This window comes from Pristiophorus japonicus, unplaced genomic scaffold (assembly GCF_044704955.1).
Source record: "Pristiophorus japonicus isolate sPriJap1 unplaced genomic scaffold, sPriJap1.hap1 HAP1_SCAFFOLD_29, whole genome shotgun sequence".
NCBI classification, from domain to species: domain Eukaryota; kingdom Metazoa; phylum Chordata; class Chondrichthyes; family Pristiophoridae; genus Pristiophorus; species Pristiophorus japonicus.
The window spans coordinates 5,309,855-5,381,943 of record NW_027252668.1 but is presented as its reverse complement, the minus strand read 5'-3'; the positions used below and the strand labels follow the sequence as shown (position 1 = coordinate 5,381,943).

The 72,089-nt window shown below is 46.8% G+C and overlaps 2 protein-coding genes, 1 long non-coding RNA gene and 1 pseudogene across 3 annotated transcripts; 3 read left to right on the top strand and 1 right to left on the bottom strand.

The window, feature by feature from the left end:
* Positions 1 to 29,102: 29,102 nt before the first annotated feature.
* LOC139248151 (histone H2B-like) lies at positions 29,103 to 30,925 on the top strand. The gene is made up of 2 exons (XM_070871898.1): positions 29,103 to 29,172; positions 29,649 to 30,925. Exons 1-2 carry the CDS (start codon positions 29,103 to 29,105, stop codon positions 30,017 to 30,019), a joined length of 441 nt encoding a protein of 146 aa, XP_070727999.1. The 3' UTR covers positions 30,020 to 30,925.
* Positions 30,926 to 31,254: 329 nt separating this feature from the next.
* Positions 31,255 to 31,621, top strand: LOC139248149 (histone H2A type 2-A-like; annotated as a pseudogene).
* Positions 31,622 to 34,895: 3,274 nt separating this feature from the next.
* Positions 34,896 to 35,426, bottom strand: LOC139248148 (histone H1-like). Its single transcript, XM_070871895.1, has one exon. It carries the CDS (start codon positions 35,424 to 35,426, stop codon positions 34,896 to 34,898), a length of 531 nt encoding a protein of 176 aa, XP_070727996.1.
* A 6,923-nt stretch (positions 35,427 to 42,349) lies between these two features.
* LOC139248253 (uncharacterized) lies at positions 42,350 to 47,443 on the top strand. Its single transcript, XR_011591021.1, has 3 exons — positions 42,350 to 42,420; positions 43,182 to 43,266; positions 47,164 to 47,443. It is a non-coding gene; the product is annotated as an uncharacterized lncRNA (long non-coding RNA).
* The last annotated feature ends 24,646 nt before the right edge of the window (positions 47,444 to 72,089 follow it).

Here is a 72,089-nt window from a genome sequence, read left to right as displayed (position 1 = left end):
GAGACAGATCTCTACAGAAAAAATCCGACCCTCACAGACGAGACAGATAATACAGAGAAAATCCCACCCTCACACCAGAGACCGATATATACAGAGAAAAGCCCACCCTCACACACTAGAGACAGATATATACAGAGACAATCCCACCCTCACATACCAGAGACAGATATATACATGGCAAATTCCACCCTCACACACCAGAGACAGATATATATTGGGAAAATCCCACCATCACACTCGAGACAGATATATACAGGGAAAATCCCACCCTCACACACCAGAGACTTATATATGCAAGGAAAATCCCAACCTTACATACCAGAGACAGATCTCTACAGAAAAAATCCGACCCTCACAGACGAGACAGATAATACAGAGAAAATCCCACCCTCACACCAGAGACCGATATATACAGAGAAAAGCCCACCCTCACACACTAGAGACAGATATATACAGAGACAATCCCACCCTCACATACCAGAGACAGATATATACATGGCAAATTCCACCCTCACACACCAGAGACAGATATATATTGGGAAAATCCCACCATCACAAACCAGAGACCAATTATATACAGAGAAAATCCCACCCTCACATACCAGAGATTGATATATACAGGGAAAATCCCAGCCTCACATACCAGAGACAGGTGTATACAGTGAAAATCCCATCATCACACACCAGAGACAGATCCATACAGGACAAATCCCACCCTCACATACCAGAGACAGATATAAGCATGGAAAATCCCACCCTCACACACCAGAGACAGGTATATACAGTGAAAATCCCACCCTCACACCAGAGACCGATATGTACAGGGAAAATCCCTCCCTCACACACCAGAGACAGATATATACAGGGAAAATCCCACCCTCACACACCAGAGACAGATATATTCAAGGAAAATCCCACCCTCACACACCAGAGACAGATATATACAGGGAAAATCCCACCCTCACACACCAGAGACAGATATATACAGGGAAAATCCCACCCTCACACACCAGAGACAGGTATATACAGGGAAAAGCCTACCCTCACATACCAGAGACAGGTATATATAGGGAAAATTCCACCCTCACACACCAGAGACAGATATATACAGGGAAAATCCCACCCTCACATACCAGAGACCGATATATTCAGGACAAATCTAACCCTCACATACCAGAGACAGATATAAGCATGCAAAATTCCACCCTCACACACCAGAGACAGATATATACAGGGAAAATTCCACCCTCACATACCGGAGACTGTGTGTGTGTGTATATATATATATATATATATATATATATATGTATCTACAGGGAAAATCCCACCCTCACACCAGAGACAGATATATACAGGGAAAGTCCCACCATCACATACCAGAGACAGATATATACAGAGAAAATCCCACCTTCACACACCAGCGACAGATATATACAGTGAAAAGCCCACCCTCACTCACCAGAAACAGATATATACAGGTAAAATCCCACCCTCACATACCAGAGACAGATATATGGAGAAAAAATCCCACCCTCACACACCAGACAGATATATACAGAGAAAATCCTACCCTCACACACCAGAGACCGATTATATACAGAGAAAATCCTACCTTTACACACCAGAGAAAATCCCACCCTCACACACCAGCGACAGATATAGACAGGGAAAATCCCACCCTCACAGACCAGAGACAGAAAAAATACAAGGAAAATCCCACCCTCACACACCAGAGACAGATTTATACAGGGAAAATCACACCCACACAGACCAGAGACAGATATATACAGGGAAAATTCCACTCTCACATACCAGGGACCGAAATATACAGGGAAAATCCCACTCTCACATTCCAGAGATTGTATATATACAGGGAAAATCCCACCTTCACACACCAGAGACAGAAATATACAAGGAAAATCCCACCCTCACACACCAGAGACAGATATATATCGAGAAAATCCCACTCCCACACACCAGAGACAGATATGCACAGAGAAAATCCCACCCTCACATACCAGAGACAGATATATATAGAGAAATTCCTGCCCTCACACACCAGAGACAGATATATACAGAGACAATCCCACTCCCACACACCAGAGACAGATATATACATAGAAAATCTCACCCTCACACACCAGAGACAGATATATACCGGGAAAATCCAACCCGCACACACCAGTGACAGATATAAACAGGGAAAATCACACGCTCACACATCAGACAGATATATGCAGGGAAAATCTCCCCTTCACATACCAGAGACAGATATATACAGGGAAAATCCCACCCTCACACACCAGAGACAGATATATACAGTGAAAAGCCCACCCTCACTCACCAGAAACAGATATATACAGGGAAAATCCCACCCTCACATACCAGAGACAGATATATATGGAGAAAATCCCACTCTCACATACCAGAGACAGATACATACATAGAAAATCCCACTCTCACACACCAGAGACAGATACATACATAGAAAATCCCACCCTCACACACCAGAGATAGATATTTACAGGTAACATCCCACCATCACTTACCAGAGACAGATATGCACAGAGAAAATCCCACCCTCACATACCAGAGACAGATATATAGAGAAAAAATCCCACCCTCACACACCAGAGACCGATTATATACAGAGAAAATCCCACCTTTACACACCAGAGACCGATTATAGACAGAGAAAATCCCACCCTCACACACCAGCGACAGATATATACAGGGAAAATCCCACCCTCACATACCAGAGACAGATATATACAAGGAAAATCCCACCCTCACACACCAGAGACTGATTATATACAGAGGAAATCCCACCCTCACACACCAGAGACAGATATATACAGTGAAAAGCCCACTCTCACTCACCAGAGACAGATACATGCATAGAAAATCCCACCCTCACATACCAGAGACAGATATATATAGAGAAATTCCTGCCCTCACACACCAGAGACAGATATATACAGAGACAATCCCAATCCCACACACCAGAGACAGATATATACATAGGAAATCTCACCCTCACACACCAGAGACAGATATATACCGGGAAAATCCAACCCGCACACACCAGTGACAGATATAAACAGGGAAAATCACACCCTCACACAGCAGACAGATATATGCATGGAAAATCTCCCCTTCACATACCAGAGACAGATATATACAGGGAAAATCCCACCCTCACACACCAGAGACAGATATATACAGTGAAAAGCCCACCCTCACTCACCAGAAACAGATATATACAGGGAAAATCCCACCCTCACATACCAGAGACAGATATATATAGAGAAAATCCCACTCTCACACACCAGAGACAGATACATACATAGAAAATCCCACCCTCACACACTAGAGACCGATTATATACAGAGAAAATCCCACCTTCACACAGCAGAGACAGAATTATACAGGGAAAATGCCACCCTCACAGACCAGAGACAGAAAAAATACAAGGAAAATCCCACCCTCACTCACCAGAAACAGATATATACAGGGAAAATCCCAACCTCACATACCAGTGACAGATATATACAAGGAAAATCCCACCCTCACATACCAGAGACAGATACATACATAGAAAATCCCACCCTCACACACCAGAGATAGATATTTACAGGTAACATCCCACCATCACATACCAGAGACAGATATGCACAGAGAAAATCCCACCCTCACATACCAGAGACAGATATATAGAGAAAAAATCCCACCCTCACACACCAGACAGATATATACAGAGAAAATCCTACCCTCTCACACCAGAGACCGATTATATACAGAGAAAATCCCACCTTTACACACCAGAGACCGATTATAGACAGAGAAAATCCCACCCTCACACACCAGCGACAGATATATACAGGGGAAATCCCACCCTCACATACCAGAGACAGATATATACAAGGAAAATCCCACCCTCACACACCAGAGACCGATTATATACAGAGGAAATCCCACCCTCACACACCAGAGACAGATATATACAGTGAAAAGCCCACTCTCACTCACCAGAAACAGATATATACAGGGAAAATCCCACCCTCACATACCAGAGACAGATATATATAGAGAAAATCCCACTCTCACACACCAGAGACAGATACATACATAGAAAATCCCACCCTCACACACTAGAGACCGATTATATACAGAGAAAATCCCACCTTCACACAGCAGAGACAGAATTATACAGGGAAAATGCCACCCTCACAGACCAGAGACAGAAAAAATACAAGGAAAATCCCACCCTCACACACCAGAGACAGATATATACAGTGAAAAGCCCACCCTCACTCACCAGAAACAGATATATACAAGGAAAATCCCGCCCTCACATACCAGAGACAGATATATATAGAGAAAATCCCACTCTCACACACCAGAGACAGATACATACATAGAAAATCCCACTCTCACACACCAGAGACAGATATATACAGAGCAAATCCCACCCTCACACACCAGAGATAGATATTTACAGGTAACATCCCACCATCACATACCAGAGACAGATATGCACAGGGAAAATCCCAACCTCACACACGAGAGACAGATATATACAGAGAAAATCCCACCCTCACACACCAGAGACAGATATATACAAGGAAAATTCCACTCTCACACACCAGAGACAGATACATACAGGGAAAGTCCCACCCTCACACACCAGACAGATATATACAGAGGAAAATCCTGCCCTCATAAACCAGACAGATATATACATAGAAAATCCCACCCTCACATACCAGATACCGATTATATACAGAGAAAATCCCACCTTCACACACCAGAGACAGAATTATACAGGGAAAATCCCACCCTCGTAGACCAGAGACAGAAAAAATACAAGGAAAATCCCACCCTCACACACCAGAGACAGATTTATACAGGGAAAATCACACCCACACATACCAGAGACCGATATATACAGGGAAAATGCCACACTCACATTCCGGAAACTGTATATATACAGGAAATATCTCACCTTCACACACCAGAGACAGAAATATACAGGGAAAATCCCACCCTCACACACCAGAGACAGATATATATCGAGAAAATCCCACTCACCAGAGACAGATATGCACAGAGAAAATCCCACCCTCACATACCAGAGACAGATCCATACAGGACAAATCCCACCCTCACATACAAGAGACAGATATAAGCATGGAAAATCCCACCCTCACGCACCAGGGACAGATATATACTGGGAAAATTTCACACTCATACCAGAGATTGATATGTACAGGGAAAATCTCACCCTCACATACCGGAGACTGTACATATACACAGGGAAAATCCCTCTCTTACACACCAGAGACACAACTATACAGGGAAAATCCCACCCTCACACACCAGCGACAGATATATACCGGGATAATCCCACTCTCACACACCAGAGACAGATATCCACAGAGAAAATCCCACCCTCACATACCAGAGACAGATACATACAGAGGAAATCCCACCCTCACACACGAGAGACAGATATATACAGAGAAAATCACACCCTCACACTCGAGACAGATATATACAGGGAAAATCCCACCCTCACACACCAGAGACTTATATATGCAAGGAAAATCCCAACCTTACATACCAGAGACAGATCTCTACAGAAAAAATCCGACCCTCACAGACGAGACAGATAATACAGAGAAAATCCCACCCTCACACCAGAGACCGATATATACAGAGAAAAGCCCACCCTCACACACTAGAGACAGATATATACAGAGACAATCCCACCCTCACATACCAGAGACAGATATATACATGGCAAATTCCACCCTCACACACCAGAGACAGATATATATTGGGAAAATCCCACCATCACACTCGAGACAGATATATACAGGGAAAATCCCACCCTCACACACCAGAGACTTATATATGCAAGGAAAATCCCAACCTTACATACCAGAGACAGATCTCTACAGAAAAAATCCGACCCTCACAGACGAGACAGATAATACAGAGAAAATCCCACCCTCACACCAGAGACCGATATATACAGAGAAAAGCCCACCCTCACACACTAGAGACAGATATATACAGGGAAAATCACACCCACACATACCAGAGACCGATATATACAGGGAAAATGCCACACTCACATTCCGGAAACTGTATATATACAGGAAATATCTCACCTTCACACACCAGAGACAGAAATATACAGGGAAAATCCCACCCTCACACACCAGAGACAGATATATATCGAGAAAATCCCACTCACCAGAGACAGATATGCACAGAGAAAATCCCACCCTCACATACCAGAGATAGATATTTACAGGTAACATCCCACCATCACATACCAGAGACAGATATGCACAGGGAAAATCCCAACCTCACACACGAGAGACAGATATATATAGAGAAAATCCCACTCTCACACACCAGAGACAGATACATACATAGAAAATCCCACTCTCACACACCAGAGACAGATATATACAGAGCAAATCCCACCCTCACACACCAGAGATAGATATTTACAGGTAACATCCCACCATCACATACCAGAGACAGATATGCACAGGGAAAATCCCAACCTCACACACGAGAGACAGATATATACAGAGAAAATCCCACCCTCACACACCAGAGACAGATATATACAAGGAAAATTCCACTCTCACACACCAGAGACAGATACATACAGGGAAAGTCCCACCCTCACACACCAGACAGATATATACAGAGGAAAATCCTGCCCTCATAAACCAGACAGATATATACATAGAAAATCCCACCCTCACATACCAGATACCGATTATATACAGAGAAAATCCCACCTTCACACACCAGAGACAGAATTATACAGGGAAAATCCCACCCTCGTAGACCAGAGACAGAAAAAATACAAGGAAAATCCCACCCTCACACACCAGAGACAGATTTATACAGGGAAAATCACACCCACACATACCAGAGACCGATATATACAGGGAAAATGCCACACTCACATTCCGGAAACTGTATATATACAGGAAATATCTCACCTTCACACACCAGAGACAGAAATATACAGGGAAAATCCCACCCTCACACACCAGAGACAGATATATATCGAGAAAATCCCACTCACCAGAGACAGATATGCACAGAGAAAATCCCACCCTCACATACCAGAGACAGATCCATACAGGACAAATCCCACCCTCACATACAAGAGACAGATATAAGCATGGAAAATCCCACCCTCACGCACCAGGGACAGATATATACTGGGAAAATTTCACACTCATACCAGAGATTGATATGTACAGGGAAAATCTCACCCTCACATACCGGAGACTGTACATATACACAGGGAAAATCCCTCTCTTACACACCAGAGACACAACTATACAGGGAAAATCCCACCCTCACACACCAGCGACAGATATATACCGGGATAATCCCACTCTCACACACCAGAGACAGATATCCACAGAGAAAATCCCACCCTCACATACCAGAGACAGATACATACAGAGGAAATCCCACCCTCACACACGAGAGACAGATATATACAGAGAAAATCACACCCTCACACTCGAGACAGATATATACAGGGAAAATCCCACCCTCACACACCAGAGACTTATATATGCAAGGAAAATCCCAACCTTACATACCAGAGACAGATCTCTACAGAAAAAATCCGACCCTCACAGACGAGACAGATAATACAGAGAAAATCCCACCCTCACACCAGAGACCGATATATACAGAGAAAAGCCCACCCTCACACACTAGAGACAGATATATACAGAGACAATCCCACCCTCACATACCAGAGACAGATATATACATGGCAAATTCCACCCTCACACACCAGAGACAGATATATATTGGGAAAATCCCACCATCACACTCGAGACAGATATATACAGGGAAAATCCCACCCTCACACACCAGAGACTTATATATGCAAGGAAAATCCCAACCTTACATACCAGAGACAGATCTCTACAGAAAAAATCCGACCCTCACAGACGAGACAGATAATACAGAGAAAATCCCACCCTCACACCAGAGACCGATATATACAGAGAAAAGCCCACCCTCACACACTAGAGACAGATATATACAGAGACAATCCCACCCTCACATACCAGAGACAGATATATACATGGCAAATTCCACCCTCACACACCAGAGACAGATATATATTGGGAAAATCCCACCATCACAAACCAGAGACCAATTATATACAGAGAAAATCCCACCCTCACATACCAGAGATTGATATATACAGGGAAAATCCCAGCCTCACATACCAGAGACAGGTGTATACAGTGAAAATCCCATCATCACACACCAGAGACAGATCCATACAGGACAAATCCCACCCTCACATACCAGAGACAGATATAAGCATGGAAAATCCCACCCTCACACACCAGAGACAGGTATATACAGTGAAAATCCCACCCTCACGTACCAATGACAGATATGTACAGGGAACATCCCACCATCACATAGCAGAGCCAGATATATAGAGAATAAATCCCACCCTTACACACCAGACAGATACATACAGAGAGAATCCCGCACTCACAAACCAGACAGATATACACATAGAAAATCCCACCCTCACATAGCAGAGACCGATTATATACAGAGAAAATTCCACCCTTACATATCGGAGACCGATATATGCAGGGGAAATCCCACCCTCACATACCGGAGACTGTATATATACAGAGAAAATCCCTCCCTCATATACCAGAGACAGGTATATACACAGAAAATCCCTCCCTCACATACCAGAGACAGATATAAGCATGCAAAATCCCACCCTCACACACCAGAGACAGATATATACAGGGAAAATCCCACCATCACACACCAGAGACAGATATATATAGGGAAAATCCCACCCTCAAATACCAGAGACAGATATATACAGAGAAAATCCCGCCCTCACAAACCAGACAGATATATACATAGAAAATCCCACCCTCACATACCAGAGACCGATTATATACAGAGAAAATCCCACCTTCACACACCAGAGACAGAATTATACAGGGAAAATCCCACCCTCACAGACCAGAGACAGAAAAAATACAAGGAAAATCCCACCCTCACACACCAGAGACAGATTTATACAGGGAAAATCACACCCACACAGACCAGAGACAGATATATACTGGGAAAATTACACACTCATACCAGAGATTGATATGTACAGGGAAAATCTCACCCTCACATACCGGAGACTGTACATATACACAGGGAAAATCCCTCTCTTACACACCAGAGACACAACTATACAGGGAAAATCCCACCCTCACACACCAGCGACAGATATATACCGGGATAATCCCACTCTCACACACCAGAGACAGATATCCACAGAGAAAATCCCACCCTCACATACCAGAGACAGATACATACAGAGGAAATCCCACCCTCACACACGAGAGACAGATATATACAGAGAAAATCACACCCTCACACTCGAGACAGATATATACAGGGAAAATCCCACCCTCACACACCAGAGACTTATATATGCAAGGAAAATCCCAACCTTACATACCAGAGACAGATCTCTACAGAAAAAATCCGACCCTCACAGATGAGACAGATAATACAGAGAAGATCCCACCCTCACACCAGAGACCGATATATACAGAGAAAAGCCCACCCTCACACACTAGAGACAGATATATACAGAGACAATCCCACCCTCACATACCAGAGACAGATATATACATGGCAAATTCCACCCTCACACACCAGAGACAGATATATATTGGGAAAATTCCACTCCCTCACACCAGAGACAGATATATACATAGAAAATACCAACCTCACACACCAGAGACAGATATAGACAGGGAAAATCCCACCATCACAAACCAGAGACCAATTATATACAGAGAAAATCCCACCCTCACATACCAGAGATTGATATATACAGGGAAAATCCCAGCCTCACATACCAGAGACAGGTGTATACAGTGAAAATCCCATCATCACACACCAGAGACAGATCCATACAGGACAAATCCCACCCTCACATACCAGAGACAGATATAAGCATGGAAAATCCCACTCTCACACACCAGAGACAGGTATATACAGTGAAAATCCCACCCTCACGTACCAATGACAGATATGTACAGGGAACATCCCACCATCACATAGCAGAGCCAGATATATAGAGAATAAATCCCACCCTTACACACCAGACAGATACATACAGAGAGAATCCCGCACTCACAAACCAGACAGATATACACATAGAAAATCCCACCCTCACATAGCAGAGACCGATTATATACAGAGAAAATTCCACCCTCACATATCGGAGACCGATATATGCAGGGGAAATCCCACCCTCACATACCGGAGACTGTATATATACAGAGAAAATCCCTCCCTCACATACCAGAGACAGGTATATACACAGAAAATCCCTCCCTCACATACCAGAGACAGATATAAGCATGCAAAATCCCACCCTCACACACCAGAGACAGATATATACAGGGAAAATCCCACCCTCACACACCAGAGACAGATATATATAGGGAAAATCCCACCCTCAAATACCAGAGACAGATATATACAGAGAAAATCCCGCCCTCACAAACCAGACAGATATATACATAGAAAATCCCACCCTCACATACCAGAGACCGATTATATATAGAGAAAATCCCACCTTCACACACCAGAGACAGAATTATACAGGGAAAATCCCACCCTCACAGATCAGAGACAGAAAAAATACAAGGAAAATCCCACCCTCACACACCAGAGACAGATTTATACAGGGAAAATCACACCCACACAGACCAGAGACAGTTATATACAGGGAAAATTTCACCCTCACATACCAGAGACCGATATATACAGGGAAAATCCCACTCTCACATTCCGGAGACTGTATATATACAGAGAAAATCCCTCCCTCACATACCAGAGACAGGTATATACACAGAAAATCCCTCCCTCACATACCAGAGACAGATATAAGCATGCAAAATCCCACCCTCACACACCAGAGACAGATATATACAGGGAAAATCCCACCCTCACACACCAGAGACAGATATATATAGGGAAAATCCCACCCTCAAATACCAGAGACAGATATATACAGAGAAAATCCCGCCCTCACAAACCAGACAGATATATACATAGAAAATCCCACCCTCACATACCAGAGACCGATTATATACAGAGAAAATCCCACCTTCACACACCAGAGACAGAATTATACAGGGAAAATCCCACCCTCACAGACCAGAGACAGAAAAAATACAAGGAAAATCCCACCCTCACACACCAGAGACAGATTTATACAGGGAAAATCACACCCACACAGACCAGAGACCGATTATATACAGAGAAAATCCCACCTTCACACACCAGAGACAGAATTATACAGGGAAAATCCCACCCTCACAGACCAGAGACAGAAAAAATACAAGGAAAATCCCACCCTCACATACCAGAGACAGATACATACATAGAAAATCCCACCCTCACACACCAGAGATAGATATTTACAGGTAACATCCCACCATCACATACCAGAGACAGATATGCACAGAGAAAATCCCACCCTCACATACCAGAGACAGATATATAGAGAAAAAATCCCACCCTCACACACCAGACAGATATATACAGAGAAAATCCTACCCTCTCACACCAGAGACCGATTATATACAGAGAAAATCCCACCTTTACACACCAGAGACCGATTATAGACAGAGAAAATCCCACCCTCACACACCAGCGACAGATATATACAGGGGAAATCCCACCCTCACATACCAGAGACAGATATATACAAGGAAAATCCCACCCTCACACACCAGAGACCGATTATATACAGAGGAAATCCCACCCTCACACACCAGAGACAGATATATACAGTGAAAAGCCCACTCTCACTCACCAGAAACAGATATATACAGGGAAAATCCCACCCTCACATACCAGAGACAGATATATATAGAGAAAATCCCACTCTCACACACCAGAGACAGATACATACATAGAAAATCCCACCCTCACACACTAGAGACCGATTATATACAGAGAAAATCCCACCTTCACACAGCAGAGACAGAATTATACAGGGAAAATGCCACCCTCACAGACCAGAGACAGAAAAAATACAAGGAAAATCCCACCCTCACACACCAGAGACAGATATATACAGTGAAAAGCCCACCCTCACTCACCAGAAACAGATATATACAAGGAAAATCCCGCCCTCACATACCAGAGACAGATATATATAGAGAAAATCCCACTCTCACACACCAGAGACAGATACATACATAGAAAATCCCACTCTCACACACCAGAGACAGATATATACAGAGCAAATCCCACCCTCACACACCAGAGATAGATATTTACAGGTAACATCCCACCATCACATACCAGAGACAGATATGCACAGGGAAAATCCCAACCTCACACACGAGAGACAGATATATACAGAGAAAATCCCACCCTCACACACCAGAGACAGATATATACAAGGAAAATTCCACTCTCACACACCAGAGACAGATACATACAGGGAAAGTCCCACCCTCACACACCAGACAGATATATACAGAGGAAAATCCTGCCCTCATAAACCAGACAGATATATACATAGAAAATCCCACCCTCACATACCAGATACCGATTATATACAGAGAAAATCCCACCTTCACACACCAGAGACAGAATTATACAGGGAAAATCCCACCCTCGTAGACCAGAGACAGAAAAAATACAAGGAAAATCCCACCCTCACACACCAGAGACAGATTTATACAGGGAAAATCACACCCACACATACCAGAGACCGATATATACAGGGAAAATGCCACACTCACATTCCGGAAACTGTATATATACAGGAAATATCTCACCTTCACACACCAGAGACAGAAATATACAGGGAAAATCCCACCCTCACACACCAGAGACAGATATATATCGAGAAAATCCCACTCACCAGAGACAGATATGCACAGAGAAAATCCCACCCTCACATACCAGAGACAGATCCATACAGGACAAATCCCACCCTCACATACAAGAGACAGATATAAGCATGGAAAATCCCACCCTCACGCACCAGGGACAGATATATACTGGGAAAATTTCACACTCATACCAGAGATTGATATGTACAGGGAAAATCTCACCCTCACATACCGGAGACTGTACATATACACAGGGAAAATCCCTCTCTTACACACCAGAGACACAACTATACAGGGAAAATCCCACCCTCACACACCAGCGACAGATATATACCGGGATAATCCCACTCTCACACACCAGAGACAGATATCCACAGAGAAAATCCCACCCTCACATACCAGAGACAGATACATACAGAGGAAATCCCACCCTCACACACGAGAGACAGATATATACAGAGAAAATCACACCCTCACACTCGAGACAGATATATACAGGGAAAATCCCACCCTCACACACCAGAGACTTATATATGCAAGGAAAATCCCAACCTTACATACCAGAGACAGATCTCTACAGAAAAAATCCGACCCTCACAGACGAGACAGATAATACAGAGAAAATCCCACCCTCACACCAGAGACCGATATATACAGAGAAAAGCCCACCCTCACACACTAGAGACAGATATATACAGAGACAATCCCACCCTCACATACCAGAGACAGATATATACATGGCAAATTCCACCCTCACACACCAGAGACAGATATATATTGGGAAAATCCCACCATCACAAACCAGAGACCAATTATATACAGAGAAAATCCCACCCTCACATACCAGAGATTGATATATACAGGGAAAATCCCAGCCTCACATACCAGAGACAGGTGTATACAGTGAAAATCCCATCATCACACACCAGAGACAGATCCATACAGGACAAATCCCACCCTCACATACCAGAGACAGATATAAGCATGGAAAATCCCACCCTCACACACCAGAGACAGGTATATACAGTGAAAATCCCACCCTCACGTACCAATGACAGATATGTACAGGGAACATCCCACCATCACATAGCAGAGCCAGATATATAGAGAATAAATCCCACCCTTACACACCAGACAGATACATACAGAGAGAATCCCGCACTCACAAACCAGACAGATATACACATAGAAAATCCCACCCTCACATAGCAGAGACCGATTATATACAGAGAAAATTCCACCCTTACATATCGGAGACCGATATATGCAGGGGAAATCCCACCCTCACATACCGGAGACTGTATATATACAGAGAAAATCCCTCCCTCATATACCAGAGACAGGTATATACACAGAAAATCCCTCCCTCACATACCAGAGACAGATATAAGCATGCAAAATCCCACCCTCACACACCAGAGACAGATATATACAGGGAAAATCCCACCATCACACACCAGAGACAGATATATATAGGGAAAATCCCACCCTCAAATACCAGAGACAGATATATACAGAGAAAATCCCGCCCTCACAAACCAGACAGATATATACATAGAAAATCCCACCCTCACATACCAGAGACCGATTATATACAGAGAAAATCCCACCTTCACACACCAGAGACAGAATTATACAGGGAAAATCCCACCCTCACAGACCAGAGACAGAAAAAATACAAGGAAAATCCCACCCTCACACACCAGAGACAGATTTATACAGGGAAAATCACACCCACACAGACCAGAGACAGATATATACTGGGAAAATTACACACTCATACCAGAGATTGATATGTACAGGGAAAATCTCACCCTCACATACCGGAGACTGTACATATACACAGGGAAAATCCCTCTCTTACACACCAGAGACACAACTATACAGGGAAAATCCCACCCTCACACACCAGCGACAGATATATACCGGGATAATCCCACTCTCACACACCAGAGACAGATATCCACAGAGAAAATCCCACCCTCACATACCAGAGACAGATACATACAGAGGAAATCCCACCCTCACACACGAGAGACAGATATATACAGAGAAAATCACACCCTCACACTCGAGACAGATATATACAGGGAAAATCGCACCCTCACACACCAGAGACTTATATATGCAAGGAAAATCCCAACCTTACATACCAGAGACAGATCTCTACAGAAAAAATCCGACCCTCACAGATGAGACAGATAATACAGAGAAAATCCCACCCTCACACCAGAGACCGATATATACAGAGAAAAGCCCACCCTCACACACTAGAGACAGATATATACAGAGACAATCCCACCCTCACATACCAGAGACAGATATATACATGGCAAATTCCACCCTCACACACCAGAGACAGATATATATTGGGAAAATTCCACTCCCTCACACCAGAGACAGATATATACATAGAAAATACCAACCTCACACACCAGAGACAGATATAGACAGGGAAAATCCCACCATCACAAACCAGAGACCAATTATATACAGAGAAAATCCCACCCTCACATACCAGAGATTGATATATACAGGGAAAATCCCAGCCTCACATACCAGAGACAGGTGTATACAGTGAAAATCCCATCATCACACACCAGAGACAGATCCATACAGGACAAATCCCACCCTCACATACCAGAGACAGATATAAGCATGGAAAATCCCACTCTCACACACCAGAGACAGGTATATACAGTGAAAATCCCACCCTCACGTACCAATGACAGATATGTACAGGGAACATCCCACCATCACATAGCAGAGCCAGATATATAGAGAATAAATCCCACCCTTACACACCAGACAGATACATACAGAGAGAATCCCGCACTCACAAACCAGACAGATATACACATAGAAAATCCCACCCTCACATAGCAGAGACCGATTATATACAGAGAAAATTCCACCCTCACATATCGGAGACCGATATATGCAGGGGAAATCCCACCCTCACATACCGGAGACTGTATATATACAGAGAAAATCCCTCCCTCACATACCAGAGACAGGTATATACACAGAAAATCCCTCCCTCACATACCAGAGACAGATATAAGCATGCAAAATCCCACCCTCACACACCAGAGACAGATATATACAGGGAAAATCCCACCCTCACACACCAGAGACAGATATATATAGGGAAAATCCCACCCTCAAATACCAGAGACAGATATATACAGAGAAAATCCCGCCCTCACAAACCAGACAGATATATACATAGAAAATCCCACCCTCACATACCAGAGACCGATTATATATAGAGAAAATCCCACCTTCACACACCAGAGACAGAATTATACAGGGAAAATCCCACCCTCACAGATCAGAGACAGAAAAAATACAAGGAAAATCCCACCCTCACACACCAGAGACAGATTTATACAGGGAAAATCACACCCACACAGACCAGAGACAGTTATATACAGGGAAAATTTCACCCTCACATACCAGAGACCGATATATACAGGGAAAATCCCACTCTCACATTCTGGAGACTGTATATATACAGAGAAAATCCCTCCCTCACATACCAGAGACAGGTATATACACAGAAAATCCCTCCCTCACATACCAGAGACAGATATAAGCATGCAAAATCCCACCCTCACACACCAGAGACAGATATATACAGGGAAAATCCCACCCTCACACACCAGAGACAGATATATATAGGGAAAATCCCACCCTCAAATACCAGAGACAGATATATACAGAGAAAATCCCGCCCTCACAAACCAGACAGATATATACATAGAAAATCCCACCCTCACATACCAGAGACCGATTATATACAGAGAAAATCCCACCTTCACACACCAGAGACAGAATTATACAGGGAAAATCCCACCCTCACAGACCAGAGACAGAAAAAATACAAGGAAAATCCCACCCTCACACACCAGAGACAGATTTATACAGGGAAAATCACACCCACACAGACCAGAGACCGATTATATACAGAGAAAATCCCACCTTCACACACCAGAGACAGAATTATACAGGGAAAATCCCACCCTCACAGACCAGAGACAGAAAAAATACAAGGAAAATCCCACCCTCACATACCAGAGACAGATACATACATAGAAAATCCCACCCTCACACACCAGAGATAGATATTTACAGGTAACATCCCACCATCACATACCAGAGACAGATATGCACAGAGAAAATCCCACCCTCACATACCAGAGACAGATATATAGAGAAAAAATCCCACCCTCACACACCAGACAGATATATACAGAGAAAATCCTACCCTCTCACACCAGAGACCGATTATATACAGAGAAAATCCCACCTTTACACACCAGAGACCGATTATAGACAGAGAAAATCCCACCCTCACACACCAGCGACAGATATATACAGGGGAAATCCCACCCTCACATACCAGAGACAGATATATACAAGGAAAATCCCACCCTCACACACCAGAGACCGATTATATACAGAGGAAATCCCACCCTCACACACCAGAGACAGATATATACAGTGAAAAGCCCACTCTCACTCACCAGAAACAGATATATACAGGGAAAATCCCACCCTCACATACCAGAGACAGATATATATAGAGAAAATCCCACTCTCACACACCAGAGACAGATACATACATAGAAAATCCCACCCTCACACACTAGAGACCGATTATATACAGAGAAAATCCCACCTTCACACAGCAGAGACAGAATTATACAGGGAAAATGCCACCCTCACAGACCAGAGACAGAAAAAATACAAGGAAAATCCCACCCTCACACACCAGAGACAGATATATACAGTGAAAAGCCCACCCTCACTCACCAGAAACAGATATATACAAGGAAAATCCCGCCCTCACATACCAGAGACAGATATATATAGAGAAAATCCCACTCTCACACACCAGAGACAGATACATACATAGAAAATCCCACTCTCACACACCAGAGACAGATATATACAGAGCAAATCCCACCCTCACACACCAGAGATAGATATTTACAGGTAACATCCCACCATCACATACCAGAGACAGATATGCACAGGGAAAATCCCAACCTCACACACGAGAGACAGATATATACAGAGAAAATCCCACCCTCACACACCAGAGACAGATATATACAAGGAAAATTCCACTCTCACACACCAGAGACAGATACATACAGGGAAAGTCCCACCCTCACACACCAGACAGATATATACAGAGGAAAATCCTGCCCTCATAAACCAGACAGATATATACATAGAAAATCCCACCCTCACATACCAGATACCGATTATATACAGAGAAAATCCCACCTTCACACACCAGAGACAGAATTATACAGGGAAAATCCCACCCTCGTAGACCAGAGACAGAAAAAATACAAGGAAAATCCCACCCTCACACACCAGAGACAGATTTATACAGGGAAAATCACACCCACACATACCAGAGACCGATATATACAGGGAAAATGCCACACTCACATTCCGGAAACTGTATATATACAGGAAATATCTCACCTTCACACACCAGAGACAGAAATATACAGGGAAAATCCCACCCTCACACACCAGAGACAGATATATATCGAGAAAATCCCACTCACCAGAGACAGATATGCACAGAGAAAATCCCACCCTCACATACCAGAGACAGATCCATACAGGACAAATCCCACCCTCACATACAAGAGACAGATATAAGCATGGAAAATCCCACCCTCACGCACCAGGGACAGATATATACTGGGAAAATTTCACACTCATACCAGAGATTGATATGTACAGGGAAAATCTCACCCTCACATACCGGAGACTGTACATATACACAGGGAAAATCCCTCTCTTACACACCAGAGACACAACTATACAGGGAAAATCCCACCCTCACACACCAGCGACAGATATATACCGGGATAATCCCACTCTCACACACCAGAGACAGATATCCACAGAGAAAATCCCACCCTCACATACCAGAGACAGATACATACAGAGGAAATCCCACCCTCACACACGAGAGACAGATATATACAGAGAAAATCACACCCTCACACTCGAGACAGATATATACAGGGAAAATCCCACCCTCACACACCAGAGACTTATATATGCAAGGAAAATCCCAACCTTACATACCAGAGACAGATCTCTACAGAAAAAATCCGACCCTCACAGACGAGACAGATAATACAGAGAAAATCCCACCCTCACACCAGAGACCGATATATACAGAGAAAAGCCCACCCTCACACACTAGAGACAGATATATACAGAGACAATCCCACCCTCACATACCAGAGACAGATATATACATGGCAAATTCCACCCTCACACACCAGAGACAGATATATATTGGGAAAATCCCACCATCACACTCGAGACAGATATATACAGGGAAAATCCCACCCTCACACACCAGAGACTTATATATGCAAGGAAAATCCCAACCTTACATACCAGAGACAGATCTCTACAGAAAAAATCCGACCCTCACAGACGAGACAGATAATACAGAGAAAATCCCACCCTCACACCAGAGACCGATATATACAGAGAAAAGCCCACCCTCACACACTAGAGACAGATATATACAGAGACAATCCCACCCTCACATACCAGAGACAGATATATACATGGCAAATTCCACCCTCACACACCAGAGACAGATATATATTGGGAAAATCCCACCATCACAAACCAGAGACCAATTATATACAGAGAAAATCCCACCCTCACATACCAGAGATTGATATATACAGGGAAAATCCCAGCCTCACATACCAGAGACAGGTGTATACAGTGAAAATCCCATCATCACACACCAGAGACAGATCCATACAGGACAAATCCCACCCTCACATACCAGAGACAGATATAAGCATGGAAAATCCCACCCTCACACACCAGAGACAGGTATATACAGTGAAAATCCCACCCTCACGTACCAATGACAGATATGTACAGGGAACATCCCACCATCACATAGCAGAGCCAGATATATAGAGAATAAATCCCACCCTTACACACCAGACAGATACATACAGAGAGAATCCCGCACTCACAAACCAGACAGATATACACATAGAAAATCCCACCCTCACATAGCAGAGACCGATTATATACAGAGAAAATTCCACCCTTACATATCGGAGACCGATATATGCAGGGGAAATCCCACCCTCACATACCGGAGACTGTATATATACAGAGAAAATCCCTCCCTCATATACCAGAGACAGGTATATACACAGAAAATCCCTCCCTCACATACCAGAGACAGATATAAGCATGCAAAATCCCACCCTCACACACCAGAGACAGATATATACAGGGAAAATCCCACCATCACACACCAGAGACAGATATATATAGGGAAAATCCCACCCTCAAATACCAGAGACAGATATATACAGAGAAAATCCCGCCCTCACAAACCAGACAGATATATACATAGAAAATCCCACCCTCACATACCAGAGACCGATTATATACAGAGAAAATCCCACCTTCACACACCAGAGACAGAATTATACAGGGAAAATCCCACCCTCACAGACCAGAGACAGAAAAAATACAAGGAAAATCCCACCCTCACACACCAGAGACAGATTTATACAGGGAAAATCACACCCACACAGACCAGAGACAGATATATACTGGGAAAATTACACACTCATACCAGAGATTGATATGTACAGGGAAAATCTCACCCTCACATACCGGAGACTGTACATATACACAGGGAAAATCCCTCTCTTACACACCAGAGACACAACTATACAGGGAAAATCCCACCCTCACACACCAGCGACAGATATATACCGGGATAATCCCACTCTCACACACCAGAGACAGATATCCACAGAGAAAATCCCACCCTCACATACCAGAGACAGATACATACAGAGGAAATCCCACCCTCACACACGAGAGACAGATATATACAGAGAAAATCACACCCTCACACTCGAGACAGATATATACAGGGAAAATCCCACCCTCACACACCAGAGACTTATATATGCAAGGAAAATCCCAACCTTACATACCAGAGACAGATCTCTACAGAAAAAATCCGACCCTCACAGATGAGACAGATAATACAGAGAAAATCCCACCCTCACACCAGAGACCGATATATACAGAGAAAAGCCCACCCTCACACACTAGAGACAGATATATACAGAGACAATCCCACCCTCACATACCAGAGACAGATATATACATGGCAAATTCCACCCTCACACACCAGAGACAGATATATATTGGGAAAATTCCACTCCCTCACACCAGAGACAGATATATACATAGAAAATACCAACCTCACACACCAGAGACAGATATAGACAGGGAAAATCCCACCATCACAAACCAGAGACCAATTATATACAGAGAAAATCCCACCCTCACATACCAGAGATTGATATATACAGGGAAAATCCCAGCCTCACATACCAGAGACAGGTGTATACAGTGAAAATCCCATCATCACACACCAGAGACAGATCCATACAGGACAAATCCCACCCTCACATACCAGAGACAGATATAAGCATGGAAAATCCCACCCTCACACACCAGAGACAGGTATATACAGTGAAAATCCCACCCTCACGTACCAATGACAGATATGTACAGGGAACATCCCACCATCACATAGCAGAGCCAGATATATAGAGAATAAATCCCACCCTTACACACCAGACAGATACATACAGAGAGAATCCCGCACTCACAAACCAGACAGATATACACATAGAAAATCCCACCCTCACATAGCAGAGACCGATTATATACAGAGAAAATTCCACCCTTACATATCGGAGACCGATATATGCAGGGGAAATCCCACCCTCACATACCGGAGACTGTATATATACAGAGAAAATCCCTCCCTCATATACCAGAGACAGGTATATACACAGAAAATCCCTCCCTCACATACCAGAGACAGATATAAGCATGCAAAATCCCACCCTCACACACCAGAGACAGATATATACAGGGAAAATCCCACCATCACACACCAGAGACAGATATATATAGGGAAAATCCCACCCTCAAATACCAGAGACAGATATATACAGAGAAAATCCCGCCCTCACAAACCAGACAGATATATACATAGAAAATCCCACCCTCACATACCAGAGACCGATTATATACAGAGAAAATCCCACCTTCACACACCAGAGACAGAATTATACAGGGAAAATCCCACCCTCACAGACCAGAGACAGAAAAAATACAAGGAAAATCCCACCCTCACACACCAGAGACAGATTTATACAGGGAAAATCACACCCACACAGACCAGAGACAGATATATACTGGGAAAATTACACACTCATACCAGAGATTGATATGTACAGGGAAAATCTCACCCTCACATACCGGAGACTGTACATATACACAGGGAAAATCCCTCTCTTACACACCAGAGACACAACTATACAGGGAAAATCCCACCCTCACACACCAGCGACAGATATATACCGGGATAATCCCACTCTCACACACCAGAGACAGATATCCACAGAGAAAATCCCACCCTCACATACCAGAGACAGATACATACAGAGGAAATCCCACCCTCACACACGAGAGACAGATATATACAGAGAAAATCACACCCTCACACTCGAGACAGATATATACAGGGAAAATCCCACCCTCACACACCAGAGACTTATATATGCAAGGAAAATCCCAACCTTACATACCAGAGACAGATCTCTACAGAAAAAATCCGACCCTCACAGATGAGACAGATAATACAGAGAAAATCCCACCCTCACACCAGAGACCGATATATACAGAGAAAAGCCCACCCTCACACACTAGAGACAGATATATACAGAGACAATCCCACCCTCACATACCAGAGACAGATATATACATGGCAAATTCCACCCTCACACACCAGAGACAGATATATATTGGGAAAATTCCACTCCCTCACACCAGAGACAGATATATACATAGAAAATACCAACCTCACACACCAGAGACAGATATAGACAGGGAAAATCCCACCATCACAAACCAGAGACCAATTATATACAGAGAAAATCCCACCCTCACATACCAGAGATTGATATATACAGGGAAAATCCCAGCCTCACATACCAGAGACAGGTGTATACAGTGAAAATCCCATCATCACACACCAGAGACAGATCCATACAGGACAAATCCCACCCTCACATACCAGAGACAGATATAAGCATGGAAAATCCCACTCTCACACACCAGAGACAGGTATATACAGTGAAAATCCCACCCTCACGTACCAATGACAGATATGTACAGGGAACATCCCACCATCACATAGCAGAGCCAGATATATAGAGAATAAATCCCACCCTTACACACCAGACAGATACATACAGAGAGAATCCCGCACTCACAAACCAGACAGATATACACATAGAAAATCCCACCCTCACATAGCAGAGACCGATTATATACAGAGAAAATTCCACCCTCACATATCGGAGACCGATATATGCAGGGGAAATCCCACCCTCACATACCGGAGACTGTATATATACAGAGAAAATCCCTCCCTCACATACCAGAGACAGGTATATACACAGAAAATCCCTCCCTCACATACCAGAGACAGATATAAGCATGCAAAATCCCACCCTCACACACCAGAGACAGATATATACAGGGAAAATCCCACCCTCACACACCAGAGACAGATATATATAGGGAAAATCCCACCCTCAAATACCAGAGACAGATATATACAGAGAAAATCCCGCCCTCACAAACCAGACAGATATATACATAGAAAATCCCACCCTCACATACCAGAGACCGATTATATATAGAGAAAATCCCACCTTCACACACCAGAGACAGAATTATACAGGGAAAATCCCACCCTCACAGATCAGAGACAGAAAAAGTACAAGGAAAATCCCACCCTCACACACCAGAGACAGATTTATACAGGGAAAATCACACCCACACAGACCAGAGACAGTTATATACAGGGAAAATTTCACCCTCACATACCAGAGACCGATATATACAGGGAAAATCCCACTCTCACATTCCGGAGACTGTATATATACAGAGAAAATCCCTCCCTCACATACCAGAGACAGGTATATACACAGAAAATCCCTCCCTCACATACCAGAGACAGATATAAGCATGCAAAATCCCACCCTCACACACCAGAGACAGATATATACAGGGAAAATCCCACCCTCACACACCAGAGACAGATATATATAGGGAAAATCCCACCCTCAAATACCAGAGACAGATATATACAGAGAAAATCCCGCCCTCACAAACCAGACAGATATATACATAGAAAATCCCACCCTCACATACCAGAGACCGATTATATACAGAGAAAATCCCACCTTCACACACCAGAGACAGAATTATACAGGGAAAATCCCACCCTCACAGACCAGAGACAGAAAAAATACAAGGAAAATCCCACCCTCACACACCAGAGACAGATTTATACAGGGAAAATCACACCCACACAGACCAGAGACAGTTATATACAGGGAAAATTTCACCCTCACATACCAGAGACCGATATATACAGGGAAAATCCCACTCTCACATTCCGGAGACTGTATATGTACAGGGAAAATCCCACCTTCACACACCAGAGACACAACTATACAGGGAAAATCCCAACCTCACACACGAGACAGATATATACAGAGAAAATCACATCCTCGCACATGAGACAGATATATACAGGGAAAATCCCACCCTCACACCCCAGAGACTTATATATTCAGGGAAAATTCCATCCTCACACACCAGAGACAGATATATACAAGGAAAATGCCACCCTTACATACCAGAGACAGATCTCTACAGAAAAAATCCGACCCTCACAGACGAGACAGATATATACAGAGACAATCCCACCCTCACATACCAGAGACAGATATATACATAGACAATCCCACCCTCACATACCAGACAGATATATACATAGCAAATCTCACCCTCACACACCAGAGACAGATATATACAGAGCAAATCCCAGCCTCACACACCAGTGACAGATATAAATAGGGAAAATCACACCCTCACACAGCAGACAGATATATGCAGGGAAAATCTCCCCCTCACACTCCAGAGACAGATATATACAGGGAAAATCCCACCCTCACACACCAGAGACAGATATATACAGTGAAAAGCCCACCCTCACTCACCAGAAACAGATATATACAGGGAACATCCCACCCTCACATACCAGTGACAGATATATACAAGGAAAATCCCACCCTCACATACCAGAGACAGATATAAGCATTGAAAATCCCACCCTCACGCACCAGAGACCGATTATATACAGAGAAATTCCCACCCTCACACACAAGAGACAGAATATATTCAGGGAAAATCCCACACTCAAATACCGGAGACTGCATATCTACAGGGAAAATCCCACCCTCACACACCAGAGACAGATATATAGAAGGAAAATCCCACCCTCACACACCAGAGACAGATATATACAGGGAAAATCCCAGCCTCACATACCAGAGACAGATATATACAGGGCAAATTCCACCCTCACACACCAGAGACAGGTATATACAGGAAAAATCCCACACTCACTTACCAGTGACAGATATGTACAGAGAACATCCCACCATCACATAGCAGAGCCAGATATATAGAGAATAAATCCCACCCTTACACACCAGACAGATATATACAGAGAAAATCCCGCACTCTCAAACCAGACAGATATACACATAGAAAATCCCACCCTCACATAGCAGAGACCGATTATATACAGAGAAAATTCCACCCTCACATATCGGAGACCGATATATACAGGAGAAATCCCACCCTCACATACCGGAGACTGTATATATATACAGGGAAAATCTCAGCCTCACACACCAGAGACAGGTATAAACAGAGAAAATCCCTCCCTCACATACCAGAGACAGATATATACAGGGAAAATCTCACCCTCACACACCAGAGACAGAAAAAATACAAGGAAAATCCCACCCTCACACACCAGAGACAGATATATACAGGGAAAATTCCACCCTCACATACCAGAGATTGATATGTACAGGGAAAATCCCACCCTCACACACCAGAGACAGATATATACAGAGAAAATCCCACCCTCACACACGAGAGACAGATATATACAGGGAAAATCCCACCCTCAAATACCAGAGACAGATATGCACAGAGAAAATCCTATCCTCACATACCAAAGACAGATCCATATAGGACAAATCCCACCCTCACATACAAGAGACAGATATAAGCATGGAAAGTCCCACCCTCACGCACCAGGGACAGATATATACTGGGAAAATTTCACACTCACATACCAGAGATTGATATGTACAGGGAAAATCCCACCCTCACATAGCGGAGACTGTATATATACAGGAAAAATCCCTCTCTCACACACCAGAGACACAACTATACAGGGAAAATCCCAACCTCACACACGAGAGACAGATATATACAGAGAAAATCACACCCTCACACACGAGACAGATATATACAGGGAAAATCCCACCCTCACACACCAGAGACTTATACATTCAGGGAAAATTCCATCCTCACACACCAGAGACAGATATATACAAGGAAAATCCCACACACACACATCAGAGACAGATATATACAGGGAAAATCCCACCCTCACACACCAGAGACAGATATATACAGGGAAAATCCCACGCTACACACCAGAGACAGATATATACAGAGAAAATCCAACCATCACACACCAGAGACAGGTATATACAGAGAAAATCATACCCTCACACACCAGAGACAGATATATACAGGGAAAATCCCACCCTCACACACCAGAGACAGATATATACAGGGAAACACTCATACTCACACATAAAATGCTGACAGGTACAAAGTGAAACCCGCACTCCCATATCAAAAACTGACAAATTCAGGGTAAAAACTTTGTAGCAGGAGTTGACAGAATGCGAGGAAATCCTACAGGTACAGATTATACCCAATACTCACCAGAAACGACAGGTACAGATTAAATCCCATTCTCACATACCAAAGCCAGAAAGATAGAGAAAAGCCCACCCTCACATACCAGAAAATTATAGATACAGAATAAAACCCATATTCACACACCAATATCTGACCGCTGCAGATTTTTATTAAACCCACGCTCACATACCAGAAATGACAGGTACAGATTAATCCCCACACTCATATACCAGAGACAGACAGCTACAGAATAACCCCACAGTCACAAAGTGGAAACTGACAGGTACAGAATTAACACAACATTTGTATACCAGAAACAACAGGTATAGACTAAATCTAACACTCACATACCTGAAGCGAAGAGGTACCGAATATCCCCCACACTCACTGACAGGTACAGAATAAACGTTACACTCACATACTCTGGCAGATAGGTACAGAATAAACCCCACACTTACATATCAGAACCTGCCAGGTACAGATGAAACCCAACTCTCAGACCAGAATCAGACAGATGGAGATTAAACTCCACACTCGCATACGAGAGACTGATGGGTATAAAATAAATCCAACACTCGCATACCAGAAATTGACATGTACAGAATAAAACACACAACTCACATATCAGAAACTGAAAGGTACAGATTAAACCCCACAATCACATACCAGAAATGACAGGTACAGATTATACCCCACACTCACATCCCAGAAATGACAGATTAAACCCCACTGTCATATACCAGCCACAGATGGACAGGTACAGATGAAATCCCACACTATCATACCAGAGGCTGCCAGGTGGAGAATAAAACACGCACTCCCATACAGAAATTGACAAGGTGCAGAATAAACCCACACACATATCACAGAGACAGACAGAAACAGAATGATAATCACATACCAGAATTTGACAGGTGTATAATAAAACCCAAGTTCGCCTACCTGTAACTGAGGTAAAAAAACAACACTCACATATCAGCGACTGACAGCTATAAGAAATAGGAGAAGGCCAAAAGGACTCTGGAGCCTGCTCCACAATTCAATAGGATCATGGCTGAACTGCCCAATATCCAGGCAGTGCTTCTGACAAAGAAATCCAAGGCTGGGTTCAGCAAGAACAAGGAAAGTGGACAAGATTTAATCTAATACCACGTTGGTTCTTTTCAGAGCCACCCACTCTATCTATGAAAGGGCTGGTTACTGTCTGAAGAAACTGATCTATTGATCACAATCTTATCAGCTGTGCTTCAGTTGGGAGCACCCTCACTTTTGAGTCAGAAAGTTGTGGGTTCAAGTCCCACTCCAGGGTCTTGAGCAGAAAAATCTAGGCTGAAACTCCAGTGCAGTGTTGATGGAGCGCTACATTGTCGGAGGTGACATCGATCGGATAAGACGTTAAGCCGAGCCACCGTCTGCTCTCTCAGCTGGACACAAAAGATCTCATAGAAATATGGGGAGTTATCGCGTGTCTTGGGCAATATTTATCCCTCGATCAACACAACACAACAGATCATTTGACCATTATCATGTTGCTGTTTGTGGGAGCTTGCGGTTCCCAAAATGGCTACCGCGTTACATTACATCAGTGCCTACTCTTCAAAAAGTATTTCATTGGATGTGAAGCAGGTCGTGAAAGGCGCTAAATAAATCCAAGTCAGTATTTTTCTACATAATGTTAAGTCCCAACGGTTGATAAACTGGGAGTTTCCTGACCAGAAGTCACCCTCAGTCAATCTCGCATATTATCCGGTCAATGTCTGTTGAACATGTAAAAATCTAGATCGGCAAACAGAGCAGCGAGCTTGCTGTTCAGATTATATAGGAAAAAATACATGAACCTTCTTCGTAAGATTTTTGCCTGATAGCAGAACAGAAACACATAAAAAACAGAGTAAAATCAGGAGGTGTTGCAACTAATGACCTCATTCAAGAATTTGAGATTGTGGCGAGCAACAAATTTGATTCGTCTCTTTAAACATCCAATCAGCGAGATACTGAACAATGGATATTGACAAGCCAATCACAACCATTGCCTTCGCCCATCCCTCATTAGCATAGGGCTGTGGGCGGAGTGTGGGGCTGCCGATATGATACGGGCTCGGAGCAGAGTTTCCCCAAATCTGCGCCTGACTGAACGAGATGATGGCTGACGAAGAGAACCTGGCGCAATCCAATATCCAGGATTACGTGCTGAGGGACGCACTTAAAATTGGTGCAGCCGCCGCAAAGGCACGGTGGGGAAGGGCCACAGTTTAAAGCCCTTCTGCCACGGTAAACCCGGGGGCAGGAATCAGTACAAAACTCCCCTCGGGCTGTACGTGCAACTTCTTTTTCGTGTACATGGAGCACCATGATCTGTCAACACCTATGTAGTGCCATGTACAATGTAAGGTCTGTTTGGTAATGCACGTTGAAAAGAAAAAAAAATGTAAATGTACCGTCACCCATTCCGTGTAATGTATAGTGACACATTTAATGTAATTTTGTTGAATGTACTACAAGGTATCCCGTATTGTACCAAATTGTACTTGAAATGAAAAGCAAGGAAATGCATCGAAAGGAACTGCCGTCAGCACCTAAATGTAGTGTGTGGGATTGCTGACTGCAGTTAAACATACTGAACTGCTTTTGAATGTACTGTACAAATTTTTTACATGAATAAAGTATATTTTGAAATTTTAAAAAAAGACGAAAAGAGAACAGGTCCCACCAAGAAAGGCGCCAAGAAAGTAATCAAGAAAACCCCAGCGAAGAGCGGCAAGAGGCGCAGAAGGTCGAGGAAGGAGAGTTACGCCATCTACATCTACAAAGTGATGAAGCAGGTTCACCCCGACACCGGCATCTCCTCCAAGGCCATGGGCATCATGAACTCGTTTGTGAGCGATATTTTCGAGCGCATCGCGGGTGAGGCTTCCCGCCTGGCCCATTACAACAAGCGCCGCACCATCAGTTCCCGGGAGATCCAGATGGCCGTGCGCCTGCTGCTGCCTGGGGAGCTGGCCAAGCACGCCGTGTTGGAAGGGACAAAGGCGGTGACCAAGTACACCAGCTCCAAGTGAGACTGCCCGCTGTCCTGACAGATCAAACCCCAAACACAACGGCTCTTTTAAGAGCCACCCACAACCTCTCTGAAAGAGCTGCACAAACGCATCTCCCTTTAGACTCGGTTTACTGTAATTATTTCCTAGAAACAGAAAATAGGTGCAGGAGTAGGCCATTCGGCCCTTCGAGCCTGCACCGCCATTCAATGAGTTCATGGCTGAACATGCAACTTCAGTACCCCATTCCTGCTTTCTCACCATACCCCTTGATTCCCCCTAGTAGTAAGGACTACATCCAACTCCTTTTTCAATATATTTAGTGAATTGGCCTCAACAATTTTCTGTGGTAGAGAACAAGTATGTTTGAGAACTTTTACACTTCCAGCTGCAGATTTAGTTTTGAATTCTCAGATATCAGTTTCACTGTCCAGTTCCACCTTAGCATCGCTGAAATTTTCCGCCAACTACAAACACGGCCCCTGGTCGCTGTTTCCCTTTGCTCTCAGTCCCGTTCATTTACACCGCCTGCCGAATTAGGAGCTTGTTGAGGGGCTGAGACTCAGATTTCAGTCACACATTCTCTCTCGCAAGCCCTTTTCAAGTTTATTTTTCCATTCCTGTTGCGGGTCAGTCCGTTTATTAAGCCGACACTCCCCGCAGTGTAACAACCCAGAATGGGAGTTCTTACAGAGATCAGAACCGGGGCAAGTTTGAACACTCTGTTCCTCTTCTCTTTTCACAGAAGGACTCCCAGTTCTGGGCTCACTCCCGCCTTTGCAGGATCGATAATCTGTGAAACCCAACTTTTACAAAGATTGAGTTGGAATGTGTCCCGGTACAGAATCGGTGGGGATTGATTCCCGCCCATTAGACAGTTTGAAATAGTACCCGAATTTAATCCTGATTGTAACAGCCTGGAACTTGCAAGGGGAATATGTAAAAGACAAAATTAATTAAAACGTGTTGGGAAGTCTTTGACTAATGGTGAATTTATATTAACATAATCCGCTCTTAAATTTTCTTGGCGCGGTTTTTGAATTAAAAATCGTTATTCTGACTGTTGGAGACAGTAATTTCCGCCCTACTTTCATTGGTGGGCTAAACAGACTGTGATTGGTCATCTGCAAAGACCAATGAAATTCACCACCGAGCGACCAATCACAAATTCGATCCCTGCATTCCTACAGAAGGTACAAGAAAGGCAGATGTGGGAGGAGTTTCTCATTCTTTTTTGGAACGTGTGGATTGTGGAAATGTCTAGGAGAGGAAAAACCGGTGGTAAAGTTCGGGGCCAAGTCTCGCTCCTCCCGGGCCGGACTGCAGTTCCCTGTGGGCCGTGTTCACAGGCTCCTGCGAAAGGGCAACTACGCTGAGCGTGTGGGTGCCGGAGCCCCGGTCTACATGGCTGCTGTGCTCGAGTATCTGACCGCTGAAATCCTGGAACTGGCCGGCAACAAGACGACCCGCATCATCCCCAGACACCTACAGCTGGCCATCCGCAACGACGATGAGCTCAACAAGCTGCTGGGAAAGGTGACCATCGCTCAGGGCGGGGTGCTGCCTAATATCCAGGCTGTGCTGCTGCCCAAGAAAACCGCGAGTGCGCCCAAGAGCAAGTAAAGCGGACAGCATTTAATCTAATAACCCAAAGGCTCTTTTCAGAGCCACCCAAACTATCTGTGAAAGGGCTGCTTTCTGTTCTGTGGATCACAATTGTCCCTGATCTAATTTAATACAAAACAGACGGAAGCTGAACGTGAGACCGCTAGTCATTGAACATGTTGGGACAGCCGAATATGAAAGAGCCGAGTATAAAGGAATGAGCGGTTGATGGGCTCAGTCTTTTATTGAGGCAATAATTCCACAGGGAGAAATATATACATTTGAACACATTGATCCATGCGGACTTTTACCCTTTTTTTTTTAAATTTACGTAAAGGGGCGATAGATTACAGGCAGTTCGTTCCCTCTCTGGAATCTGTTCCGGTATGTGCAGTGGGATCAATACACTATCAGATCTCCCACTTATAGTTAGCGACCCACATTGGGCGGGTGCAGTCGGTATACTGGGCATCTGACTCAGATTAAAACGTGGAGCAACGCAGCAACGTCAGATATTCACCGCCTGCACTCCATAAAGCCCCAGTTATAGTAACACTACAAGACATGCACGATGTGTACATAGGACAGTTTGCCTGAAGCCGGTCGCAGCTCTTTCCTTTGCTGATTTGGTGGCTCTGAAAAGAGCCGTTGTTGCATTTGGTGCTAAAGCTTGGAGCCCGGGCAGGGGGAGTCTAGGCGCGCTCCCCGCGGATGCGGCGGGCCAGCTGGATATCTTTGGGCATGATGGTGACTCGCTTGGCGTGGATGGCGCACAGGTTGGTGTCCTCAAAGAGCCCCACCAGGTAAGCCTCGCTGGCCTCCTGCAGGGCCATGACGGCCGAACTCTGGAAGCGCAGGTCGGTCTTGAAGTCCTGAGCGATCTCCCGCACCAGGCGCTGGAAGGGCAGCTTGCGGATCAGCAGCTCGGTGGATTTCTGGTAGCGGCGGATCTCCCTCAGAGCCACGGTGCCGGGTCTGTAGCGATGAGGCTTCTTCACTCCGCCCGTGGCCGGAGCGCTCTTCCGGGCCGCTTTGGTCGCCAGCTGTTTGCGAGGAGCTTTCCCTCCGGTCGATTTGCGCGCTGTCTGCTTGGTCCTAGCCATTTTCTGAACAGATCTCAGCACAATCTGGGACACACGGACTGGGAATAGTCCTTTTAAATGTGTCTATCAGGGCCCGCCCCTGGGCTGTGATTGGTCACAGCCCGACCGCCAATCATGTTTCAACCAATCACCGAGAGCGAAAGGGAAGGGCGGGGATTACTGGGCCATGATTGACTGAAATGAAACTGACAGTTCGTCAATTTCAAACAGCCCGCCAATTTCAGAGTCTCAACGAACAGAGATTAAAGAAACTCTAATTTCCCGCCAGCAATTTAAGAATCCGGCTCTTTCTCGCCTCGATGGTGCGCCAGTATAAATCACCAATCCCATTCTCTTTAACATTCCGGTTTTAATTCTGTCCCATTCCCTGATGGGTCTGTACCGGGTGGGAATAATTCCCCGGTCACTGCATCCTGTAAACACAAAGTCCCGCATCCATCCCGCCAGTGCCGTCCCGTTTCACCGATTGTCACACAAAGCTCACAGCATTACAGGATTATCTGTGAGGGGAGACTGTAATGTCGGGTAAAGCAGACCGTGTATCCCCGCCCGCTCATTGTGACCGGGACACCCGGAGTTTCTGATCTCATATTAAAACAATGTTCTAAAATATTTAATAATTCCCATATTCCTACAGCCACTACACGCCAAAAGTACTTCATTGGTTTTGAGAAGTCCGATGGCCGTGTAAAGCGCTATATAAATCAGAGTGTTATTTTCCATTAAATAAATAGTTGAAATAATTTCGCAACCAAACTGTCCACATTGCCATCCCAATGTCACTGCTCTCTCTGTGAGGCGGTGGGTGGCTCTTAAAAGAGCCTTTGTTGTGGTGGGTGGAAAGGGTGGAGTTGTTCAGCCGCCGAATCCATAGAGGGTGCGGCCCTGCCGTTTGAGAGCATACACCACATCCATGGCAGTGACCGTCTTGCGCTTGGCGTGCTCGGTGTAGGTGACGGCGTCCCTGATGACATTCTCCAGGAAAACCTTCAGCACCCCGCGGGTCTCCTCGTAGATCAGGCCTGAGATCCGCTTGACACCGCCACGGCGAGCCAGGCGGCGGATGGCGGGTTTGGTGATGCCCTGGATGTTATCACGGAGCACTTTACGGTGCCGCTTGGCTCCGCCTTTGCCCAGTCCTTTGCCTCCTTTTCCTCGTCCAGACATGATGATTCTTCACTCAAACTGTCGCTGAATGAGGAACCAACTGCTCCTGGCTCCTTTTTTATAGAGCCGGCCCGGACCTGACTGAGAAAACGCAGAGTGAGAGAGGCGGGAAGGGGAGGAGACAGAGTGAGAGATTAAACAGAGAGCGCGGCAGGGGAGGAGACAGAATCAAGATTGAGAGACAGAGCAGAGCGCCGTCTCTGATCTTCCAGCTCCACCTCCAGCTTTCTGCAACCGCCAATTTCAAATTGTTTTCTCCACAATACAACCGATACACAGTGCTTCGCACAAACCCTTACAGACTCGGAATTCATATTCAAGGCTTCCAGGGACCAGAAGCTTTTAAATAAGGTCCCGGTACAATTAACAATCAGGAATATTCCCGCCTATATACTCCGTTCGCTGTCAATCTCAGACCTTATTCCATCTCCTCTCACAGACAGGTTCAGCACTTTACAAACACCTTATTCCAGCTGATTTGGAGAATTGGGTGTTTGGGGTTTGAGTTGTGAGGCGGAGTATCGCCGCCAGTCCCACCGTCTTACAGAGACTCTTCCCCCTGAATCTGTGAAATGACAATGACCAGGAACTGAGACTGGAGCCGGACTCAAACCCCAGTTACAGTGAGGCCCGGGCCGGACATCCCATTCTCTGTGCTTTATTGTAGGCACTGGGGGATGGGCGGGTGCAGACACTGTGGGGGGGGGGGGGGGGGGGGGCTGCAGACACTGGGGGGGGGGGTGTGCAGACACTGGGGGAGGGGCGGGTGCAGACACTGGGGGAGGGGTGGGTGCAGACACTGGGGCAGGGGTGGATGGAGACACTGGGGGTGGTGCGGGTGCAGACACTGGGGGATGGGTGGGTGCAGGCACTGGGGGACGGGTGGGTGCAGACACTGGGGGAGGGTGGGTGCAGACACTGGGGGGGGGGCGGAGTTGGGTGCAGCCAATGGCAACGAGTCACAAGGGATCCCGGGGTCATTTTCAATGATTTCTTTCTGGAATCTGAGCCCGGGACAGGGATTATTTGATTCCGGGATCAGCTCTTTTCTGAGAGGCGTGGGTGGCTCTGAGAAGAGCCTTTGGGTTTAAATGTTTAGAAGTTGCCTTTTTATTTACTTTTTGGAGCGCTGCTTTCTTGACCTTTGCTGATTTGGACGTGGCCTTGATCCTCGGGTTCTCCACCTTTTTGGCCGCCTTCACTTTCTTGGGGCTCTTGGGATTCTTCACCGCCACCTTCTTCCCAGCCGGTCCTTTCGCTGTCTTTTTTGCTGTTGGTGCCTTCTTGGTGCTCGTTTTCTTAGCTGCTGCTTTCTTTGCTGGAGATTTCTTGGCTGCTGCTTTCTTGGCTGCTGGCTTCTTCACCTTCTTTCCCACTTTCTCCTGGGGATCTGTCTTAGCGATTTTGAAGGAGCCCGCGGCGCCCGTGCCCTTGATCTGCTTCAGGGAGCCATTCATCACATTCTTCTGATTATTGAATCTGATCTGGGACCCACGCTTCTCCACATCCACGCCTTTGGCCGCCAGAGCCTTCTTTATCGTGGCCAGGGACATTCTTCTGCGATCCTTGCCATCGGACACAACCTTGAGGATGTTGGTCGCCCAGACACAGACAGATACAGTATCAGTTTTACACTTTGTATCAGTGTCTCCATAATACGCTCAGTAACAGTGCTACACCTTCACGTATTGCACCAGAGACATTATCCGTCTTGCACTTCCAACAGTGTTTCCACATCATGCTAAATAACAGTATCCCGCCTTCACAACCAGTACAAGAGAGAGCGGATAGCAACAGAGAGGCTGAGAGAATGGAGAGGTCTGAGCGAGAGACAGGAGAGTGCGAGGTAGGGCGGTGAGACACAAAAAGACATGCACAGTATCAGTTCCAGACTGACCTGTGAAGTCCCGTTTTATTCTGGAGAGACAGAAGATGAAGTCTTCTCTCTCACTGATATTGTACCAGATAGACACATTATGAATCCCACACTGCGGGACAGTGTCAGAGAATGAGAGAAACAGTGTCCCACATTTATCACTCGCTTGGCTGTGATCAGAGCAGGAGTAGGCCATTTGGTCCCTCGAGCGTGCTCTGCCATTCAATAAAATCATGGCTGATCTGATCATGGACTCAGCTCCACTTCCCTGCCCGCTCCGCATAACCCTTTTGTTATATCTGTATACTTGTATTTACTCTGTACAGTCACCAGAGGGCTCATCCCCTGGAGTCCCAAGGATCCCATAATCCTTTGGGAGCACAGGTATTTAAGGAGGCTTCCCAGGTTCGAGAGGCACTCTGGAGACCTGCAATCAAAGACAAAGGTCACACTTTACTTTGAGCTCACAGTGTTCAGTCTGACTCTTTCTCCACACACAACACCTTTACTCCATTATCGCTCAAAAATCTGTCTGTTTCCGCCTTAAATATATTCTATGACCCAGACGCCACAGCTTTCTGGCGCAGATAATTCCATAGATTTACAACCCTCTGAGAGAAGAAATTCCTCCTCTTCCCAGTTTTAAATGGGCAGCCCCTAATTCTAAGATTATGTCCCCTAGTTTTAGTTGCCCCATATGAGTGGAAATATCCTCTCTGTATCCACCTTGTCAAGTCCCCTCATTATCTTATAAGTTTCAATAAGATCACCTCTCATTCTTCTGAACTCCAATGTTTTTCGGCCCAATCTACTCAAACCTATCCTCATAAGTCAATCGCCTCATCTTCGGAATCAACTGAGTGAACCTTCTCTGAACAGCCTCCAATGCAAGTATATCCTTCCTTAAATACGGAGACCAAAACTGTACACAGTACTCCAGATGTGGCCTCACCAATACCCTGTACAGTTGTAGCAGGACTTCTCTGTTTTTATCCTCTATCCCCCTTGTAATAAAGGCCAACATTTCATTTGCCTTCCTGATTACTTGCTGTACCTGCATGCGAACTTTTTGTGTTTCATGCACAAGGATCCCCAGATCGCTTTGTACTGCGGCACATTGTAATTTTTCTCTATTTAAATTATAATTTGCTTTTCTATTATTTCTGCCAAAGTGGATAACCTCACATTTTCCCACATTATACATCATCTGGAAGTGGACCTGAGTCCATGATCGGATTAGCCATGATCACACTAAATGGCAGACCAGGCTCGAGAGACTATATGGCCTACTCCTGCTCCTATTTCTTATGTTCTTATGGGCCACATTTATGCTCACTCACTTAGCCTGTCTATATTCCTTTGCAGATTTTTTGTGTCTTCCTCACAATTTGCTTTCCCACCCATCTTTGTATCATCGGCGAACTTGGCTAAATTAAACGTGATCCCGTCATCCAAGTCATTAATATTGATTGTAAATAGTTGAGTACCCAGCACCAATCCCTGCGACACCCCACTAGTTACTGTTTGCCAACTCTCTGTTTTCTGTTCGTTAGCCAATCCTCTATCCAAGCATATATTATTCCCAATCCCATGGGCTTTTATCTTGTGCAGTAACCTCTTATGTGGCACTTTATCGAATGCCTTCTGAAAATCCAAATACACCACATCCACTGGTTCCCCCTTATCCACCCTGCTCGTTACATCCTCAAAGAACTCCAGCTATTTTGTCAAACATGATTTCCCTTTCATAAAACCATGCTGACTCTGCTTGATTGAATCATGCTTTTCCAAATGTCCTGCTACTGCTTCCTTAATAATGGACTCCAGCATTTTCCCAATGACAGATGTTAGGTTAACTGGGTGATAGTTTCCTGCTTTTTGGCTGGCTCCTTTTTTAAATAAGGGTGTTACATTTGCAGTTTTCCAATCTGCTGGGACCACCCCAGAATCCAGGGACTTTTGGTAGATTACAAACAATGCATCCACTATCTCTACAGCCACATTTCATAAGACCACAGGATGTAAGCCATCAATTCCAGGTGACTTGTCCATCTTTCGTCCCATTATTTCACCGAGTACTACTTCATTCGTGATAGTGATTGTAATAAGTTCCTCCCTACATATAACCTCTTGATTATCCACTTCGATATTAATCTCAGTGACCGAGTGTTTGACTCTAATTAAACTAATCTCAAAATATTTCTGTCAGATATTAACTCCTGCGCGGTCCCAGCAAAAACTCCCACTCCCTCATCCCTCCGATGTTTTTGCAGGATTGTTTTGTGAAGACGGCTGAATGGGGAGAAATTACAACATGCTGCGGTGCAGAGGGACCTGGGGGTCCTTGTGCATGAAACTCTTTTAGAGTCTACCTGTAAAACATAAAACATTAAACCGTGCCACCCGCCCTGGATGACACAGCAGACATTTACAAGGCCCTTTTTTTCTTTTTTGTGGTTTTTTTTGGGGGGTTTTTTTTGGGGCACTAAAATCACCTTTTTTCCCCAGTGCCCCCTATAAAAGGGAAGGGGACACTAAAAACACCGGCAATTAAAACAAATTAAACTTTAAAACGTAAAATCAAATTAAAATTTGGTTGCCGGGCGTGATGATGCACTCCAGTCCCTCCGGTGCCCACCTCTCACGGAAGGCCGCGAGCATACCGGTAGACACCGCGTGCTCCATCTCCAAGGACACCCTGGACCGGATGTAAGAGCGGAAGAGAGGCAGGCAGTCAGGTTGAACGACCCCCTCGACCGCCCGCTGCCTGGACCGGCTGATGGCACCCTTGGCCGTGCCCAGGAGCAGTCCTACGAGGAGGCCCTTGGACCTACCCGCTCCCCTCCGCACAGGGTGCCCAAAGAGTGGGACTGAAGTGCAGCCAGAATTTCAGGAGCAGCCCCTTCAAATAATGGAACAGGGGCTGCAACCTCGTGCACTCAATAAAAACTTGGAACACGGACTCCTCCTGACCGCAGAAATTGCAGGCGGCCTGGGAGTCCGTGAACCGGCTTAAAAATTTGTTGCACGGCACTGCTCCGTGCACCACCCTCCAGGCCAAGTCCCCGATGAATAGTGGGAGGACCCCTGCATAGAGTGACCTCCATCGGGTACCCCCACCTCCTCCGGACGGCAAGATGGTACGCCATGGCGTGTCCGGACGTCCGGCGAGGATGGCAAAGTTGAGAGTGTGCAGGAGCAGCCCGTACAGGAAACCCCTCCGCGCGGAACTGAAAGGCACGGAGGGGATTTCCCCGAAGCGGCTCAAGTTGTGAGGGTTTGGTGCCGATGAGGAATTCCGTCTGGACGGGGGTCAGTTCGGATGGGATCTCCCCACGTGCTTGAGCCTCCTCGATGCACCTAATGGAGTCGGGGCCCAGAGCTGTTTTTAGCGACTCGATGGCATCGGCCGCGTGGCCTTGTGCATGAAACTCTTTTGAGTTTATCTGCGAAAACATAAAACATTAAAGAGTGCCACCCGACCTGGGTGACACTCCAGACATTTACAAGGCCCTTTTTTTTCCCCCCCTTTTTTTTTTGTGTTTTTCTTTTTTTGGTTTTTTTTTTGGGCACTAAAATCACAATTTTTCCCCAGTGCCCCCTATAAAAGGGAAGGGGACACTAAAAGCACCGGCAATTAAAACATATTAACTTTAAAACGTAAAATCAAATTAAAATTTGGTTGCCGGGCGTGATGATGCACTCCAGTCCCTCCGGTGCCCACCTCTCGCGGAAGGCCGCGAGCGTACCGGTGGACACCGCGTGCTCCATCTCCAAGGACACCCTGGACCGGATGTAAGAGCGGAAGAGAGGCAGGCAGTCAGGTTGAACGACCCCCTCGACCGCCCGCTGCCTGGACCGGCTGATGGCACCCTTGGCCGTGCCCAGGAGCAGTCCTACGATGAGGCCTTCGGACCTACCCGCTCCCCTCCGCACAGGGTGCCCAAAGATCAGGAGAGTGGGACTGAAGTGCAGCCAGAATTTCAGGAGCAGCCCCTTCAAATAGTGGAACAGGGGCTGCAACCTCGTGCATTCAATAAAAACATGGAACACGGACTCCTCCAGACCGCAGAAATTGCAGGCGGCCTGGGAGTCCGTGAACCGGCTTAAAAATTTGTTGCACGGCACTGCTCCGTGCACCACCCTCCAGGCCAAGTCCCCGATGAATAGTGGGAGGACCCCTGCATAGAGTGCCCTCCATCGGGTACCCCCACCTCCTCCGGACGGCAAGATGGTACGCCATGGCGTGTCCGGACGGCCGGCGAGGATGGCAAAGTTGAGAGTGTGCAGGAGCAGCCCGTACAGGAAACCCCTCCGCGCGGAACTGAAAGGCACGGAGGGGATTTCCCCGAAGCGGCTCAAGTTGTGAGGCGCCGGCCCCCGAGGGTTTGGCGCCGATGAGGAATTCCGTCTGGACGGGGGTCAGTTCGGATGGGATCTCCCCACGTGCTTGAGCCTCCTCGATGCACCTAATGGAGTCGGGGCCCAGAGCTGTTTTTAGCGACTCGATGGCATCGGCCGCGTGGCCTTGTGCATGAAACTCTTTTGAGTTAAACTGCAAAAACATAAAACATGTATCCGTGCCACCCGACCTGGATGACACACACAAGACATTTACAAGGCCCCTTTTTTATTTATTTTTTTTTGTGGTTTTTTTTTTTTTGGGGCACTAAAATCAAATTTTTCCTTTTTCCAGTGCCCCCTAGAAAAGGAGAGGGGGACACTAAAAGCACCGGCAATTAAAACAAATTAAACTTTAAAACGTAAAATCAAATTAAAATTTGGTTGCCGGGCGTGATGATGCACTCCAGTCCCTCCGGTGCCCACCTCTCGCGGAAGGCCGCGAGCGTACCGGTGGACACCGCGTGCTCCATCTCCAAGGACACCCTGGATCGGATGTAAGAGCGGAAGAGAGGCAGGCAGTCAGGTTGAACGACCCCCTCGACCGCCCGCTGCCTGGACCGGCTGATGGCACCCTTGGCCGTGCCCAGGAGCAGTCCTACGAGGAGGCCCTCGGACCTACCCGCTCCCCTCCGCACAGGGTGCCCAAAGATCAGGAGAGTGGGACTGAAGTGCAGCCAGAATTTCAGGAGCAGCCCCTTCAAATAGTGGAACAGGGGCTGCAACCTCGTGCATTCAATAAAAACATGGAACACGGACTCCTCCAGACCGCAGAAATTGCAGGCGGCCTGGGAGTCCGTGAACCGGCTTAAAAATTTGTTGCACGGCACTGCTCCGTGCACCACCCTCCAGGCCAAGTCCCCGATGAATAGTGGGAGGACCCCTGCATAGAGTGCCCTCCATCGGGTACCCCCACCTCCTCCGGACGGCAAGATGGTACGCCATGGCGTGTCCGGACGGCCGGCGAGGATGGCAAAGTTGAGAGTGTGCAGGAGCAGCCCGTACAGGAAACCCCTCCGCGCGGAACTGAAAGGCACGGAGGGGATTTCCCCGAAGCGGCTCAAGTTGTGAGGCGCCGGCCCCCGAGGGTTTGGCGCCGATGAGGAATTCCGTCTGGACGGGGGTCAGTTCGGATGGGATCTCCCCACGTGCTTGAGCCTCCTCGATGCACCTAATGTAGTCGGGGCCCAGAGCTGTTTTTAGCGACTCGATGGCATCGGCCGCGTGGCCTTGTGCATGAATCCCAAAAAGTTAGTTTGCAGGTGCAGCAGATAATCAGGAAGGCGAATGGAATGTTGGCCTTCATTGCGAGAGGGATGGAGTACAAAAGCAGAGAGGTCCTGCTGCAACTGTATAGGGTATTGGTGAGGCCGCACCTGGAGTACTGCGTGCAGTTTTGGTCACCTTACTTAAGGAAGGATATACTAGCCTTGGAGACGGTATAGAGACGATTCACTAGGCTGATTCTGGAGATGAGGGAGTTACCTTATGATGATAGATTGAGTAGACTGGGTCTTTACTCGTTGGAGTTCAGAAGGAAGAGGGGTGATCTTATAGAAACATTTAAAATAATGAAAGGGATAGACAAGATAGAGGCAGAGAGGTTGTTTCCACTGGTCGGGGAGACTAGAACTAGGGGACACAGCCTCAAAATACGGGGGAGCCAATTTAAAACCGAGTTGAGAAGGAATTTCTTCTCCCAGAGGGTTGTGAATCTGTGGAATTCTCTGCCCATGGAAGCAGTTGAGACTAGCTCATTGAATGTATTCAAATCACAGATAGATAGATTTTTAACCAAGAAGGGAATTAAGGGTTATGGAGAGCGGGCGGGTAAGTGGAGCTGAGTCCACGGCCAGATCAGCCATGATCTTGTTGAATGGCGGAGCAGGCTCGAGGGGCTAGATGGCCCACTCCTGTTCCTAATTCTTCTGTTCTTATGTTATATAAACACCCTGCACGGAATGATCCCAAATTGAGCATTTCCAAGGGACAAGGCTCCCAGCTTTAATCATTCTCTGTCCTTTCCCCCCAGGCCCAGTTCCTTTGTTCAGATTCTGATAAAAGTAAATTGGGAAAAGTGCACTTTGATTTTTACAGACTGAATTATTACAGAGAGCTGCGCATGCGCGGCTCAGCCCCACCCCCGTGTGTCGATTCCCAGTGAGCAGAAGAGCGCATGCGCCCTCCCCTCCCCAGTCCTGCCTGTGATCGCCATTCACTCAGTGAGTGGAAGAAGATGGTTTCAAACAGCTGGAAATGGAGAGCCCGCGGCAAGGCAGCGAGCAGCAGCCTCCTTATAGCAGCGCAGCGCTTTGGGAGCGTGTCCGCAGATGGGCTCAGAGACCGGCACTGAGTCTGGGGGGAGTCGGGGGCTGTGTGTAAGGGGCGGAGTGGAGCAAGAACCAGTGTCAGTGAGTGGGGGGAGGGAGAGGCCATTCTCGGGCTGTGTGTGGACAGTGTGTGTCCAGGGGGAAGGGAGACAGAATGGGCAGAATCTGCGGTTTACAATCATTGCTGCTTTCTCTCTCCGAACCAGGAGTGAACGTTCCTGGTTTAGTTCCGTCGGGGGCTGTTTGCTTGTCAGAGGCAGAGTGGAGCAGGAACTAGTTCCGGAACATGGAGTGAGTGGGGGAAGGGAGAGGCCATTCTCAGATTGTGTGTGGACAGTGTAAGATAACAGAGAAAGTAAATCACCTCGCTCTTTCAAATCATTGCTGCTTCCTTTCCCCAAATCAGTAGTGAATGTTCCTGATTCAGTTCCAATCTCACTGTATCTGTTGTTCTTGGACAGTGAACAGTGGAAACACAGCCTGGCAGTGAGGATGTGAGGAGTTTCACACAGTGCATCTATTGCAGGAGAGGAGTGTGGGAGAAAATATTTTAAAACTGGTTATATTGTTTGGTGCATTGAGTTCTCCAGAACCGTGTTGCTGGTGATCGAGAGATACATTGTTGCTCCCTCAGATCCATCATAATCTTCACCTGTATCTATATCTTGTGACTAATATTGTTCTTGTATGATTATTCTCAGAGCAATATTCTTCAGCCAGAACAAATGTGAGCTTTCCTCCACACGGAACACGAGGAACAGTTCAGGCAGCTCCTTCTCCTGCACAGTAAGTACATTATCACTCACAGAGCGTAGGGACACAGAACTGGCCTCAATCCTATTATCACAGGCAGCAGAATCAGTCAGTCCCACAGTGATCCGAAGTGGCAGAGTTACATTGTGAATCTTACAGCCAAAAGGAGCAGTAGAATCAGATGCTGTTTCACCATCACACTGGCAGGTACATTAAACACCCACACTCACTTGCCAGAAACTGGCAGATAGAGAATAAAACACCTATCAGAACAAATAACAAATAGATGGTATAAACCATACTCGCATATCAGAAGCTGACGGGTACAGAGCAAAAGCCATATTCACATTTCAGAATCTGACGGATTCAGTATTTAACCCCCCGAACATACCAGAAGATGACAGGTGCAGAATAAAACCCACATTCCTGTACCATAGACTGAGATACAGTATACAACACAGACACACACATATATGAAAGTGACAGTAACAGAATAAAATCCGCACTTGCACACCAGAGAGTGACAGGTAAAGTGTAAATCCCATGTGCACATATCCAAAAACTGAAAGGCAGTAAGTAAAATTGGTACTTGCATCGCAGAAACTGATAGGGGCAGAGTAAAACCCACACGCACACATCATAAAAATGACAGGTAGAAGGCAAAATCTTCACTCCCATATCAGAGAAATACAGGTAAAAAGTAAAATTGATCCTCACGTTCACATACCAGATACAGAGTAAATTCCACACTCACACAGCAGGAACTGACAGGTACAGACTAAAACACACAATCAAGTAGCAGGAACAAATAGGTACAGATTAAACCCAGCCAACATTGCAGAAACTTAGAGGCACAGATTAAACCTCAACACACATACCAAAACCTGACAGGTACAGAATAATTCACACACTCGCACATCAGAGACTGAGGATACAGTATAAAACCCACACTCACATATCAGAGACTGAAATACAGTATAAAACCCACACTCTCATATCAGAGGCTGAGATATAGTATAAAACCCACACTCACATATCAGAGGCTGACATATTAAAATCCACATTCACATAACATAAATTGAAGATACAGTGAAATGCCATATTCACTTATCAGTACTTGACAGATACAGAGTAAAGACATCTCTTCCATACCAGAAACTGACAGGAACAAAGAAAAGCCCACTCTCAATTAATCAGAAACTGGCAGGTATAGAGTAAGAACCCACAATCACATATCAGAACTTGACAGGTGCAGAATAAAACCCAGACTCCCATAACAGAAATGGAGAGATACAGAGAAAGGCCCACACTCACATACTAGAGACAGATAGATACAGAGTGAAACTCAGACTCATTTACCAGAGACTGACAGATTCAGCATAAACACTCACCTCCATAACAAAAATTAACAGAAAGTAAAACGAATACCCTATCAGGAATTGGTGGTACACAGTAAAACAATACTAACATACTGGAGAATGACGGGTATGAAGTAGAGCTCACATTCACATAACAGAGATGGACAGATAGAGCACAAAACACACACACTCGCACACCAGGAATGGAAAGATACAGAATGAAACCCACAGGCAATTACCAGAAATTGACAGGTACAGGATAAAACCCACACTCTCGTATTAGAAACTGACACACACAGTAAAACCCTCATCCACATACCAGAGATGGGCAGATACAGAGTCAATCCACATTCATATACCAGACACCCACAATATAAGAAAATGAGAACATTAAAAAATAGGAGCAGGAGTAGGCCATACGGCCCCTCAAGCCTGCTCCGCCATTTAATACGATCATGACTGCTCCGATCATGGACTCAGGTCCAATTCCATGCCCGCTCCCCATAACCTCTTATTCCCTTATCAGTTAATAAACTGTCTATCTCGATCTTAAATATATTCAATGTCCCAGCTTCCACAGCTCTCTGAGGCAGCGAATTCCACAGATTTACAACCCTCTGAGAGAAGGAATTCCCCCTCATCTCAGTTTTAAATGGATAGCCCCTTATTCTAAGATTATGCCCCCTAGTTCTAGTCTCCCCTATCAGTGAAAACATTCTCTCTGCATCCACCTTGTCAAGCCCCCTCATAATCTTATACATTTCGATAAATCACCTCTCATTCATTCTTCTGAATTCCAATGAGTAGAGGCCCAACCTCTTCTCATAAGTCAATCCCTTCCTCTCCGGAATCAACCTAATGAACCTTCTCTGAACTGCCTCCAAAGCAACTATATCCTTTCATAAATATGGATACCAAAACTGCATGCAGTATTCCAGGTGTGGCCTCACCAATAACCTGTAACCTGTATAACTGTAGCAAGACTTCCCTGCTTTTATACTCCAGCCCCTTTGCAATAAAGGTCAAGATTCCATTGGCCTTCCTGATCACTTGCTTTACCTGCATACTAACCTTTTGTGTTTCATGCACAAGTACCCCCAGGTCCCGCTGTACTGCAGCACTTTGCAATCTTTCTCTATTTAAATAATAACTTGCTCTTTGATTTTTTTTCTGCCGAAGTGCATGACCTCACAATTTCCAACATTATACTCCACATGCCAAATTTTTGCCCACTCACTGAGCCTAACTCTGTCCTTTTGCATATTCTTTGTGTCCTCCTCACACATTGCTTTTCCTCCCATCTTTGTATCATCAGCAAACTTGGCTACGTTACACTCGGTCCCTTCTTCCAAGTCGTTAATATAGATTGTAAATAGTTGGGGTCCCAGCACTGATCCCTGTGGCACCCCACTAGTTACTGATTGCCAACCCAAGAATGAACCATTTATCCTGACTCTCTGTTTTCTGTTAGTTAGCCAATCCTCAATCCATGCTAATATATTACCCCCAACCCCGTGAACTTTTATCTTGTGCAGTAACCTGTTATGTGGCACCTTGTCAAATGCCTTCTGGAAGTCCAATTACACCACATCCACTTTATCCACCCTGTTCATTACATGCTCAAAGAATTCCAGCAAATTTGTCAAACTTAATTTCCCCTTCACTAATCCTTGCTGACTCTGCCTGACCGAATTTTGCTTTTCTAAATGTCCTGCTACTGCTTCTTTAATAATGGACTCCCAACATTTTCCCAACCACAGATGTTGGGCTAATTGGTCGACAGTTTCCTGCTTTTTGTCTGCCTGTTTTTTCGCCCAGTGCGGCTCTCGGGCCCCGGGCAACACCCAGTGCAACTCTCGGGCCCCGGGTAACACCCAGTGCAGCTCTCGGGCCCCGGGCAACACCCAGTGCAGCTCTCTGGCCCCGGGCAACACCCAGAGCAGCTCTTGGGGCCCCGGGCAACACCCAGAGCAGCTCTCGGGCCCCAGGCAACACCCAGTGCAGCTCTCGGGCCCCGGGCAACACCCAGTGCAGCTCACGGGCCCCGGGCAACATCCAGTGCAGCTCTCGGGCCCCGGGTAACACTGAGTGCAGCTCTCAGGCCCCGAGTCAGAGCCGCCAAGCCTGGCACCAGCAAACCCCGGGGGCAGTGCCACCCGCACACCACTTGCATTTATGCAGCAGGCCCAGCAATTCCCAGTCGCTCTATCAGGGAGGGCGCTGGATGTGGAAGTCTCTCCCTGACCTCCTGTGTGGGTCTGTTTGTTGTATCAGTTTGAGCTGGAGTGGGGAGGAGGGAGAAGCTGCTGGGTTTCACCCCCAGTACTTCTGGGCCCAGTGGGACCAACAATTTCCCATGTGGGACTGTCACGGGAGGTGGGTTCCCTTCCCTGAAGGACAGTCGTGACCCAGATGTGTTTTTATGACAATCCGGCAGCTTTCATTGTCACTTTTTTCTAGTGCTGGCCCCACAAATGACCAACTTCATCAAGCTCAATTTCATAACCTGCCTTTGTGTTTTTGTGGGTTGTCTCTCACATTCCCTTTTTCCTGTTTGAAATTCACTTTATAGGGTATTAAAAGGGGAGGATTTGTAGACTGGAAGCTCAAACCAAACATCACTTCAAGATCTGACAGTCACTCGATACATCGGGACCGAAATATCATCAGCTTTTGACCATGGAAGCAGAAGGCACCGTTCACAGTGGGGAGAAACGGTACACGTGCTGTGTGTGTGGACAAGGCTTCAGCCAATCATCCAACCTGGAGAGACACAAGCGCAGTCACATTGGGGAGAAACCATGTAAATGTGAGGACTGTGGGAAACGATTCAACTACCCGTCCCAGCTGAAAATGCAGCAGCCATTTACCTACTCCGACTGTGGGAAGGGATTCACTGCATCATCCCACCTGCTGACACACCAGCAAGTTCCCACTGGGGAGAGGCCGTTCATCTGCACAGAGTGTGGGAAGGGATTCACTCAGTTATCCGCCTTACTGAGACACCAGGGAGTTCACACTGGGGAGAGACCTTTTAAATGTTCTGACTGTGAGAAGAGTTTTAAAAGCAAACAGCACCTGCTGATACACCAGCGACTTCACACTGGGGAGAGGCTGTTCACCTGCTCCGAGTGTGGGAAGGGATTCATTCGATCATCCAACCTGCTGAGCCACCAGCGAGTTCACTAGTGACTGCAGGGGTTGGATTCTGCTATTATTGCTGCTGTTAATCACATCCTGGACTGAATTGTGTTCATTCTGACAGTTGGGGTTTATATCTCTTGTAACGCTGATGTTAATAACTCCTGTAGCTAGACTGGAATTTAATATTTGATATATAGACACATAAATTAGTGTTGCTTTCAACTCATTGCTGTGGATTTTTGTCTTTCCCACCTGAGTGTTTAGCATCACCTGGCTGGAGCTGAGAAAGGACAATCTCGGGGGAGGATCATACAGGGGGAACAGAATTTCAGCCTGGACACACACCTTCAGGGCCACACTAAGATCACTTCATTCCTCTGAACTCAAATGTGTATAGGCTCAACCTGTCGTCATAAGTCGACCTCCCTCATCTCCGGAATCTACAGCAGACATGAGCAAGGACCTAAGGCTTATTAAAAGACACATTTCATTACAGACAAGGTTACACTGGGAGAAATGTTCAGTTCGAACATAAGAACATAAGAAATAGGAGCAGGAGTAGGCCATTTGGCCCCTCAGGCCTGCTCCGCCATTCAATAAGACCATGGCTGATCTGATCATGGACTCAGCTCCACTTCCCTGCCCGCTCCCCATAACCTTTTACTCCCTTATCACTCAAAAATCTGTCTATCTCTGCCTTAAATATATTCAAAGACCCAGCCTCCACAGCTCTCTTGGGCAGAGAATTCCACAGATTTACACCCATCAGAGAAGAAATTCATCACCTCAATTTTAATTGGGCGGCCCCTTATTCTAAGACTATGTCCCCTAGTTTTAGTTTCCCGTATGAGTGGAAATATCCTCTCTGCATCCACCTTATTGAGCCCCCTCATCATCTTATATGTTTTGATAAGATCACCTCTCATTCTTCTGAACTCCAATTTGTATAGGCCCAACCTACTCAACCTTTCTTGATGAGTCAACCCCCTCATCTTTGGAATCAACCTAGTGAACCTTCACTGAACAGCCTCCAATGCAAGTATATCCTTCCTTGAATACAGAGACCAAAATACAGAGTCCATTACAGGCAAAATGCCGAGCAAACCAGCAGCACACTGGCACCTTAACAGTGTCTCATTGGTCTGCAGGCTTTTCTTAAATAGATTTGCTGAGTGGATATAAACTTATACCAGGTTTGCAGGTGTGATGCTCTATTCACATATTGGAGGTAGAAGAGATGCTGTGAGGTACTTTCAGTAGCTGAAAGTGATTAACAGACTAGATTTTGTGTTTAGTGAGCCTGGGCGTGTTACCAATACCAGCAAAATCGGGACAGTGCAGCATGGATATGAAAGTGGCTAAGTGACACAAACAGAGTAGTGGTGAACGGTTGTTTTTCAGACTGGAGGAAGTGGTGTTCCCCAGGGGTCAGTACTGGGGCCACTGCTTTTTTTGATCTATATTAATGACTTAGACTTGGGTGTACAGGGCACAATTTCCAAATTTGCAGATGACACAAAACTTAGCACAGTGAACAGTGAGGAAGAATAGTGATAGATCTTGAAAGACATATACAGGCTGGTGGAATGGATGGACATGTGGCAGATGAAATTTAACATAGAAAAGTTCAAAAGTGATACATTTTGGTTGGAAGAAAGAGGAGTGGAAATATAAACTAAAGAATACAATTTTAAAGGGGTGCATGAACAGAGAGACCCAGGAGTATATGTGCACCAATCGCTGAAGGTGGCAGCGCAGGTTGAGAAAGCAGTTAGAAAGGCTTATGGGATCCGAGGCTTCATGAATAGAAGTATAGAGTACAGAAGTGTGGATATTATGTTGAACCTGCATAAAATACTGGTTCGGCCTCAACTGGAATATTGTGACCAATTCTGGGTGATTATCATAGGCACCCCTCTGAATCGAGGCAGACTTGCTTCCACTCTAAAAATGAATCCTTAGGTGGCTGAACAGTCCAATATGAGAACCACAGTCCCTGTCACAGGTGGGACAGATAAGTCGTTGAGGAAAAGGGTGGGTGTGACAGGTTTGCCGCACGCTCTTTCCCATGCCTGCGTTTGATTTCTGTGTGCTCTCGGCGATGAGACTCGAGGTGCTCAGCGCCCTCCCGGATGCACTTCCTCCACTTAGTGCGGTCTTTGGCCAGGGACTCCCAGGTGTCAGTGGGGATGTTGCACTTTTTCCGGGAGGCTTTGAGGATGTCCATGTAACATTTCCTCTGACCACTTTTGGCTCGTTTGCCTTGAAGGAGGTCTGAGTAGAGCGCGCACTTTGGGTGTCTCATGTCTGGCATGCGAACATGTGGCTTGCCCAGCGGAGTTGATCAAGTGTGGTCAATGCTTCAGTGTTAGGAATGTTGGCCTGGTCGACGACGCTAATGTTGGTGCATCTGTCCTCCCAGGGGCTTTGTAGGATCTTGCGGAGACATCGTTGGTGGTATTTCGCCAGCGACTTGAGGTGTCCATGTCTCTGTGACATACAGGAGGGCAGGTATTACTACAGCCCTGTAGACCATGAGTTATGTCACAAATTTGAGGGCCTGGTCTTCAAACACACTTTTCCTCAGGTGGCCGAAGGCTGCACAGGTGCACTGGGGGCAGTGTTGAATCTCGTTGTCAATGTCTGCTCTTGTTGATAAGAGGTTGCCATATGGTCCACGTTGTCCAGGACCGCGCCGTGGATCCTTGATGACTGTGGGGCGGGGGGGGGGAGGTTTGTGGAGGACCTTTGTCTTACGGATGTTTAGCGTAAGGCCCATGCTTTTGTACGCCTCAGTAAATACGTTGACTATGATTTGGAAGTTCAGCCTCTATGTGCGCAGACACAGGCATTGTCCGCGTATGGTAGCTTGACGACCGAGGTTGGGCTGGTCTTCGACTTGGCCTGGAGACGACGAAAGTTGAACAGGTTCCTACTGGTTCTGTAGTTTAGTTCCATTCCAGCGAGGAGCTTGTTGACTGAGATGGAGCAATTCTGGGTACCGCATTTTAGCAAGTATGCGAAGTCTTTGGAGAGGGTGCAGAAAAGATTTATGAGAATGATTCAGGGATGAGGGACTTCAGTTACGTGGATAGTCTGGAGAAGCTGGGGTTGTTCTCCTCAGGGCAGAGAAGATTGATAGGAGATTTGACAGAGGTATTCAAAATCATGAAGGGTCTGGACAGAGTGGATGGAGTGGGATTAGCTGACGCTCTTGCAGATAGCCGGCATGGGTTCGATGGGCAAAACGGCCTCCTTCCGTGTTGTAACCAGTCTCTGATTCTAAGATGAAGAAAAACCTGTTGCCCAGGATGCTCCTTCTCCTGGGCACTGGGACCCAGTTGGGAACAGAGACCCTGAAGCCCCGTCCATTCTCTGTTCCTGAACCAAGATGGCCATGCATGCGCCCTGATCCCGCCCTGTGCAAGATGGCGGCCAGTGACCCTGCTCACCCGGGCCTGTCACCATGGGGCATGAGGGCTCTAATTTGGAGTCTGAGATTTATCTGTATCTAAACCGTGCTGTACCTGCCCTGGGATTGTTTGATGAGATAGTGTAGAGGGAGCTTTACTCTGAATTTAACCAGTGCTGTACCTGCTCTGCTAGTCTTCGACAGGAAGCTGTCGAGGAAGTGTTTCAATACATATGAAAAATGACGGACAGGGAAAGACCATCTGGTCCATCAAGCCTGTCCCACACAATTGCGATATATCACAGCATATACACTCCACTCCACCCGAATCCATGTGATCTCCTGGGAGAGGCAAAAAAACATTAAAAAAACCCAGGCCAATTTGGGAAAATAAAGTATGGGAAATTCCTCTCCGACCCATCGAAGCGATCGAAACTAGTCCAGATCATCACTCTGGCCATTAAATTCTCTGCAGTACCTACCTTCTGTAAGTGTTAATCTCCGCCGCAGCCACAAACAAATCCAGCTTTTGCTTGAAGGAATTCAGTGAGTCTGCATCCACCACATGAGAGGGCAGCTTGTTCCAGAGGTCTACTATTCTCTGGGAAAAGAACCACCTCCTGACATCTAACCTAGATGTACCCTTATACAACTTAAATTTGTGCCCCTGGTCCTGTCTAACCTACTTCATTGAAATAAATGGTCAGCTGGAACACTTTCACGTTCATTATCTTATAAACCTCAATCATATCCCCCTAAGTCTACGCTGCTCTAAGGAAAAGAGTCCCAACTCTTTTAACCTATCTTGATAACTAAGATACTTTAGACTTGGAATTAGTGTAGTGGCCCTCTTCTGCACCTTTTCCAGAGCCTCAATATCATCCACCATGTGAGGAGACCAAAACTGGACACAGTATTCCAAGTGCAGCCTGACTAAGGTGTATCAGGACAAAACAGTACGCCTCGTCTTATACTCCATTGTCCTATGGATACACCCAACACCCTATTTGCTCTAGCTATCGCTGCACAGCATTGCTCATGTACCTTTAAGGATGTATGCACTAGAATGCTGTGGAAGAACTTTAGTTCACGATATAGGAAGGGGTTAAATTTCTCTTTTCCTTTTAGTAAGTTTAATTCTGTGCTGAGACTGCAGAATCCTGCAAGGCCAGAAAATACTTGATGTCTCTTCTTTGTTAGAAAAGAACAGATAACATGAAAGCTGTACATCTGGTATTTGTATATGTTAAGATACCCCCATTGCCTGGACAAACTGATTTCTCTGATAAGAGGGGCTTTTAGTGATGATCTTGCTGACCCTCAAAGATTGAATAATGACGTGACAAGATACTGTTGGGCTGTGTAAACTGACCTTTGTGCCCTGTTTAGAATTGGTAATGTTCCTGAATAATGTAGGTGTCAATTGTAGAGATAAAATTCCTTTTTTTCTGTATAAAGATGGAACAAGTTTCTATAGAATTTCAGAGTATTTCCTTGGTAAGGACCAAGCATCTCTCCGAGATATCTCGCCTGTACATATTAAAAGAATCTCTTGAAGCAAGACTCTGAAATCTCCGCTTGAGTTACTTTAACTTAGAAATTTCCTCGACAGTTTCTGGCGTAGTCTGCAGGACCTCTGATAACGAGATCCCAAACGAACAAGTTTAAAAGTAAAAATTGGCTTAAAAGAAAAAGAGGAATTTTAAAAGGATTTTCCCAGCTTAAGGGGGAAAGTGCCTAGGCTGTCCTAGAAAAGGGGGCAAGCCGCCGAGATCCCGGAAGGGTGAGGCATAGGGTAGCTACCGTAAGAAGCTAAAATAACAAGAAAGCTAAAGGAGACCCGAGCCGAGCCGAAAAGAGACACCGGTGAGCGCTTTGTAAATACTGTGTGTGTATATATTTTTGTGGGCGTGTCTTAACCTCTCGTTTCAGGAAACACCGCGAGAAACTGCACCCGGAGAGAATGGGAAACAGCTCTAGTCGAGCAGGATGCTTGCGTCCAGTTCCTAGAAAAGGGAAGAAAACCGACCCTCCAACTAAAAGAATGAGTATGCAGCGTAAAACTGAAAAAAGGATTCGTAAGGTAGTAAAGCAACGAGAGAAGGTAGGAGATCCAATTGTGCCACCCGGCTCGCCGGCGGACACTGTAATTAAAGAAACAGGAGATGACCGATACGCGGTAACATTTAGTTGCGATTTATATGGTTGGTCTGATGGGGATTGGCCATATGGAGGAAGTTTTAAATTGTCTTTAATCGAAGAATGGAGGAAAATAACTAAGGAAGGGGGAGGAGACCCTACTTGGGACAAAGATTATATGGATAAATGTTTTATTAAATGGCTAGAGGTTGCAAAAAGACATCAGCCTCCGAAAGTAAAAATATCAGAGAATAAATCAGGAGAGAAAGAAAGGGGGAGCCAATCTGAGAGCTGGTATGGTCCTAAGGTCACAAACAACCCCAGCTCAGGCAGAAGCCGACTCTACCCTCCTCCTCCAAAATCCCCGAGTAATGATAGGAACCACAGCAGTTTTAAAACCCTGGTCTCCGGGAGAGGCCAGAGATATGATCTCTGCAGCCCCAAACCCGGTAAAGAAACCTGTTGCATTTCATAACTGGCTTGAGCAGACCTGGACAATTTATAATCCGCTACCAGGGGATGTTAAACTATTATTACAAGCAGCGTACGGATCTTCCTGGCAGGGAGTAAAAGATATGTTCCATATCCCGCCCGGAGAAGAAGGGGATTGGAGAGCTAATAATGATTTGCTAAATGAAGGAAACGAATCTTTAACACACTGGCTACAGAATAGAGGACGGAATGCAATTCTACAAGGGGCTAGACAACATGGGGATATAGGGGAGGTTACTCGCTGTTTGCAGAAAGCGGAAGAATCAATGATAGATTTCGCAGCCAGGTGGAAAAATAGCTGGGAGGAGTATGCAGGAATACCCTTAGATACGAATGAACCTTTAGCAGTACAAACACTGCTGAACTGCATGTTACCACAGCATGCAAAGACCTACAAAATTAAAGTTTTAGATTGGCAAGGAAAAACCTGGAAAGAGACAGTCACTGTCTTGGCAAACATGGACAGGGAGGGATTGTTCAATTACGTAAGTAAAACCAAAGCAACAGGTCAATATTACCAGCAGAGAGGCGGAGGGCAGGCGCAGAATCGAGGGGGATTTAGGGGTGGAGGAAGAGGAAGAGGACAGTGGTCACAGCGAGATCGCTCTCAAGATGAGTGTAGAAATTGTGGAAGAATAGGGCATTGGGCTCGCGACTGTAGATGCCCGCCCAAACAGAATAGAGGGTCGCAAGGGAACTTTTCCGAACCTCCACCTCCACCAGCCCCTCAATTTTCCTTTTCTAACCCCAATCCGTATCAATCAGCATAGGGATGCCCCAGAGGCATAACGGTACAGGCAGCGACTCTTCGCTTATCAACGGACATAGAAGAAAATCCCTTAGCAATACTAAAAGTAGGAAACACTTATGTAAAGTTCCTGGTGGATACCGGCGCCACTATGTCCTCTGTACCGCCCTCTGTGGGGTTACCCGTAAGCAACACCACTGTTTTAAGCATGGGTGTGGCCGGCGTCCCCTTGAAAGATTTTTTATCCGAACCTACTAAATTGACAATTGAAGGACAACAAGTTAATGACGAAACCCTGATAGTCTCTAAGACAACGCCTCTCCCTCAATTAGGAAGACAGACTTTGTGCAAACTAGGAGCCACAATATATTGCACAAAGGAAGGGATGTTTATGGAGATCCCTCCAAATAACATTCATCAGTTCTTTAATGGGATAGAAAGAGAGAAAGAGGAAAAGAATGAAGAAAGTGCTGCCCTTTATAGTTGGCAACTGAGTGGCAACTTCTACTCCCCCCTGATAAAAGAGGCAGTGGAAAACTTAAAGATTAAAATTGACCCTAATATTAAAGAGTTATTGTATATCATCTTAACAAGCTTTGAGGCAGTTCAGCTTCACTGTACAGCCTGGTATACTCGACACAGGGCTGAAGACTATCAGCGCTTTGTGCAACCGTTCTTAAATAAAAACGAAGTAATAGAAGCTACTCCCCACATTTATTTCGGATCTGAAGGGTTGGGGGTGGCCGTGGAGCTAACACCGTTACAACAAAAACGATTTAAAGAAGAAAATACGACACCCCATCTGACATTGGCTGTAAAGCCCCCAGCAAAACCTAAAGACATGGGCGGGATGATCTTAGACATAGAAGAGAAAAGACAGCGACCAGGTTATCAACCATGGGCGATGATAGAACTGCAGGATATACGGCTAGAATTTATCACCCGTGACAGAGGAATTCTCCACTGGGAGAGAAAAGGGCACGATGCTACGTTTGAAAAACAGCAACCCCCCGGACAAACTAGCCCTAACATACCAATGGCACTGAGTCAAGTGTCCCCCGAACTCTGGGCTAAACATAAAAACCATGTTGGACAAGTCTATTCTGCGGTGCCCCATAGGGTCCCCACCTAAAGTGGAATGGACCCCTGAGAGGGAAGAAGCATTTAAACAGTTAAAAAAAATGCTATTACTAACGCTCCAGCATTGGGACTTCCGAACTATTCGAAACCTTTTCAAATGTATGTGAATGAAAAAGAAGGATTCGCAACAGCAGTGTTAACCCAAGAACATGGTGGGGGAAATAGACCAGTTGCTTATTATTCGGTAATGCTCCCCCCAGTAGTACGAGGAATGCCTGCTTGTCTGCGTGCTGTAGCCGCTACTGCGGTCATGGTGGAAAAATCAGTACCAATTGTATTGGACTATCCGTGCACTGTTATCACCGCGCATGCGGTGCTGTTATTGTTGAATTCCGCAGCAACTCAGCATTTCACAGCATCCCGAAGGACAGGCTACGAGGTGCTGCTGTTGTCACACCCTAACTACACTTTTCGCCGTGCGCCTGCAGTAAACCCTGCTGTTTTTGTTCCTACCAGCTCCACTAGAGAAATAGAGGACCCAGACCAGCACGACTGTCTGTCAACAGTGGAGATGGCTACCATGCCTAGACCAGATTTGCTTACGGAACCAATGGACAATCCCGATCTCATTCTTTATACAGATGGGTCGTCTCACAGACCATCAGACAATTTGCTCCTGGCAGGCTATGCTATTGTGAACCCATATGAAATTGTTGAGGCATTTGCCTTGCCCCCCGGAACCTCGGCACAGGCAGCTGAATTGTTCGCCCTAACTAGAGCATGTATATTAGCTAAAAAATCAATCTTCTAATATATATACCGATTCAAGATATGCATTTGGTGTAGTCCATGATTTTGGACAACTATGGAAAAACAGAGGCTTCATCACCTCTGGCGGGAAGCATATTAAGCACTCACAATTAGTGCTTAACCTGATAGATGCCATTCAATTGCCAAAAAGGGTTGCTGTTATTAAATGCGCAGCCCACACAACTGGTGAAGATGAAGTATCAATAGGAAATAGGAGGGCCGACGAGGCGGCCCGACGAGCCGCTTTGGAACAGACGTGCTGCCTACAGGCAGCCTCAGTCTCCCCTCTGCCAACACTGAGCGCCCAACAACTTGAAATAGCACAGCAACAAGTTACAGTGCAGGAAAGAAAAACATGGGAGAAACAAGGATGTTTTTTTAAAAATATCTGGACCCATCCTGACGGACGAACTGTATGTCCCAGGTCTTTGTTTTTGCCCTTGTCTCGCCTAGCTCATGGTCAGGCTCACATGGGCAAAGGAGGGATGATACATGCTATCAATGCGCAATGGTATGCACCAGGAATAACAGTAATAATTGAGAAAATTGCTAAAACCTGCCAAATTTGCCAACAAAACAATAGAGGAAAGACGCCTGCAGAATATGACCATCTACCCCAACCAAGCATGCCCTTTGAAAATTTGCAAATTGATTTTGTCCACATGCCTCCAGTATTAGGCTTTAGTATCTATTAGTAATAGTAGATATGTTTACAAGGTGGGTAGAGGCATATGCAACAAGGAAGGATGATGCCCGAACAGTAGTGAAGATCCTATTTAAAGAAATAGTGCCAAGATATGGGATACCTATGGGAATCAACAGTGACAGAGGAACACATTTTACAGGAAAAATAGTGCAGAATCTAGCCGAAGCGCTAGGTTTCCAGTGGAAATTGCACATACCGTATCAACCTCAGTCCTCAGGCATGGTGGAAAGAGTCAATGGAGTGATAAAGTCCACCCTTACTAAAGTATGTCAAGAAACAGGACTAAAATGGCCAGATGCCCTTCCATTGGTACTATATACCATAAGAAACCAAAAGAACCGAAATACTGGTTTGACACCCCATGAAGCCTTATTAGGAAGGCCAATGCCTACTGGTGTGAAACCGCCACTAGGAGCAGAAAAGGTAGCATTAATTTGGAATGACGAAAAGTCGCTAAAATATGCTCAGGCCATGTGTGAAATAGCGAGAAGCCTGCATGAGCGAATAAAACAGACCCAAGTACCTCCGTCAGAGGGAAACATGCACCCTTTCAGGCCGGGAGAGCAAGTATTAGTGAAAACTCTAAACAAGGAATCTTTTTCTCCTAGGTGGAAGGGACCATATCAGATAATCCTCACAACAAGAACCGCCCTGAAACTGGAAAAACATCCAAATTGGATACACGCCACCCGATGTAAATACTACCTTCCAGACGAAACACAGCAAGAAGAAGAAATACCGAGCTAGGGCGGACACACCCCGAAAAGAACTGTACTCATCCCCTTTTGTTTCTACCGAGACAGGCTGGACTAAGAGCATAATACCCCGAAGTATCAAGCTAGATGTCAGAACTTGCCTGTATACCAATTTGGGTCTTTATCTTGTAGATCACTGTTACTATTGTACTAGTAAGCTATTATTTTAACGAATTGGTTCAGGAGCATTATAGAAGAAAACAAAGGGAGGAAGATGAGGAAGGACTCCTGGCAAAACTATCAGGGGACACTGGGTATGTTAATCCTTCTGGCAGTGGGAAGAGTTAAAACAGAAGAAAGGTTTATAAAAGAAGGTAAAATATGGAAAGGAGAAATGGCCTGGGGCACGATTGACAAAGCAGGACAGCAGGACACTTATGTATGTTCGGAAAAAGAGGATTGCAAAGTGGGGAACTTCACAGTAAGGTGTGAGGCCTGCGGAATGACATGCCTGACCAGCAAGGAAATAGCTGAGAGCCAAGAAACTAATGGCACGTTTTGTGACCCCGAAGAAGATTGTCATTTTAAAATAGAAAACAGAGGATGGGTAAAGTGCATGAACCGTACAAAAGAGAGATCCGGGCCATTTAAAACGGATATTGACCACCTGCATATCGGTAGTAAGATCCCCAGGTATAGTAAATTTAACCATACAAATCCTATATCCGCTAAGGGAGAGGGATGGTTGCAACACGACCAGTGTTGGAGTCACACTGGACCGATCCTTGAGAAAAAAGCGAGACGTGCTGGGAACTGTATTAGGTGGGGTAGGAGTAGGAATGGGAGCCTTGAACACAATAGATATAGAGACCCTGCAAAACAAAATCCAGGTTGTAGGAGGACTAATAGGAGAAAGTATAGAGTTGAGAAACGCGTGGGATGAAGGGCTACAGCAACTACAGGTATCTGGCTACATAACAGACAAGTAATGAACCTAGTAGAAAAAATAGAGCAGAAAAATGTGATCGTGAAAGGAAGGTTAAACAGAATAGAGGGACAGTTAGATGACTATAATGAAAAAGAATGTTTAGAGATGAGACCTTACCCCGAGGGGTATGAGCCTCCCTTTTCTTTCTAAGAAGGAAAGCATGTTGATCATTAAAGATAAAAGATCAACAAGGAGGGAGTTGTGGAAGAACTTTAGTTCACGATATAGGAAGGGGTTAAATTTCTCTTTTCCTTTTAGTAAGTTTAATTCTGTGCTGAGACTGCAGAATCCTGCAAGGCCAGAAAATACTTGATGTCTCTTCTTTGTTAGAAAAGAACAGATAACATGAAAGCTGTACATCTGGTATTTGTATATGTTAAGATACCCCCATTGCCTGGACAAACTGATTTCTCTGATAAGAGGGGCTTTTAGTGATGATCTTGCTGACCCTCGAAAAGATTGAATAATGACGTGACAAGATACTGTTGGGCTGTGTAAACTGACCTTTGTGCCCTGTTTAGAATTGGTAATGTTCCTGAATAATGTAGGTGTCAATTGTAGAGATAAAATTCCTTTTTTTCTGTATAAAGATGGAACAAGTTTCTATAGAATTTCAGAGTATTGCCTTGGTAAGGACCAAGCATCTCTCCGAGATATCTCGCCTGTACATATTAAAAGAATCTCTTGAAGCAAGACTCTGAAATCTCCGCTTGAGTTACTTTAACTTAGAAATTTCCTCGACAAATGCCCAAATCTCTTTCTATCTCCACCATCTTTCATGCCTTTCCCTGGAGCGTGCATGAATGTTGAGCATTTGCCCTGCCCACATATATACCACTGCACTTATCTAAGTTATATATCATTTTCCAGTCATGAGGCCAGACTCCCAAAACTTTAAGATGAACCTGAATCAGACGAGCCACTCCTACAGTTCTAGCACTTGCACAGATCTTGGTATCATTTCCAAATTTGCAAACTGTGTGCCCAACCCCAAAATCCAGATCCTTAATATAATTAGTGAAAAGCAACGGTCCCAGCACTGATCCCCGCGGGACACCACTGGTGACCGGTCTCCAAACAGATCCAAATCCATCTATAACTGCTCTTTACCTGCATCTTGCCAGCCAGATCTGTATCCAGCTCAATATATTTCCACTAATACCAGAGACTCCCATCTTATAGAGAAGCTTCTTGTGTGGTATCCTGTCAAAAGCTTTTTGGAAATCTAAGTAGACAATGTCTACTGGGCTTCCCTCATCCACCAACTTTGTAACTTTTTCAAAAAATACAATTAGACTTGTGAGACATGAACTCTTTTTTTATGAAGCCATGTTGGGTGCCCCTAATATGCCCCTCCCTATCCAAGTATTCATATATTGCATCCCTTAATGATTCTTTCAAGCATCTTACCTATTGCTGATATTAAATTGATGGGCCTATAGTTACCTGGGTCTGCCTTGCCACAATTTTTTAAAATGGGGACTTCAGCAGCCTCCTTCCAGTCTGAAGGAACCATTCCGAACCATTCGGACAGGTTACACCTCAACAGAGACGGGACCAATGTTCTCGCGGGTGGTTTTGATAGTACAGTTGGGAGGGCTTTAAACTAGCTTGGCAGAGGGATAGGAACCCAGGAGAGGGCTCAGCTAGTTAGAGTGGGTGAGAGCTCAGATGAACAGGACCCCAAGAAAGAATGCAAGAGGTAGGAGGCAACAGAGCAGAGTAGCACTGGCGTAAGTGTAAACCACAAAGTGATAGGAAGGGACAATATGTATGAATATAAAGGGGCTGCAGGAGGGGTCAAAACTAAAAATCATGGTTTAAAAACGAGTATTAAAACACTCTACCTAAACGCACGCAGCGTTCGAAATAAAATAAATGAGTTGACGGCACAAATCATTACAAATGGGTATGATTTGATGGCTATTACAGAAACGTGGTTGCAGGGTGGCCAAGACTGGGAATTAAACATACAGGGGTATCTGACAATTCGGAAAGATAGACAAGAAGGGAAAGGAGGTGGGGTAGCTCTGTTAATAAAGGATGATATCAGGGTAGTTGTGAGAGATGATATTGGCTCTAATGAACAAAATGTTGAATCATTGTGGGTGGAGATTAGAGATAGTAAGGGGAATAAGTCACTGGTGGGCGTAGTTTATAGGCCTCAAAATAATAACTTCATGGTGGGGCGGACAATAATCAAGGGCATAATGGAGGCATGTGAAAAAGGAATGGCAGTAATCATGGGGGATTTTAACCTACATATCGATTGGTCAAATCAAATTGCACGGGGTAGCCTTGAGGAGGAATTCATAAAATGCATACAGGATTGTTTCTTAGAACAGTATGTTACAGAACCTACAAAGGAGCAAGCTATCTTAGATCTGGTCCTGTGTAATGAGACAGGAATAATAAAAGATCTCCTAGTAAAAGATCCTCTCAGAATGAGTGATCATAGTATGGTTGAATTTGTAATACAGATTGAGGGTGAGGAAGTAGTGTCTCAAACGAGCAAACTATGCTTAAACAAAGGGGACTACAGTGGGATGAGGGCAGAGTTGGCTAAAGTGGACTGGGAACACAGACTAAACGGTGGCACAATTGAGGAACAGTGGAGGACTTTTAAGGAGCTCTTTCATATATACCAGTGAAAAAGAAGGGCGGTAAGAGAAGGGATAACCAGCCGTGGATAACCAAGGAAATAAAGGAGAGTATCAAATTAAAAACCAATGCATATATGGTGGCCAAGGTTAGTGGGAAACTAGAAGATTGGGAAAATTTTAAACGACAGCAAAGAATGACGAAGAAAGCAATAAAGAAGGGGAAGATAGATTACGAATGTAAACTTGCGCAAAACATATAAACAGATAGTAAAAGCTTTTACCGATATATAAAACGGAAAAGAGTGACTAAAGTAAATGTTGATCCCTTAGGAGATGAGAAAGAGGATTTAATAATGGGAAATGTGGAAATGGCTGAGACCTTAAACAATTATTTTGCTTCGGTCTTCACAGTGGAAGACACAAAAACCATGCCAAAAATTGCTGGTCACGGGAATGTGGGAAGGAAGGACGTTGAGACAATCACTATCACTATGATTAGGTGGGTAGTGCTGGACAGGCTAATGGGACTCAAGGTAGACAAGTCCGCTGGTCCTGATGAAATGCATCCCAGGATATTAAAAGAGATGGCGGAAGTTATAGCAGATGCATTCGTTATAATCTACCAAAATTCTCTGGACTCTGGGGAGGTACCATTGGATTGGAAAGCAGATAATGTAACACCTCTGTTTAAAAAAGGGGGCAGACAAAAGGCAGGTAACTATAGGCCGGTTAGTTTAACATCTGTAGTGGGGAAAATGCTTGAAGCTATCATTAAGGAAGAGATAGCGAGACATCAAGATAGGAATAGTGCAATCAAGCAGACGCAACATGGATTCATGAAGGGGAAATCATGTGTAACTAATTTACTGGAATTCTTTGAGGATATAACGAGCATGGTGGATAGAAGTGTACCGATGGATGTGGTGTATTTAGATTTCCAAAAGGCATTCGATAAGGTGCCACACAAAAGGTTACTGCAGAAGATAAAGGTACATGGAGTCAGAGGAAATGTATTAGCATGGATCGAGAATTGGCTGGCTAACAGAAAGCAGAGAGTTGGGATAAATGGATCCTTTTTGGGTTGGAAATCGGTGGTTAGTGGTGTGCCACAGGAATTGGTGCTGGGACCACAACTGTTTACAATATACATAGATGACCTGGAAGAGGGGACAGAGTGTAGTGTAACAAAACTTGCAGATGACACAAAGATTAGTGGGAAAGCGGGTTGTGGAGAGGACACAGAGGCTGCAAAGAGATTTAGATAGGTTAAGCGAATGGGCTAAGGTTTGGCAGATGGAATACAATGTCGGAAAATGTGAGGTCATCCACCTTGGGGGAAAAAAAAACAGTAATAGGGAATATTATTTGAATGGGGAGAAATTACAACATGCTGTGGTGCAGAGGGACCTGGGGTTCCTTGTGCATGAAACTCTTTTGAAGTTTACCTGAAAAAGCATAAACATTAAACCATGCCACCCGACCTGGGTGACACACCAGACATTTACAAGGCCCTTTTTTTTCTTTTTTGTGTTTTTTTTTGTGTTTTTCTTTGGGCACTAAAATCACATTTTTTCCTCCAGTGCCCCCTATAAAAGGGGAGGGGGACACTAATAGCACCGGCAATTAAAACAAATTAAACTTTAAAACGTAAACTCAAATTAAAATTTGGTTGCCGGGCGTGATGATGCACTCCAGTCCCTTCAGTGCCCACCTCTCGCGGAAGGCCGCGAGTGTACCGGTGGACACCGCGTGCTCCATCTCCAAGGACACCCTGGACCGGATGTAAGAGCGGAAGAGAGGCAGGCAGTCAGGTTGAACGACTGCCCGCTGCCTGGACCGGCTGATGGCACCCTTGGCCGTGCCCAGGAGCAGTCCTACGAGGAGGCCCTCAGACCTACCCGCTCCCCTCCGCACAGGGTGCCCAAAGATCAGGAGAGTGGGACTGAAGTGCAGCCAGAATTTCAGGAGCAGCCCCTTTAAATAATGGAACAGGGGCTGCAACCTCGTGCACTCAATAAAAACATGGAACACGGACTCCTCCAGACCGCAGAAATTGCAGGCGGCCTGGGAGTCCGTGAACCGGCTTAAAAATTTGTTGCACGGCACATCTCCGTACACCACCCTCCAGGCCGATGAATAGTGGGAGGACTCCCGCATAGAGTGCCCTCCATCGGGGACCCCCGCCTCCTCCGGATGGCAAGATGGTACGCCATGCCGTGTCCGGACGGCCGGCGAGGATGGCAAAGTTGAGAGTGCGCCGGAGCAGCCCGTACAGGAAACCCCTCTGCGCGGAACTGAAAGGCACGGAGGGGATTTCCCCGAGGCGGCTCAAGTTGTGAGGCGCCGGCCGCCGAGGGAGTTTCCGGGGTTTGGCGCCGATGAGGAATTCCGTCCGGACGGGGGTCAGTTTGGACGGGATCTCCCCACGTGCTTGAGCCTCCTCGATGCACCTAACAGAGTCAGGGCCCAAAGCTGTTTTTAGCGACTCGATGGCTTCGGCCACACGGCGGACGTCTGCTGAATTTAGGCGCCGCGCCAGCATGCCTGGCGCCATCCAGCCCGCTCCTCCGCCATCGAGCAGGTCCCTGACCCTGGTCACCTCACCAGCCACAGCCCTCTCTTCCGACCGCCACATAAAACCTCGGCCGTGGAGGTACGGATTCCCGAGCAGCGGCTCCTGCAGGACGGCCGCCACTCCAGCCGGCGGAGAGCTGCGCTTGGTGGAGACTTTGTTCCAGACCCTGATGAGTTCCTTGTAAAAGACAGGCAGCTCCCGGAGGGCGGTCCTGACACCCCCCAAGTTCACAAACAGGAGCTGCGTGTCATAATTGAGGTCGCGCTGCTGGCAGAAGAAATATGTCGCCAGAGAGCACCACCTAGGAGGGGGCTCGACGTAAAGGTATCTCTGCAGGGTTTGAAGACGGAAAGTCGCGAGCTGGGCGCTGACGCACACCAACGACTGACCACCCTCCTCAAGCGGGAGACTCAAGACCGCAGCAGAGACCCAGTGCTTCCTGCTGTTCCAGAAGAAGTCCACCAGCTTCTTCTGTATCTTGGCGACAAACGCAGAGGGAGGGGTCAAAGTGACCAGCCGGTACCACAACATTGCGGCCACCAGCTGGTTTATGACTAGCACTCGACCCCTGTAGGACAGCACTCGGAGCAGTCCTGTCCAGCGCCCGAGGCGAGCGGCGACCTTGGCCTCCAGCTCCTGCCAGTTCGCCGGCCAGGCTTCCTCGTCGGGGCTAAGATAGACTCCCAGATAGAGGAGATGGGTCATGCTCCAGGCAAAAGGCCTGAGCTCCTCCGGCAGGGAGTCCACCCGCCACTGACCCACCAGGAGTCCGGAACATTTTTCCCAGTTGATTCTGGCGGAGGATGCGGCCGAGTAAATCTCCTGGCACTCATGCATCCTCTGCAGGTCAGCGGGATCCTCTACCGCGAGCAGCACGTCATCGGTGTAAGCCGAGAGGACGACCTCCACGCCCGGCCCTTGCAGAGCCAGTCCCGTCAACCTCGTCCGCAGGAGACGCAGGAAAGGCTCCACGCAGATGGCAAATAACTGGCCGGACATGGGGCATCCCTGGCGCACCCCTCTCCGAAAGCGAAGGGGCGCCGTCAAGGACCCGTTAACCTTAATCAGACACTCCACGGCGGCGTACAAAAGTCGGATCCGGGTGACGAAATGCGTCCCGAACCCGAAAGCGCGCAGAGCTCCGAGCAGATAGTCGTGATCCACCCTGTCGAACGCCTTCTCTTGGTCGACAGATAGGAAGGCGACCGACAGACCAGCCTCCTGGGAATGATGGATGAGGTCCCGGACCAGATGAATGTTGTCGTAGATTGTCCGGCCCGGGACCGTGTAGGACTGGTCAGGGTGGATCATGTGGTCCAGCACGGCACCAAGGCGAGCAGACATCGCCCTAGCGAAGATTTTGTAGTCCGTGCTGAGGAGGGAGCCCGGGCGCCAGTTCTTAAGGAGGCAGAGATCACCCTTCTTAGGCAGCAGGACGATGACTGCCCTGCGCCAAGAGAGGGGCATCTCCCCGGTCGCCAGACTTTCCCCCAGGACCCGCGCGTAGTCGCTCCCCAGGACGTCCCAGAACGCCCTGTGGAACTCCACGGTCAGCCCGTCCAGCCCCAGGGTTTTTCCCCTCGAGAGCCGGTCAAGGGCACCGGTCAGCTCCACCAGGCTTAGCGGAGCTTCCAAATTTTCACCGCACTCCGGGCTGACTTTCGGCAGGTCCTCCCACAAAACTCTACGCGCTTCCTCGCTGGACGGATCCGGAGAGAACAGAGCCCCGTAATATTCACGGGCCCTGTTGTTGACGCCCTCCGGATCCGAGACGAGAGAGCCGTCGTCGGCCAGCAGCGTCAAGAGCTGCTTACGGACACTCTGCCTTTTTTCCAGCGAGTAGAAGAAGGGGGAGCCGCGGTCCAGATCCCGCAGGAACCGGATCCGCGACCTCACGAACGCGCCTCGGGACCCGACGAGTTGCAGGTCCTTCAGCGCGGCCTTCTTAGCTTCGTACACTGTCCGCAGGGCCGGGTCCTCGACGACTTGACCGAGACGGGATTCCAGGTCGAGCACCTCTTTTTCTAAGCGCCCGACCCTGGCCACCCGCCTCTTGGTCGACCCCCTCGTGTACTATTGACAGAAGACGCGGACGTGAGCCTTGCCCACGTACCACCATAGCCTCAAGGAGGGGAAGCCCCCCTGCTTCCTTCTCCAGTCGACCCAGAATCGACGGAACGAGTCCTGGAACCGCACGTCCTCCAGCAGCCGGTTGTTAAAGTGCCAGTACGCGGACCCCGTACTCGCGCGGAGCGAAGCGAGCTCCACCCACAGCAGGTGGTGGTCCGAACACGGCACCGGCAGCATGAAGGCCGCCGGGACGCAGGAAACGTATGCCTGAGACACGTAAAGGTGGTCGACTCTGGACCATCCTACTCCAGGCCTCACCCAAGTAAAGGCGCTGGAGTCGGGGTGGAGATTTCGCCAGACGTCCACCAAGTCGAAGGACCCGACCAGGTCCCTCAACTTCTCGATCGCCGTCATGCTCTGAGGAGCACCGGAGCGGTCCCTCGCCTCGAGGGTGCAGTTAAAATCCCCCCCGAGGACAATGCAGTCGCCGACATCGACGGAGTCAAGAAGAGCGGACATTTCTTCGAAGAAGCGCGCTTGCTACGGGCCGGGCTGAGGGGCGTACACGTTCACGAGATGGAGCGGCACGTCCCCCTGGCGAACCGTTACGTGCAGCAAGCAGCCTGGCACGGGCTCCTCGACCCCCAAGATCTCCGGCTGAAAATGCCACCCCACTAGAAGTGGCGGTGAAGTGGCTCATGCGGACCTCTCCTTGCCATTCCAGGAGCCACGTGGCTTCGTCTCCCGGAACGGTGTGGGTTTCTTGCAGGAAGCACACCGCATATTTCCCCTCCCGCAGGAGTGAAAAATTGTCAAATCTACGGCGTGCCCCTCTGCCGCCGTTGATGTTGAGGCTGGCTATGGTTATCTTCATGGCAAAAGCATAGTGCAACCTCTACCTTAACCTATTGTGGGGGAGGGAGCAGAGTCTTTTCTTGACCTCCACTCCCTCTGCAGCCCAGCGAGGAGTCCCTCGAGCTCGCGCTGCTCAAGGTGTTGCTCCTTTGTCAAGGACCCACCCGCGGCCAAGGTTTTAGCGGCGGCGCGGACGGACCCCTTGATCAGCTCTGGCTCGGACCATTTTTCCAGGGCCAGTCGGGCTTGATTGCAGCGACCCCGGCTCTGGGTCAAAAAGTCCCGGAGTTCCTTTGCAGGAATGAGGAGGGTCTCAGCGGCGGTTGCGAGCAGATCCACCGCTTCACTGGCAGTGGTCTCTAGATCTTCACCCGCGTCCTCCACCGAGTCCCCGTCCTCCTCCGGGAGGTGGCCGCCAGCAGCCGGCCCATCGACCGCACAAGGTACGGCAAATGACCCGGCCGCTCCAACCGGCCCTGGCTCTGCCCCGATCCCACCCCCAGGATCGTCGGCAGAGGAGTCCCCACTGGGCTCTTTTAAAATTGGTGCTGGGTCGGGAAGCGACAGCGGAAGGGGTTCCTCCTCCGCCCCAGGAGCCGGGGAACACGGAGAGACCCGGTTTAGGAAGTTCTCCAGGTCCACCAAGTCCCTCAGCTCCAAAGTAGGGGGCGAGGGTTGTTGTTCTTCCCCCTCCCCGCCGCCACCCCCGGCCCAGCGTGTGGATGTATGTTAAAATTGTTTGCAGTGTTAGTTTCTGCCGAGTCGAGCAAATCTCGGGGGAAGTTGGGTATTGGCTGGGCGGGCTCAGGTTCGGCCTTTTCGGCCCCGCCCGCCTCAGTCCCCGGGACGCTCGACCCGGCGGCTACGCATTCTTCCGCTGGCCCCACGCCCCCCACGACAGGCAGATCTTTCACGCCATCCCCAGGAGGCAGCGGCTGGGCAGCCTCGACTGTCTCACCCTCCCCGGGGACAGATTCCTCGTGCCTACGGCGCAGTTTGGGGGCGCCGGTGGGGGACGCGGGACACGCGGCGGGCACCGACTCCTCCGCGGAGGGATGTTGTTCCCCCTCAACCTCATTGGAGCGGCGCCTCCTTTTTTTCCTGGGGGTGCGCGGAGGCAGGGAGACCCCCATGTCTGCCGAGGCCTCCCGCTCCACCCCCCCCTTTTCCTTTTCTTGCCCGCGCCCGGGCCCCTCTGTGGTGTTGTTCAAGGGCTCGGGCACGGGCTCAGGGCACCCAGCACTCGCCGATGACTGGGTTGGGCCGAGCGCGGTAAACAAATTGTTTGGCGCACCGAGGGGACCCGCCTCTAGATGTTTCGCCTTGTTCCGCACCTTCTTTCCGGTCGGACGCTCTCCCTCCCCCCCGCCGGAGGCCCTGAAAACAAAGGCCTCCGATGATGCCCGCGCACCTATGGCTCCCGGCACGCGGACGCAACTAGGGGGAGGGGTGGCGGCGGTGGCGGCGCCAGCCTCGGCCGCCCTCGGTGGTTTGGCGGCCTTGGAGGCGGGGCAGTTCTTACGAACATGCCCCACTGCACGCCGTCCGACGTCCAGAAGACGCGGTAGGCAGTCCCCTCGTGCACCACATTAAAATGCCCTTCCGTCGTCTCCTCCCGCGCCAGCCGGACAAAAAGCTGGCGGCGGAAGGAGAACACGTGGCGCAGGCTGTTCTCCCTGAGGCCGAACGGTATGGGGTTAATCCCCGACCTTACCTCCCCCAGTTGGTGTAGTTGAGGGAGGAGGAGCTCAGCGGGAACAAAGGGCGGGACGTTCGATATGATGACCCTCTGCGCGGTGGCCTCGAGAGGGTCCACCGGCAGGAATGTCCCGCCCACCGTGAGCCCCCTTTCAAGGGCCAGGGACACCGCCCGCTCCGACCCCAGGAAGAACACGGCCTTCCCATACATCTTAGAGGCTGCGACAATGGCCGAGGGGCCGACTACCCCAGCCATCGCCCGCACGCACTCCTCGATGCTCATTGTGGGGTGAGTGTAGCTCTTGACCCCGTGTTTGTTAGTTATAATTCTGAATGGTGGCAGGGCAGCAGGTGGCGCAGGAGGTACCGTGGATGTGGATGCCGCCTGCGCATAAGTCCTAGCTGGCCCTGCCACCGGCGTGGATGGGGTCGCCATCACGGGGTCCCTTTAAGGGCCACACCCACCCCAAAGTCACAGGCCTTAATGGTCTTTAAATGGCCTCGTTCAAAAGACTGAGCAGAGGAGCTCTTAACGAGGCACACCTCTCCCCTAGTTGACAATTGGGGAGGGGCCTTGCTCCCTCTGCTCAGTTGTCTTAATTGTTTTATATTTTTCCAATCAATTTGGGAGGAAGGGCTCTCAGAGAGAGAGGGGAGAAACAGAGAGTAACAGAGAAAGAGAGAGGGGGGTGGGAAGGGGGGAAAACTGCGAGGGCAGGTCTCCCCTCGCAGCTGTGGGTGGGTGAAATCCCCAGATGGCAAACAAAAATGGTCTTTGGGGTGGTCTTCGCGTGAGGGGAGAAGATGTCTTCACCTGGTGCAGCTGGAGCCACACAGGCACACACTCCCAACGATGTTAATTAGGGTGGATTAATTGTTTCTTCAGCCTGATAGCTCCAGCTATCCCAGGCTAGGCAATGGGGGAGAGGTGCTTCACTTTGTTCACACACTTCCACACACACACACCCCCCGCGATGTTCCGGCCCTCGAAAAATCTTCTTTCCTCCCCCCACCAATACAATAAAGTCTTTTAGGGACTGCACCAATACACCCACCTGTAGAATGGTAGAGTCTCCCTCCTTCCACACTGGATGTTGTTGTTGGTCTTTCCCCCTCTCTCCAACTCTTTGTAGAAATGGTAAAGTTGTTCAAGTTTTCTGCTTTCCTCCTCTCCCTCTGGATGAATGTTGGTGGTGAAGCCCCTTCCTTCCTTCTCTTCCTGGGCTGATTCACAGGCCCAGCCAGGAGCTCCAACAGGAGCTGCTCTCCTCACTGCTCACTCAGCCAACTGAGCAGGACACGCCGCCAAGCTCCACGATTGGTAATCCCAAAAAGTTAGTTTGCAGGTGCAGCAGGTAATCAGGAAGGCGAATGGAATGTTGGCCTTCATTGCGAGAGGGATGGAATACAAAAGCAGGGAGGTCCTGCTGCAACTGTATAGGGTATTGGTGAGGCCGCACCTGTAGTACTACGTCCAGTTTTGGTCACCTTACTGAAGGAAGGATATACTAGCTTTGGAAGGGGTACAGAGACGATTCACTAGGCTGATTCCGGAGATGAGGGGGTTACCTTATGATGATAGATTGAGTAGACTGGGTCTTTACTCGTTGGAGTTCAGAAGGATGAGGGGTGATCTTATAGAAACATTTAAAATAATGAAAGGAGAGACAAGATAGAGGCAGAGAGGTTGTTTCGACTGGTCGGGGAGACTAGAACTTGGGGGCACAGCCTGAAAATATGGGGGAGCCAATTTAAAACCGAGTTGAGAAGGAATTTATTTTCCCATAGTGTTGTGAATCTGTGGAATTCTTTTCCCAAGGAAGCAGTTGAGGCTAGCTCATTGAATATATTCAAATCACAGATAGATAGATTTTTAACAATTTAGGGAATTAAGGGTTATGGGGAGCGGGCGGGTAAGTGGAGCTAAGTCCACGGCCACATCAGCCGTGATCTTGTTGAGTGGCGGAGCAGGGTCGAGGGGGTAGATGGCCTACTCCTGTTCCTAATTCTTATGTTCTTATTAATGTTGGGGAAGTCCAGAACCAGGGGTCACAGTCTACGGATAAGGAGTAAGCCATTTAGGACCGAGATGAGGAGAAACTTCTTCACCCAGAGAGTGGTGAACCTGTGGAATTCTCTACCACAGAAAGTTGTTGAGGCCAATTCACTAAATATATTCAAAAAGGAGTTAGATGTAGTCCTTACTACTCGGGGGATCAAGGGGTATGGCAAGAAAGCAGGAATGGGGTACTGAAGTTGCATGTTCAGCCATGAACTCATTGAATGGTGGTGCAGGCTCGAAGGGGCGAATGGCCTACTTCTGCACCTATTTTCGATGTTTCTATTCCAGATTGCAGTGAGCTATTTAAAATACAGGCCAGGGGCTCGCACAGCACATGTCCCATCTCCCGGAGGACCCTCGGGTGGATATTATCCGGCCCTGCTGCTCGATCTATTTTCAAGTTCTTAATTTTTTCTAAAACAATCTGGTTATATAAGTTAATGTTACTGATGAAACTTGTATTAAATTCCAATATTCAAGGGTGAAGACTGATGCAAAGTACTCATTTAATATTTCTGCCATACTCAGTGAGTCCTTTGTAACCTGTCCTTGAACACCCTTCAGTGGCCCAAAACAGTCTTTGATAGTTCTCTGACTCTTCACATAACTCAAAAAGCTCTTCCCATGACTGCCACAGTTGTCCACAATCCTTTTTCCCATTAGCCTTTTTGCTGATCGAATAGCAGCCTTCGTTTTCTTTAATTGTTCCTTGTATTCACCCTATTTATTTGAGTGTTAAATGATTTAATTTATAGAGACATTTCTGTTTATATCTGATTTGTCTTTGTACAGAGCCAGTCGGCCACCTTGGCTTTTTCTCACCACATGTCTATCTTTTGATTTTGTCAACATGTTGGTTTTCAACATTTTTAATCGTATTCTTAAAAACTTTCCATTTATATTCAGCATCGGTCGCATCAGCACCGAGGGGGGTTGGCCAATTTACCTGTTGCAAGTCCTCTGCCATTTTGGAGAAGTTTGCCCGTCTGAAATGTGGTGCGAGTCGCAGGTTCTCAGTCCCTTTGGTTCTCCCGGCCAATTGGGAGCGTATAATGTGATCAGTGTTGCCCAGATGTTCCCCCACACCAGGTCAGGCTCACTACTAAACACCAGGTCCAATATATAACTTTCCCCAGTTACTTCATTAACATGTTGAGTCAGGAAACAGTCCTGTATATTGTCAATAAATCTTTCAGCTGCACTTCCCCCAACAGCAGGTAAAGCAGCGTGCCCCTGAATGTCAGGGCAATAACAATGAGCTCCCCTCAGGTTAATTCTCTCTCTGTCCCCCCACACAAGCTGCCTGAGCGGCTGAGTGGTTCCAGCACCTTCTGTCTTTATTCTCTCAGATTGCAGCATTCCCGCTGCTGAGCTCAGGGGCTGTGTGGGCGGGGCCCTGACGTCACACACGGCGGGCGGGG

Coding starts and splice junctions, on each gene's coding strand:
- LOC139248151 (XM_070871898.1), top strand. CDS start 29,103: ATGGCTGACGAAGAGAACCTGGCGCAATCCAATATCCAGGATTACGTG. Junction 29,173..29,648: donor GAGGGACGCACTTAAAATTG/GTGCAGCCGCCG, acceptor TTTTAAAAAAAG/ACGAAAAGAGAACAGGTCCC.
- LOC139248148 (XM_070871895.1), bottom strand. CDS start 35,426: ATGTCCCTGGCCACGATAAAGAAGGCTCTGGCGGCCAAAGGCGTGGAT.